Source organism: Oncorhynchus keta, chromosome 37 (genome assembly GCF_023373465.1).
Source record: "Oncorhynchus keta strain PuntledgeMale-10-30-2019 chromosome 37, Oket_V2, whole genome shotgun sequence".
Lineage (NCBI taxonomy): Eukaryota > Metazoa > Chordata > Actinopteri > Salmoniformes > Salmonidae > Oncorhynchus > Oncorhynchus keta.
Genome location: NC_068457.1, coordinates 21407776 through 21465450, shown reverse-complemented (window position 1 = coordinate 21465450; position 57675 = coordinate 21407776). Strand labels below are relative to the sequence as shown.

The following is a 57675-nucleotide window of genomic DNA, read 5'->3' as shown; positions in this document are numbered from 1 at the left end:
TTACATGAAAAACTCTAAATTGAGCATAAAGGAGTACCTATTTATTTGTTAACGCACTCCCTCAAATCATTATGAGAAAATATATTTTGTTTAACTTTGTTCAATTTAATTCTTAAAACTATGAAATAATGCCACGGAATTATAAGCAAATCCTGTCCGCTAAAGGAACTAGTGTAGCCCACAACCATTTGGCATAGCCACATCAAGACCTAACATAAGGACAACTCAGAGTATACTATTCTAATGAAATAGAAATCTTCATATCATGCTTCTTTAGACATGTCTAAAATAAATAATGGATTTATTGTGAAGGTGTAGGCTATGTTACATGGATTTATTGTGAAGGTGTAGGCTATATTACATGGATTTCACTTTTTAAAATTGTAAGCTATATGTTGAAAACAGGAGATGCTAAATGTGTTCATGTTAATTAACGGTCAATTACCTTATTTGCTTGACAATCACCGGCTGATGAGATTTCGTGACTGCCCTAGCCTAGGCCAAGGCTCCTTTCACTCGCTCTCTCCGTCTCCACATCAGAAGGCACATGTGAGGTGAGCAGCCGGACCCAGTTTCAGCTATACATTTTTATTGAGTTGCAATTGGCTGACACATAACAAGCTTGCGTAGTTGTCATCACCTCACACACACATTGAAGAGGACGGTTCCGGTTGGTAAATCAATTTCAATTGCACGTACCTGAGACCGTGACAATTATATCAGATCTGAGTCAAAAGTCTGAAATATAGAACCCGACCGGGTCCCTGGTCAGATCTCAATATTTCAGGCCTGTTGAACATGAAATAACAGCATTTCTGTAGCCTGTTGGTTTCCTAGCAGCAGGACTGACAAACACTGCTTTAGGGCCATCTGTTCCGTTTAACACAACAGTCCTTACAACATACAACATACACCTGTCATTAGTATCCTGAATGAATGTTGTTTCATTGTCCTCTGTGACATGACACTATTAATCCACTTGGTGGAACCCACTGTGTATTAGTAGAATGAAGGATGAATTAATAAGGGAGTCAATGAATGAAGGATGCTTGTCCTTCAAGTGGATATCACCTGGTGACCATCTCGCACATCTCAAGGCCGCAGCACCGTCGGTCATTCTAAATGGTCGGTCTGACTTGTCCTGTTTCACTAAAGCATGTACCACATGGAGTTTCGTATTGCATCTGTCTGACACATACACACACAATTGTTTTCTTAATCGATATGTGTTTGTCATCTACAAAGCGTGCACCCAGAGGGGTCCCAGGACCGAGTTTGGGAAACCCTGAACTACTTAGTAAATTAACCTCATCTATCAGTACTCATCATAAGCCAATTGACATATCAATATAATGAGTAGTAATGATGGCCAGTTTTACGGATGGAGGTCCGGTGTTGAAACAACCCCATAGGTGCACAGCTATGCTCCTTGAAGGCAGCTGGTTTTCATCCTAGTGTAATATCAGGGGATATATTCAGTGAGGTGAAACGGTGACCATTTCAGATCAACATCGAAGTTAATGAGAAGAGCTGACATGATTTACTCATCTAATGACAGACATATATGACAGACATATACAGATATGTTACATTTAAGTCATTTAGCAGACACTCTTATCCAGAGCAACTTACAGGAGGAATTAGGGTTAAGTGCCTTGCTCAAGAGCACATTGACAGATTTTTCACCTAGTCTCTGGGATTCAAACCAGCAACCTTGCGGTTACTGGCCCAACGCTCTCAGTAGGCTACATGCTGCCCTGTTCTAATCTATACAATGTATTTCTATCTGTAGAGGTTTTCCTGGGTTGGGATAGGTTGACTGGTGTGGAGGTGGTTTTAATTATGTCATTGTCTCCCTCTGTTCCCCAGGTGCACTCACTCTACATGCTGCAGATATGAGACCAGAAAACTGGTTAAGAACAACAACATTAACATTGCTCTTCAGTGTTACCTCACTCCAACTGTTTTTATTAGGATTCCCTACAGGTAGGTGTTGCTTTTTCCTCCTATTTATTCTTCAACGCAGTGTTATGTCTCTTATTACAGTAAATAAAAAAATACAGCTTTCAAAAACCAAGTGTTTGGTGCCTTATTCCTTTATTGATTGATTTCAGAGGTAATGACAAATGAGTGTGACTTTAGTGTAGGATTCTCATGCTAGTATTGTTCTGCTTAGAAATTCAGACTATTTAAACTTGTTCTAATGAATTAAGCAAGTTTTGTGTGAAAAAATACTCAGGACTAGATTTGGGACCCTCATTGACACTGAAAACAGCTCATACTGCTCAAAGATCACAATACTGCAAAAATACCATAACTTGTGAAATCATTGGGAATGAATTTATCCGGCGCCTGTTCTGTGACAGATGCGGCGTTATAGCAAAATAGCTGGAAATTCAGTACAGAGGAAAGTCTGTTCACGTTGTTCGATATCCACTTGTAGGTGTAGGCTACTTTTATGTCTTACAGTGCATTTGGAAAGTATTCAGACCACTTGACTTTTTCCACATTTTGTTACGTTACAGCCTTGTTCTAAAAATGTATAACATTTTTTTATTTCCCTCAAATCTACACAGAATACCCTATAATGACAAAGCAAAGACAGGTTTTTAGAAGTTTTTGCAAATTTTTAAATATATATATTTATATCACATTTATATAAGATTCATACCCGTTACTCAGTTGAATTACCTTTTGGCAGTGATTACAGTATCGAGTCTTCTTGGGTATGACGCTACAAGCTTGGCACACCTGTATTTGGGGAGTTTCTCCCATTCTCCTATGCAGATCCTCTCAAGCTCTGTCAGGTTGGATGGGGAGCGTCACCGCACAGCTATTTTCAGGTCTCTCCAGAGATGTTCGATCGGGTTCAAGTCCGGGCTCTGGCTGGGCCAATCAAGGACATTCAGAGACTTCTCCCAAAGCCACTCCTGCATTGTCTTGGCTGTGTGCTTAGGGTCGTTGTCCTGTTGGAAGGTGAACCTTCGCCCCAGTCTGAGGTCCTGAGCCCTCTGGAGCAGGTTTTCATCAATGATCTCTCTGTACTTTGCTCCGTTCATCTTTCCCTCGATCCTGACTAGTGTCCCAGTCCCTGCTGCTGAAAAACATCCCCACAGCATAATGCTGCCACCACCATGCTTCACTGTAGGGATGGTGCCAGGCCAAACAGTGCAATCTTGGCTTCATCAGACCAGAGAATCTTGTTTCCTCATGGTCTAAGAGTCCTTTAGGTGCCTTTTGGCCAACTCCAAGCGGGCTGTCATGTGCCTTTTACTAAGGAGTGGCTTCCGTCTGGCCACTCTACCATAAAGGCCTGATTGGTGGAGTGCTGCAGAGATGGTTGTCCTTCTGGAAGGTTCTCCCATCTCCAGGTTAGTAAACTCGCTACAATCATGCAGTAATGTTACAGTGTACAGTCAGTAAGCAGTTTAGGACTGACACCGGTGGGGCCCAGTGGTAATAAATGAGTAAAACCAAAATCTTACCTTGACTTGGAAGACCTCCGGTGTTGTGTTGGATAGTCATAGCCAGCTAGCTAACATAACATCCCTCTGTTTGAGTAGGCTAAACTAGCTTGCTGCATTTTCTAGCTAAGCAAGTCAAACAAAGGAAATTACAGTCTCCCTCTTGCTTCTCCTTAATTTTGGAAGACATTAAATTGTTCAAAACTGTTCAACTATTGTCTTTCTCTCTCTTTGACTGAACTACTCACCACATATTATGTACTGCAGTGCTAGCTAGCTGTAACTTATGCTTTCAGTACTATATTAATTATCTGATCTTTTGAGTGGGTGGACAACATGTCAGTTCATGCTGCAAGAGCTCTGATAGGTTGGTGGACATCCTCCAGAAGTTGTCATAATTACTGCTATGGAAGGGGTTGAGAACCATGAGCCTCCTCGGTTTTGTATTGAAGTGAATGTACCCTGAGGAGGACGGGAGCAAGCTGTCCTCCGGCTACACCATGGTGATACCCAACAGAGTACTGTTGAGGCTACTGTAGACCTTCAATGCAAGTGTCTTTTAATACATTATTTGGTGACGTGAATATGTTTAGTAAAGTTTTATCTAAAAAAGGATCCCTTTTAATGTTTTACTATTTTAATTTTTATAAAATTCACTGAGGATGATGGTCCTCCCCTTCCTCCTCTGAGGAGCCTCTACTGGTCCATTGTTGTCCAAAGGTTGCTACCAGCCGCTAAACTAGATGTCCCGTCCTTCCAGGATGTTGGCCTGAGGTAGGACTACATAAATAGTGGAATAGGGTGATGGTGTTGTAATGAGTGTAGGGTTAGATGGTACCATATTTTACCTTTTTCATGTAAAGTATAAAGGATTTATACCCCAGTCTAGTTGGTGGCGGTAATGCAACATTTATTGGATGCCAACCGCTGTTAAACCTCATCGAAGAAGAAGAAGACGAAGAACGCTAAGCAGAATCAAAGAGAGGTTTCAACCAACATTTCTTTGATAAAGCGAAAAGCTACTTTCATAACCATTGCTAATATGTCAAAACTACAGATGTTGAATGTGTTTGTCACGGAGCGTTTGTCAGCGGCTGCTGTGGAGATATTCGGAGCCGTGGAGAAGACCGTTGCAGAGTATCAGGAAGAAATCTGCCGTTCAGCGGAGGAGAACGAGCGTTTACGCAGGCTGTTGGATTTGGTTAGCAAACCAGAGATAAAGTTACACAGAGCAGGTTCGTACAACATTATGTTGTTGTAACGAGATTTGACTAGATTCATGTTTATTTTCGATTTTTTTTTCTAACCGTTATTTTATCATGGAGTCATTCGTGTGCAGGGTTGCCAGGTCTAGCTAACATTTCTAGACAATGACTACTCAAAACCTGCCACAAGGCCTGAAAACTATCCCCAATTTGGGAGGTTTCAGTAAAAGATTTGCCACGTTTATCCAGTAAACCCTTTTCCATAACGTTATCGAGCGAATTAAGAAAGAATATTCGCGTCACGACGTAAGAATCTAAATGCGTTTTCCATGAAAATAATAATTATTGCGAGCTCACGTGATGTAATCGAGGAATTTTAACATGTCGCAAGAGGAAAGACAAATCGCCCTTATTAAACTCGCCAGATCATTTTCCATCAACGGGTGTAGATTTAACTCGTTTGACTGCTATGATTGTAAATCAATCCCATTTGCGAATGTGTATAACTATACATAAATCCGACAGAAGAGTTTGAGTGATGAAAGTTGGACAGAGGATCACAATCTCTGCGCAAGACACACTTGGACGAACTTTAGGCAATTTTCTGGCAGTTGTGTCCTTACGTGCCAGCAGGGTTGGGTAGGTTACTTTCTAAATGTAATCCATTAGTTACTAGTTACCTTTCCAAAATGTAATCAGTAATTTAACTTTTGGATTACCCAAACTCAGTAATGTTATATGATTACATTCTGTCACGTTCTCCTTAAGAGGCATTATTAAAAGACAAAAATGTATGTTTACTTTATTTAACTGTTGAGCCACATCTATTGCAGAATAAAACAATGTTACATTTTACATAGCTGGCCATATATGGATGTTAAATTTTACTTTATAGGGTTGATTATGTAGGCTTCTGACCATTCACTTTCTACTATATATAATAATATGATTAAATTATATCTTTACATTGAAAACCAAAGTCTTTCAGAATTCCAGTCATTCCAATAAATTATATACACCTTGATCTTCAAGAATAGGACTTGGAAATATGTGTAACCGATGTGAAATGGCTCGCTAGTCAGCGGTGGTGCGCGCTAATAGTGTTTCAGTCGGTGACCCGTCACTCGCTCTGAGACCTCGAAGTAGTGGTTCCCCTTTACAGTGTGTGTTTGTTTACATTTACAATGTTTTAGAAACATTGGAGTAAAACAAGCTTATATTTTGGGTTCTCGTGGAATGTGACAGTTGAACTAAGCTCATGAGGCATTTATAAGTTCTATTCTTCAAGAATCAATTGATCAATTGAGATATATATATATATACAGGACCAGTCAAAAAGGTTGGACACACCTACTCATTCAAGGGTTTTTATTTTCTATGTTGTAGAATAATAGTGAAGACATAACTATGAAATAACATATGGAATCATGTAGTAACCAAAAAAGTGTTAGACAAAGTAGCCACCCTTTGCCTTGATGACAGCTTTGCATACGCTTAGCATTCTCTCAACCAGCTTCACCTGGAATGCTTTTCCAACAGTCTTGAAGGAGTTCCCACATATGCTGAGCACTTTCCTTCACTCTGCGGTCCAACTCATCCCAAACCAGGTCTGGTGATTGTGGAGGCCAGGTCATCTGATGCATCTGATGGTTACAACAGTATTCCACATGTGTTATTTAATAGCTTTGACGTCTTCACTATAATTCCACAATTTAGAAAATAGTAAAAACAAAAAAAATAGAATGAGGAGGTGTGTCCAAACTTTTGACTGGTACTGTATATTTATAATTTATATGTCCAAAAATGGATTGCCACTTTTAAGTCTATCAAAGGTGTGCAAGTTTGAGCATGTGTATCATGTATTTTCAATGCTGATTTGAATGCCATTGAGAACAGAAGTGTAAAAAAAAAAAATCTGCAAACATACTTTCTGAATATAACAGTAATCCTCAAAGTAATCACCTAGTTTTTCAAAAGTATGTGTATCCGATTACAATATATTTGCTGGTAACGTAACGGATTACTGTTACCGTAACGGATTACAGCTACCGTTACTCCTCAACCCGTTGTGCCAGACTTCAAACCATTATAAAAGGCCTATTTGCGATATTGGATTGTCATTTCAATAGGCATAGGCTACTGACTAACATCTGGGTTTATGATTGTAATTCAACTTTGTCATGGTTTGGTTAGCTGCAGGTAGCCTATAGCCCCTGATAGGCAAGATGTAAAGTGAACGATTTAGCAGCTTGCTTAGTTCAAATTGACAGACTCATTTATTCAACAGCGATTTTGGGGTAAGAAGTGCTTGTTGCCCAATAGCCTGCTGGAATAGGCTACTAAGGGGTCGTAATTTCAATCACTGAATAACATATTCATATGGATATGAACTAATATGCTTGTCAACAACAGCCAGTGTTTATTTTTTTACCTGTAGCCTATTCTGACTGATTCAACAGTCAATCTAATGCTACAGTAGCCTACAAAGCCATAGAAATTAGTACTTTACTTGATGTCTAACATATGTCATTCTCCACATTTTAATGTCAGTTTTTTATTGTGGACTTTTCCCGGAGAGGGAGATCCATAACGGCCATTTCAAATGTCCACTCGAGACTCAAGAACTGCTGCTGTCACACCTCCTTCCGCCCCTCCCCATCACTCATTCAGTAACAGCCCCCCTCACTGCCTGATAGTCAGCAGCAACCGGTCACAGTAAAATGTATATATATATATATTATTTTTTTAAAGAAATGCGATGGTGATCGCAGTGCAGAGTAGGCCAAAAGTGGACAAAAAACCTGCAGCCCAAGAACAATTCACCCGCAACATCGTTTTCCAAGTAGCCCAAATGTCGGGGAAAAACCACGGGCATGGCAACCCTGCTCATGTGACACGTTGTGATATGTTTAAAGAAAGAGGCTGTACGAACACGCCTGGTTCCCAAATTGATGACGTATGTCGCGCAGTTGAGAGTCGAGTGGAGACGAATGGATTCGGTTCAGTCAGTCATCCTGGTGATACGAGTTTATGCTGACTAGTTGTCACAGCAGCATTGCGCTAGTTTAAACGTGTAAAAGACAGTGATGCTTATTTCGATGGGCGAGGGAGAAATAACTTGTGGTATTGGTCACCATCTGAATATCACCCTGATGTGCCAATTAGCTAACGTATCGACAAAACTCGATCCATTGGAATACTGCGTTACTTGATCTTATTTCAAAGAGCGCTCCGTTAGCCACACCCCGGGACATTGCTTGACATTTTGCAGTGAGACACGTCTCAATTTAAAATGGGTCGGGGACGTCACTCTCTGAGACCTTGAAGGAGTTGTTCCCCTTGCTCTGCAAGGGCCACGGCTTTTGTGGAGCGAGGGGGAACGATGCTTCGATGGTGACTGTTGTCGATGTGTGCAGTCTGTCCTTCACTCTTGATTGCCAAGCACTGCTGTCCTGCAGTAGGGAGAGGGACGTAGCTAGATAGTCTGGCCAATTGCCAATATCAGGCCAGAGTGACAGCTAAAGCACATTTATTGTAGTGATTTTCACCGAAAAATCGGCAAACAAGTTTACAATTCTCGACAGGTTACGTGAGTACAGTAAGGATGTGGCGTGACTGTAAACATATTTGATATCAAGCATCTCAATCACGCGTGATTTCGCATAGGTTGTTTGGTGACCCGTTACCAAATAGAACTAGCTAGCTGAGGAGGACGACTGACTGAACCGAATCCGTTCATCTCCACTCAACTCTCTGCACGACATACGTCATCAATTTTGGGCACCAGGCTGGTCTGTATAGCCTATCCCATCCTAAAGATCTTCGTCTCTTCCTCGGTCGTCACTAGATACCACAGCCACAAAGTCATACATCCCTACTATTTCTAACATGTATCTTCATAAAATGTGATTTTAAACTTAACCACACTGCTAACTTTATGCCTAATCTTACGAAAGGTTAAATAAAAAAATATAAAAAAGCACATCTTAGCCAATTTGACTTTGTGGCTGTGGAAACCCTTTCTCTCTGGCTATAAGCACCTTCGAACGAAACTCTGTTTCACCAACATTGCTTTGTATAAATCACGTGCTGGGGGAGCGGCTCAAAGGACATTCCTGACCCGTAAACGACAAACCAAAATCTAAAACCAACCCTTACCTTAACCCTAACCAAACCATTAACCTTAACACTGAACTTAAACTAATTTTAAACTAATTCTGAAATAAAATAAATTTTTGCAGATCAGGAGTGCCCTTATAGTCTTTTCTGTGCTGTTTAGTGTAGACTAGTCAACAAAATCGTCTTATTTTTGAGCACAGAGAGTGCTTCCAAACAACATTTCTGATACTTTATTAAAGATGGAATATGTCATTTTTTTGGCCAACTGATCAAATTCACATAGAAATGTAGTTATAGATCTGTCATTCTCATTGAAAGCAAGTCTAAGAAGTGGTAGTAGATCTGTTCTATATGTGTTAATTCTCTGCTTGCCATTCTTAAGTTTATTTTTTTTACTTTCAGTTTTTTACACCAGCTGAAAATACAATATGTTTGGTTATGGAAAATATATTTCACAGCAGTTTAGATGGTACAATGATGGTACATTATGCTTGCTTTTTTTGTCACAAACTGAAATAAGGCAAACTATTAGAATTTCAGCAACCAGGAAATGACTGAGCGATTTCTGCATAGTGCACCTGTTTAAGATATATTGTTTCCCTCCAGACTTCCAGGTACTGACTCCCGCCGTTTACCCTGAGCAACTTAACTGTAAGCAGGAGTGGAGCCCCAGTCTGGGGCAGGAGGACCCAGAACCCACACAGATTAAAGAGGAACAACAGGAGTTCAGACTCAGTCAGGAGGAACCACCTCAGCCCTCACATCTTTACCAAAACCAAACTGTGGATGACGGAGAGAGGGGTATTCTACCTATCATCATAACTGAAGAGATCAAAACAGAAGCTGATGGAGAGGGCTACATAGTACCAGAACCAACCAGTGATCAGCCCCTTTCAGTTCATCCAGACTGCTCTGCTGCAGTGGAGAAACCATATCGGTGTCAACAATGTGACAAAAGCTTCACACGTAAGGGACACTTGACCATCCATTCAAAGATACACACAGGAGAGAAATCTTATCTGTGCAAACAATGTGACAAAAGCTTCATCCAGAAAGGCGACTTGGACAGACATACTAGGGTACACACAGGAGATAATCCATATCAGTGCAAACAATGTGGCAAGATGTTTAACCAGAAAGGAAGCTTGACCATCCATTCAAGGATACACACAGGGGAGAAACCTTATCAGTGCAAAGACTGTGACAAATCCTTCAACCAGAAGATGGAATTGATATTGCATATGAGAGTTCACACAGGGGAGAGACCATATAATTGTCCTGTATGCAAGAAAGGTTACATGGCATTAAGCTATTTAAGACTTCATCAGCGTGTTCACTCCGGGGAGAAACCTTACCAATGCAAAGAATGTGGAAAATGCTTTGGTTATAAAGGAAGCTTGAAGTCTCATATGAGCACTCACACAAAAGTTTCAGCCTGAAGTGAGAACAACAAATGATTACTCACTTGAATTTCTTGTTACATCCAACTTGTAAATAATTTATGTTCTATTTTCTGGCATTTGACAACTAAACAAATGTAGTTATGTGAGAGGAGTGATAAAACATCAGTCAGTATCAGATTCGTAAGCTCATTTTAGCTCTTACTTTTTTTGGATACCTACTGGCCAGGATGATGAGGGAATTTGACCATGCTGGCCCGGCTGAAAAGTGATTGCATCCTTTTTGAAACCAGGCTGCCTCACGGGCATGAGCCACTCCTCCCTCACCGCTTTTGCCTGGTCACATGACAGGCCATAGTCCGGTGCACCGCGGTTCAGCCTAATCAAACTCCTGCACTGCTGGCTTCAGGAAGTTGTCACAGCTGTGTCTAACAGAGCACACACTTGGATTCCTAAACAACAGGAGTTCATATTCAATTGTTTAACAATGACATACAGGATATTTGGGCCACTATCTGTACTTCTGTCTGCATGTTAGAATATTGAAGTAGCCTATTATGTCTTTGTTGACTATATAATGCAGCAAATATAGATCAGCTTTAATATTGTAGACAGATTGTGGCTTTCAATGTAATTGTCTGCATCATTTCCCCTATATATACATATATCTATATATATATATATTTACATTTTATTATTTTCCCCTAACCCTACCATCCCTCCCCTAATTGGAGTAAACTAAACTTAATGGACAACAACACTTAGGTTTCTACTTCCATCTTATATATACACTATATACATTTTACGGATACAGTATATTTTACAATAGTTATCTTTTGTTTGTTTTTAGTCTCTTCCTTCAGCAACCCTCAACCCCTCCCATATATCTCTGAACACCATCCAATGTTGATTTCTATTTGCCATATGTTTTCCAACTGTGCTGTTTCACATATGTTCTGAAACTCTACACATTTTACGGACACTATATTTGACATGAGTTATCTTGTTATTTTTAGTTCCGCCCTTCAACTCCACTCAACCCCTCCCATCTATCTCTGAACATCAGAAAGTTTGGATTTCTATTTTCCAGACCAAAGGACAGATTTCCACCGGTCTAATGTCCGTTGCTCGTGTTTATTGGTCCAAGCAAGTCTCTTCTTCTTATTGGTGTCCTTTAGTAGTGGTTTCTTTGCAGCAATCGACCATGAAGGCCTGGTTCATGCAGCCTCCTCTGAACAGTTGATGTTGAGATGTGTCTGTTACATGAACTCTGAAGCATTTATTTGGGATGCAATTTCTGAGGCTGGTAACTCTAATGAACTTATCCTCTGCAGCAGAGGTAACTCTGGGTCTTCCTTTCCTGTGGCAGTCCTCATGAGAGCAAGTTTCATCATAGCGCTTGATGGTTTTTGCTACTGCACTTGAAGAAACATTCAAAGTTTTAGAAATTTTCCGGATTGACTGACCTTCATGTAATGATGGACTGTCATTTCTCTTTGCTTATTTGAGCTGTTCTTGCCATAATATGGACTTGGTATTTTACCAAATAGGGCTATCTTTTGTATACCACCCCTACCATGTCTCACAACACAACTGATTGGCTCAAACGCATTAAGAAGGAAAGACATTCCACAAATTAACTTTTAACAAGGTACACCTGTTAATTGAAATTCATTCTAGGTGACTCCCTCATGAAGCTGGTTGAGAGAATGCCAAGAGTGTGGAAAGATGTCAAGGCAAAGGATGGCTACTTTGAAGAATCTCAAACATATTTTGATTTGTTTACCACTTTTTTGGTTACTACACGATTCCATGTGTTAATTCATAGTTTTGATGTCTTCACTAGTATTCTACAATGTAGAAAATAGTAAAACGGTGTGTCCAAATGTTTGACTGGTACTGTAATATATATATATATATAAATAACATTCTATTGGTTGCAAGAATTTTGTATAATAATTAAAAATGAAAAACACTTGAATACGCCGTCATTTTGTGTATTCGTACATCAAAAATCTCTTCCCAACTATTTTGCAATATGGCTATTTTTTAATATGACACAGCGGTTATTTTTTTGATCCTTAAATGAAACGGGTATACTTCTTTTCTTTATCATAATTTTCGTTAACCAATTCTGTTCTTTAATGCAGGGCCGACAGGCAGGTTTCTTTCTCCCCCTTCCACTTGCCTCTTCCATTTTTGCACTAATGCTGCAATTAATTAGTTGGTTGTAATTTTGGGTAGAGCAGACATTTCCATATATTTGTGTTAGCTGCATGTGTGACAACTCCACCAGTCCTGTTTATGATATCATTTACAAAGATTATACAGTTGTAAAAAAATACATCTCCAAAATCATGATTTTCTAATCAATTAGTATATTTGAGTTGAACCGTTATTTATTGTAATATTTGTTCTGTCTTTTCTGGTGGATTAAACTGAAATTGCAACCAACTTTCTGCAGCTTGTTTTAAAAGTAGAGATATTTTGGAGATTTAAATTTTAAATAACCAAAAGTGAGAGGTTGTAATCTGAATAAAGGGGAAAAGGCCCTTCTTGAACATGGGGTGAGACATTCTTACTAATCTGCTAGAGAACCAGTACTGATTTAAGTATAACTTTGTATGACTGAAGCCTTTAGTGAGAGGTCGAATGCTTTAATATTGAATCATTTCTGTCCAAGCAAGTCTCTTCTTCTTATTGGTGTCCTTTAGTAGTGGTTTCTTTGCAGCAATCGACCATGAAGGCCTGGTTCATGCAGCCTCCTCTGAACAGTTGATGTTGAGATGTGTCTGTTACATGAACTCTGAAGCATTTATTTGGGATGCAATTTCTGAGGCTGGTAACTTAATGAACTTATCCTCTGCAGCAGAGGTAACTCTGGGTCTTCCTTTCCTGTGGCAGTCCTCATGAGAGCAAGTTTCATCATAGCGCTTGATGGCATTTCTGCCCTCCGAGTTCATATTCATTATTTCAATAGGCCTGTTTAATTTCGTCTGGTTTATAGTTCCAAATAAAATTGAATATTTTTTGCTCATATAATTTAAACAAGTCACTAGGTGTAGGCAAGGCCATAAGTAAACTGGGACATGACTAAATCACGGGACTTTTCCACAAATAGACAGGTATTTTCCTTTCCATGGTAGCAAGATCTTATATATTTTTACTAACTTTCTATTAAAATGTATTGTAGTGAGAATTTCTTTCTTTCGGGATATGAAAACAGTATGTTCTCCAACCCTAACCACTCAGCCCCTACCCAGATGGTCATGCGCCATCGCAATCTTCGCTCTCTCTATCCCACTACTCTCTGCTCTTCTATCCTATCATCTCTCCCTTCTGCTAAATCCTTCTCCCCCTGATTCTGCCTCTTCGACCCCACTCTCCTCCCTTCCACATCCTATGACTCACACTGTCCCCTTTCCTCCCGACCGTGTTGGCCCTGCCCTCCTGCTCCGTGGCTGAGTGACTCATTGCGAGCTTACAGAGCAGGACTGCAGCCAGCTTAGTAAAAATGTAGGAAAACTAAACTTCTGGAGGACCTATCATCCTTTCACTCCCACCGCTACCTTCTCTTCCTCTGTATCCACTGCTAAAGCCACTTTCTACCACTCTAAATTTCAAGCTTCTGCCTCTAACCCTCGGAAACTATTTTTCACCTTCTCCTCCCTCCATCCCTCACTCCCCCTTCCTCTCTACGGACGACCCCATACCCTTCTTCAGACCCTCTCTGGAGACCTTCTCCCATTCCTCATCAACTCATCCCTGACCACTGGCTGCGTCCCCTCTGACTGCAAAATGGCCTGAGTTGCTGACCTCCTCAAGAAACCAACACTCGACTCATCTGACATCAAAAACTATAGACCTGTATCTCTTCTTTCTTTTCTTTCCATAACACTTGAGCTTGCGGTCTCTGATCAACTTTCTTGTTATCTCCCCCAGAATGATCTTCTTGACCCTTAGCAGTCAGGCTTCTCTCTCATGGAGGCTCTCCCCACTGCCAAAGCTGACTCTCTTTCCACTGCCTTAGACACCGTGAACCATCAGATCCTCCTCGCCACCCTCTCAGGGCTGGGTGTCTCAGGCTTTGCACACCCTTGGATTGCATCCTACCTGGCAGGCCGCTCTTACCAGGTGACGTGGAGAGGATCTGTGTCTGCACCACCTGCTCTCACTAATGGTGTCCCCCAGGGCCCAGTTCTAGGCCCTCCTCTCTATTGGTCGTGGAAATTGTAACCAGAAAAGAAGACAGAGACTAGATTCCTCAAAACAACTTATTTTATTATAAGATTTGCAATAATGGAGCAGGTGCAACAGTCAAGAGCCCAACAAACAACAGTTGGTTCTCACCCTTTATAGGAAAATACAACCTCTTGTCTATGTGGCATTTTAGCAGGGGTGTGAGATCATGGTGTATAAACAAGTGATAATGCCAGTTTTTTTACTCCTTTCTGCAGATAAAATTGTCGCTGCTGCTCAAGCTAGCCGCTGTTCTCTTCATATCTCCACACAGCTGTGCCCTTGAAAGATGGGAAAAGAACAGGATGGCCCAAAAACGGGGCACTCAGACGGCCCTTTTGTCACTGGACTCGTGACTAAGTTACTCAGAAACAAAAGAGGAAAAACACTGGCTTCTTCTTACATGATAGAAACAGACAGTGGAAATGTTCAGGTTTAAGGCGTATACAAATGATGTGCATAACAGAGATTGTATTTTTGTCACTATACTATACACCAAGTCACTCAACTCCCATCATATTCTCACATGGTCTCTCCTATCATTGCTATGCGGCTGACACTTGACTACTTTTCTCCTATCCCCGTTCTGACACCCAGGTGGCGACACGCATCTCTGCGTGCCTGGCAGATATTTCAACATGGATCTCGGCCCACCACCTCAAGCTCAACAAGACAGAACTGCTCTTCCTCCCGGAAGGCCTGCCCGCTCAAAGACCTCTCCATCACAGTTGACAACTCCACAGTGTCGCCCTCCCAGAGTGCGAAGAATCTTGGTGTGACCCTGGACCCTGGACAACACACCCTGTCTTTCTCTGCAAACATCAAAGCAGTGACACGCTCCTGCAGGTTCATGCTCTACAGCAGCCGTAGAATACGACCCTACCTCACACAGGAAGCGGTGCAGGTCCTAATCCAGGAACTCGTCCTCTCCCGTCTGGACTACTACGACTCGCTGTTGGCTGGGCTCCCCGCTCGTGCCATTAAATCCCTGCAATTATCCAGAACGCTGCAGCCCGCCTGGTTTTCAACCTTCCCAAGTTCTCTCATGTCACCCCGCTCCTCTGCACACTCCACTGGCTTCCAATCGAAGCTCCCATCCACTACAAGACAATGGTGCTTGCCTACGGAACAACAAGAGGAACTTCCCTTACCTACATTCAGACTATGCTCAAACCCGACACCCCATCCCGAGCACTCCGTTCTGACACCTCAGGTCTCTTGGCCCTCCCACCCCTACAGGAAGGCAGCTCCCACTCAGGCCAAGTTCTTCTCTGTCCTGGCACCTCAATGGTAGAATCAGCATCTCCCTGAAGCTAGGACAGCAGAGTTCCTGCCCATCTTCCAAAAACATCTGAAATAATCCTCCTCCTCACCTCAAGGATTTTGGTGTCCATTACTGGCCGTTACAGGAAAGCCCCACACAAACCGCCACCATAGATTTTTTAACTAACCTGTTCTTGGCGATCATTTCTTAATTCTCGATTCCATTTGCAGGTGGTTCTATAAAAACAAGAAAACTCAGAAAGATATTAAAACCTTGTTTTGTACCCTGGAGGTTCCTTGCCATTTTAGCTGCCACACATCTAACATTTCCCAGCATTTTTCAGGAACTTGTCATTTCTATGCGAAGCGTCAACGGCCACGTGTAGAAGTAGATGACAGCGCATAACAAAGTGCGACCAAAACAAAGATCTACACACATGGAAGAGGCATATCTCACTCCATACAAAACATGTATGTAGTATCTTTCTGAATTTTCGTTGCCAAGAACCTGTTAGTTGAAAAATCTCTGGCGGCGGCTTCTATGGAGCATTCCTGGAACGCCCTGTAATGGACATTAAAAGTATCATCGTTCATAACTATCATCAATATGTGCAAACTACAGTTGTTGAATACGTTAGTCACCGAGCGTTTCTCGGCGGCTGCTGTGGAGATATTCGGGGCCGTGGAGAAGAACATAGCGGTGTCAGGAAGAACGAAGGTTACATACGTAACCACGGTTATGTGAGCTATTGAATCATTCCAATATGGTATCCTTCAATAAGGTATCCCTCCGCGCAGGACACATTCTGAGTAAGGATTTCAGATTTGTAGCTGGTAGTGCTGAGGCTGCGGCGAAACCACTTAAATAGCCGCCGCTGCACTACTTCCCCCGTGTCCTTTTTCGAGGTGCCATAGATCACCGACAAAGAGGATTGGAGTGATCCGGTAGCAGACATAACCGTGGTTACTGATAAAATAATTTTAATGTTGAAAGATAATGATTACATAATTCCACTCTGAAACCTTATAACTGTATGAAATTGATTAGAATCATAAAATTATAATCCGATGATGTGTGTAGTTTTTGCCGGAATTAGGTTAAACAATGTATCTGTATAGTGGAAAAACACAGACTGTCTAAGCAAGGCGTAGCTCAGGATTTGAACTTGTGTGTGTGCCGAAGAAAATACAGAGAACAGTTCAACTGTGTTTGGACCGACCTGGCAGGAACTCTGAGGAACCTATGAGAGCACAGGGAGTACTTCTCAAGGTTTCCCTAATCTCGGGGGAATGGAACTGTCGGCTGGGTAGTGATACACAGTGGTGAGAACTATGGAGAAACTTATGAGGACAGGGAGTACTTCTCAAGGTTTCCCTCATCTCAGGGGAATGGAACTGTCGGCTAGGCAGTGACACACAGTGGTGAGAACTATGGAGATAAAACGCACCTACTGATTGTGTGGAAGTTTGTGCGTAGGATACCTACTGTTTGTGTGGAAGTATGTGCGTAGGATACCTACTGTTTGTGTGGAAGTATGTGCGTAGGATACCTACTGTTTGTGTGGAAGTATGTGCGTAGGATACCTACTGTCTGTGTGGAAGTATGTGCGTAGGATACCTACTGTTTGTGTGGAAGTATGTGCGTAGGATACCTACTGTTTGTGTGGAAGTATGTGCGTAGGATACCTACTGTTTGTGTGGAAGTATGTGCGTAGGATACCTACTGTTTGTGTGGAAGTATGTGCGTAGGATACCTACTGTTTGTGTGGAAGTATGTGCGTAGGATACCTACTGTTTGTGTGGAAGTATGTGCGTAGGATACCTACTGTTTGTGTGGAAGTATGTGCGTAGGATACCTACTGTTTGTATGGAAGTATGTGCGTAGGATACCTACTGTTTGTGTGGAAGTATGTGCGTAGGATACCTACTGTTTGTGTGGAAGTATGTGCGTAGGATACCTACTGTTTGTGTGGAAGTATGTGCGTAGGATACCTACTGTTTGTGTGGAAATATGTGCGTAAGATACCTACTGTTTGTGTGGAAGTATGTGCGTAGGATATCTACTGTTTGTGTGGAAGTATGTGCGTAGGATACCTACTGTTTGTGTGGAAGTATGTGCGTAGGATACCTACTGTTTGTGTGGAAGTATGTGCGTAGGATACCTAATGTTTGTGTGGAAGTATGTGCGCATCTATAAAATGGATGTCTTTGTATAATGGACTTTAGAACGTTCTCTGAATAAACTGTACTATCTTTTTGCATAAGCTGAGTCTTTGACTAATTATTGTTAAACCCATGGTCTTACAGATCTCAGGGATTGGTCAAAGCTATTGATTGTCAGTTATTATCATTGGGATTGAAAATTCTCATGACAGTTACATATTTAACCTTCGTTATGTAGCACTATATTGGATCACTCCAATATGGTATCACAATACAAGTTTAATCTGTAAACTATGTAAGGGCCAGACAGAGAACAAAGTCCCATAGAACTGGGGCTGTGCTTTGGCAAAGTGGGTGGGGTTATATCCTTCCTGTTTGGCCCTGTCCGGGGGTGTCCTCGGATGGGGCCACAGTGTCTCCTGACCCCTCCTGTCTCAGCCTCCAGTATTTATGCTGCAGTAGTTTGTGTTGGGGGGCTAGGGTCAGTTTGTTATATCTGGAGTACTTCTCCTGTCCTATTCGGTGTCCTGTGTGAATCTAAGTGTGCGTTCTCTAATTCTCTCCTCCTCTTTCTTTCTCTCTCTCGGAGGACCTGAGCCCTAGGACCATGCCCCAGGACTACCTGACATGATGACTCCTTGCTGTCCCCAGTCCACCTGACCGTGCTGCTGCCCCAGTTTCAACTGTTCTACCTTATTATTATTGGACCATGCTGGTCATTTATAAACATTTGAACATCTTGGCCATGTTCTGTTATAATCTCCACCCGGCACAGCCAGAAGAGGACTGGCCACCCCACATAGCCTGGTTCCTCTCTAGGTTTCTTCCTAGGTTTTGGCCTTTCTAGGGAGTTTTTCCTAGCCACCGTGCTTCTACACCTGCATTGCTTGCTGTTTGGGGTTTTAGGCTGGGTTTCTGTACAGCACTTTGAGATATCAGCTGATGTACGAAGGGCTATATAAATACATTTGATTTGATCTGATTTGAACTGAGCTCAGGGCAGTCATAGTTGCTGTGTCCCTCCGTCCCCACTCAGGGAAGAGGAGGCAACACCCAGCACAGCCGTCCCAACCTTATTGGCGGGGGTAACATTGACTCAATTGTACCTAGAAAAAGTGCTATACGATGCCAAACTGGCCGAGGCGAAAATGTAATTGAGGGGAAACTCCTCAGAGCAGGGCCCACCATGTAGCTACTCCTCTAATAGAATACGCTACTACAACAGAGGTCAGAGGCTGGCTGTCCAGCCAATATACTGCAGTAATAATGTCCACAATCCAATGTGAGTCTTTAGGCTCTGTAGGCTCTGTCCCAGAACTCTCTCACTATAGAAAACGAATAGCCAATCAGACTGTCGTATTGCCTGTGTAATGTAAGTGTCCAAGGTTCTGGCCGGGCACAGCACACACTTGGGGAAAAACACCCATCTCACGAAGGGGCATACAGTGCATTTGGAAAGTATTCAGACACCTTCCCCTTTTCCACATTTTGACATGTTACAGCCTTTCTCTAAAATTGATTAAATCACATTTTTCCTCCTCAATCTACACACAATACCTGATAATGACAATTCGAAAACACTTATGTAAATTTATTTTAAAAATAAAACATAAATACCTTATTTACATAAGTATTCACACCCTTTGCTATGAGACTCAAAATTGAGCTCAGCTGCATCTTGTTTCCATTGATCATCCTTGAGATGTTTCTACAACTTGATTGGAGTCCACCTGTGGTAAATTCAATTGATTGGACACAGTTGACAGTGCATGTCGGAGGAAAAACCAAGCCGTGAGGTTGAAGGAATTGTCCGTAGAGCTCCAAGACGAGTCGAGGCACAGATCTGGGGAAGGGTGCCAAAAACGTTCTGCAGCATTGAACATAGTGGCCTCCATTATTCTTAAATGGAAGAAGTTTGAAACCACCAAGACTCTTCCTAGAGCTGGCTGCCTGGCCAAACTGAGAAAATGGGGGAGAAGGGCCTTGTCAGGGAGGTAACCAAGAAGCCAATAGTCACTCTGACAGCGCTCCAGAGTTCCTCTGTGGAGATGGGAAAATCTTCAGGAAGGACAACCATCTCTGCAGCACTCCACCAATCATGCCTTTATGTGGCCAGACAGAAGCCACTCCTCAGTAAAAGGCACACGACAGCCTGCTTGAAGTTTGCCAAAAGGCACCTATAGGACTCTCAGACCATGAGAAACAAGATTCTCTGGTCTGATGAAACCAAGATTGAACTCTTTGGCCTGAATGCCAAGTGTCACATCTGGAGGAAACCTGGCACCATCCCTACGGTGAAGCATGGTGGTGGCAGCATCATGCTGTGGGCATGTGTTTCAGCGGCAGTAACTGGGAGACTAGTCAGGATCGAGGGGAAGATGAATGAAGTAAAGTACAGAGACATCCTTGATAAAAACCTGCTCCGGAGTGCTCAGGACCTCAGACTGGGGTGACGGTTCACCTTCCATCAGGACCTCAGCCCGAATGTCCTTGAGTGGCCCAGCCAGAGCCCGGATTTGAACCCGATCAAACATCTCTGGAGAGTCCTGAAAATAGCTGTGCAGTGACTCTCTCCATCCATTACCTGAGAGCTTGAGAGGATCAGCAGAGAAGAATAGGAGAATCTCCCTAAATACAGGTGTGCCAAGCTTCATACCCAAGATAACTCGAGGATGTAATCGCTGCCAAAGGTGCTTCAGCAAAGTCCTGAATAATGGGTCTGAATACTTATGTAAATGTGATATTTCAACATTTTAAACAAACCTGTTTTTGCTTTGTCATTATGGGCTATTGTGTGGAGATTCAGGGGGGGGGGACAATTTAATCCATTATAGAGTATGGCTGTAACATAACAAAATGTGGAAAAAGTCAAGGGGTAGGAATACTTTGAATGCACCGTACAAGTTTTGCTCAAAGCAGCCAACTAAAGTATTGTAGTTAACGTAAGTTCAATTACAAAGGCTGGTCTGAGTGCATTTCCTGTTTCATTCAGTAGTACAGCACAATTCACAGTTGCATTTCATCATGGGCACAGTGGGAATTTATATCTGTGATGTTTAAATTATGTCTTACCACCAGAGCGAGAAAGTACATCACTTCCAGCAGATCTCCTTGCTGAGGGCGGCGTTGACCATGCACTGCTTCTCGTGGGGTGAGCCTGATGTTCCGCATATCATGTCTATGTGTTTAACATGGGGAAAAGGGGACACAGTCAAAATTGATGCATCTACAAATTCACTGTTTTACACAGTATTGTATCATATTTGATGAGTTACTGACCTGTCTGTCTACAGGCTTGTCCTGCTGTAGTCTCCACAACCGGATCACACTGGCACGGGATGTCCATGCACTGGATGGACTGAGGGATCCATTCCTGTTGGACTGGAAAACAAAGAGACATGGTCAGTGGTGGGTATTTTTCAATGCTGTATCACCATATGTATCTGGACAGAAAACAAATTGTTTCTCATACTCAACACCCAATCCTCATGCCTTATTGTTTGTTCTTGTTTCCCAATCAACAGTCTGGATCTTCATCTTCTGCCATGGTGGATGAGCTACCCTTTCTGGTAAATACAGGGCCTTTTCTTTTTCCCACCGGAAAAGGGCAGCTACAGACCCAAGTGTTGTCACTGGGTTTCCGGTCCATCCCACCTGAAAGACAACAAAAGTTACTTTTACCAGCTAGCTAAATTGATTACTGAAATGATATCCACATTAAAATACCATAACCCACAGACTTGACTATAGTAAGAGTAAAATAGACTGGGCTTTGGTCTATCTTTATATCTAAAATCATACTATGTGGATGGGATATTTCTGCTGAGATGAGGGAATTATCTGGAATGCTCAACTAGATGATCAGAACAGTCTAGGTTACTATTTGCCAGAAGAGGTGAAGTATTGCAATGAGATATACAACTACTTCTGATTCTAATTCTCAAGAGGAAAGTTAAAACCTTCAGCCATAAGGTCACTGAAGAGGACCAACAGTGATAGGGGGATTGTCTGAAAGGTACTGACATGCAGGGATAATAACATAAGGATTTTGGGCACTGGCCTGCAGACCAAGATTTCTACAGTCAGGTCCTAAATCTGTGGCCTGCGATGTTTACAAAGAAACATTTTCAATAAAGAGGTCACAACATTCATTATGCTATTATATGCTAGTTTTCTTTTTTTTTTTTGTAAGGAGGGTAATGTGCATTGTACATGTAACTACAGTTGGTGGTTATCTATACTGAAAAAAATCTAAACGCAACATGTAAAGTGTTGGTCCCATGTTTCATGAGCTGAAATTAAAGATCCTTGAAAAGGTTATTTCCCTCAAATGTTGTGCACAAATTTGTTTACACCTTGTGTTGGATAAAATAAAAGGCCACTAAAATGTGCAGTTTGTCACACAATGCCACAGATGTCTCAAGTTGAGAGAGAGCGTGCAATTGGCATGTTGAATACAGGAATGTCCACCAGAGCTGTTGCCAGAGAATTCAATGTTAATTTCTCTACCATAAGCCAACTCCAATGTCTATTTAGAGAATTTGGCAGTACATCCAACCAGCCTCACAATCGCAGAACATGTGAAATCACACCAGCCAAGGACATCCACATCCAGCTTCTTCACCTGTGGGATCATCTGAGACCTGCCACCTGGACAGCTGATGAACTTGAGTATTTATATTTGTAATAAAGCCCTTTTGTGGGGAAAAACTCATTCTGATTCGCTGGGCCTGGTGATGCCAAGAATGCCAAGAGTGTGCAAAGCTAAGCCAAGGCAAAGTGTGGCTACTTTAAATAATCTCAAATATATTTTGATTTGTTAAACTTTTTTGGTTACTACATGATTCCATGTGTTATTTCATAGTTTTGATGTCTCCACTATTATTCTACAATGTAGAAAATAAGAAAAATTAAAAACCCTTGAATGAGTAGGTGTGTCCAAACTTTTGTCTTGTATATTCACCTGTATTTACTCCACAAAAATGAAACACTAATTAGCTACTAATGTGGCTTTCATAAAGAACTACAATTCACTATGGGAAAAATGAATGGTGGAAAGGCGATTGGAACCATTTCCCTGTTTGACCACTAGATTTGATGGGTATTATGATACCTCCACTGCGGGGCTCTATTGCAACTTTAATTAGAAGGTACTAACAGACAAGGCAAAGGCATGAATAAAACGGCGTCTTGGGACCCACATTGAAACTGAGGGCAAAACTCTGCTTTGCCCAGATAATGGGCTGGATGCAATAACTGGTTTTCTAATGAAATGCTCCAAAACAGCAGGTGGCGCTAATGTAATGCAGTATTTTTTTTCTGCCGACCAGCTTTTGTGAAAGGAGAACACTATCAATTTTTTTAAATATAGAAATAGTTCAAATGGCGCTAAGAAGATTCTTATAGAAAGGTTTCAACAAATATTTATTTGATAAAACGAACAGCTACACTTTCATAACCATTTCCAATATGTCGAAACTACAGTTGTTGAATGTGTTCGTTACCGAGCGTTTGTCGACAGCTGCTGTGGAGATATTCGTGGTCGTAGAGAAGACTATAGCAGAGTATCAGGAACAAATCTGCCGTTCAGCAAAGGAGAACGAGCGTCTACGGAGGCTGTTGGACATGGCTACCAAACCAGAGAGAACCTCACACATAGCAGGTTTGTAGTGAAATACAGTTGTACGAGATTTGATTTGTAGACCAATAGGTTAGATTAATGTGGCACATTGTGATATGCCAAAGGGGAGGTGAAGGGTGTAGCTTCATCCCAATATGGCGACTGGATTAAGGGCGAGTATAATGAAGTGGGTACGTCAAAAGCGCTCTGCTATGGGTTAGACGGGTTTGATTGGTGTTTTTTCTTTTTCTTCGGGTTCTTACCATGTTGTTCAACTACTTTACATGGAGCTACTGTACCGCAAGAGTTTGGATTTCTGTTTTCAAGCTAGAGGATGAGTCTGAGCATTGGTGGAAAAAGTACTAAATTGTCATACATGAGTAAAAGTAAATATACCATAATAGAAAATGCCTCGGATAAGTGAAAATCCTAGTAAAATATAGTACTACTTGAGTAAAAGTATTTGGTTTTAAATATAGTAAACACTAGAACCGCTGGGCCTCGAAGGATCCCATTTTATGCAAATGAGCAGTCATTTCTGACTGCAAAATTCTAACAGTGTAATGAATACATTTCATATGCTATCACCGAAATAATAATTTGATTGTGTTCATGATGGTCGTTGGTAACATTGGAAAATATTTGTTCCCTGATTCCAAGTAACAAAATAGCATTTATTAGTTGATGTAGGCTATATGTAAAAACACATTCCACTGTTAAATCAATTTTATTTGTGGAGTGCCTTTGTTACAACTATGAAACAGAAACTATATAATATGCGTTGGAACATGGTAACAGCTTCTTTTTATAAGTACTTTTGTTTGTACAAAAAGCTAGGGCTGAGTGATATGGACAAAATATCGTATCACAGTATTTTTCTAAATGTTGACAGTATTTGACGGTACTTTGTTTTTGAATATAAAGGTTCGACATTTGCTTTATGAGTAGTTCTTGACCCTAGGGTGGCAACACATCCATTCTAAGTTATTTCAAGGGGTCTTACTCATTCTAATTGTTTTCTACTGTTCAATTCAACTTCAACTCAAAATAATTTCCTGCACTCATTTGAGATTATTTCCACACTGTCGCGTAGGGCTGCACGATATGGGCAAAAAAAAGTGATGTAGCCTAATGGTTCGAGCGTTGGACTAGTAACAAAGGTTGCAAGATCGAATCCCAGAGCTGACAAGGTAAAAAAAAAAAATCTGTCGTTCTGCCCCTGAACAAGGCAGTTAACCCACTGTTCCTAGGCCATCATTGAAAATAAGAATTTGTTCTTAACTGACTTGCCTAGTTTAATAAAGGTAAAATAAATAAATAAAATAAACTTGTGATTTAGATCAACACTTGGGTGAACTGTTGGAATCATGGAAAAATGATTATTCTAATTCTATAGCTAGAAGATAATAGTGGACACTTTGAATACAGTGTTGTTTGACAGGACACAAAAATACCAGGGAGGAGTTAGTGTCAGGGTAGGAACCAAAGTGATGGTCAGTGTTTCTTTGGGTAACCTATAATCTCTCTCTTAGCTAATTGCCTATAATTTCCACCTGTTGTCTATTCCTTTGCACAACAGCATGTGAAATTTGTCAATCAGTGTTGCTTCCTAAGTGGACAGTTTGATTTCACAGAAGTGTGATTGACTTGGAGTTACATTGTGTTGTTTAAGTGTTCCCTTTATTTTTTTGAGCAGTGTATTTTTGTAGGTCAGGAGTGTCAGTATAGCCTTTTCTGTGCTGTAGTGTAGACTAGTCAACAAAATCGTTTTATTTTTGAGTGCAGAAAGGTCTTCCAAACAAAATTACAGGTATTGTATTAAGTCAATATTGATTGACTATATTTTTTTCCCCTCCAGACTTCCAGCTACTGACTCCTGTCGTTCCCCGTGAGCAGCAGGAGTGGAGCCCCAGTCTAGAGCAGGAGGACCCAGAACCCACACACATTAAAGAGGAACAACAGGAGCTCAGACTCAGTCAGGAGGACTCACCTCAGCCCTCACATCTTTACCAAAACCAAACTGTGGATGATGGAGAGATGAGCGCTCTACCTATCATCATAACTGAGGAGATCAAAACAGATCCTGATGGAGAGGACTACAGAGTACCACAACCAACCAGTGATCAGCCCCTTTCAGTTCATCCAGACTACTCTGCTGCAGTGGAGAAGCCATATCAGTGTAAACAATGTGGCAACAGCTTCACACGTAAGGGACACTTGACCATTCATTCAAGGACACACACGGGAGAGAACCCCTATCAGTGCAAACAATGTGGCAAAAGGTTTAACCAGAAGAGTAACTTGACCATCCACACAAGGGTACACACAGGAGAGAATCCCTATCAGTGCAAACAATGTGGCAAAATGTTTAACCAGAAGGGACACTTGACCGTTCATTCAAGGATACATACAGGGGAGAGACCATATCAGTGCAAAGACTGTGACAAAGCATTCAACCAGAAGATAGAATTGACATTGCATATGAGAGCTCATACAGGAGAGAGACCATATATCTGTCCTGTATGCAAGAAAGGTTACATCGCATTAAGCTATTTAAGACTTCATCAGCGTGTTCACACAGGGGAGAAATCTTACCAGTCCAAATAATGTGGCAAATGCTTTGGTTATAAAGGAAGCTTGAAGTCTCATATGAGCACTCACACAAAAGCTTCAGCCTGAAGTGAGAACAACAAATGATTACTCACTTTAATTTCTTGTTACATCCAACTTGTAAATAATAATTATATTTCCTGCCACTTGACAACAAAACAAATGTAGTTGTGTGCTAAAGGTTTTTTTTTTTTTCAATTTATGTTTTCAGGTTGGACTTTAGGATGTATAGCACTTTAGCACGTTGGAGGCAGCGATTTGTGTCACCTCGTTAGTCAGTATGTGTTACACCTGTGCTGGCCCTTGTGCTATTTAAGAGTGGCTGGCCCAGTGCTTCTGTTGCCTTGAAATGTGGACGTTCGGTCAACACCTTTTTAGTTGGCTCTCCCTATTTCATTTATAGAAAATGTTTCATTTGTCTGATCTTCCCTGTATTTGTTTTGCTCAACTTTTTGGTTTGTTTCCTGTCTTTTAAGTTTGGTGTGGGTTTTTCTTGTGTTGGCCTCTTCTTGGGCAATTTTAGTGGGTGCTCATGGTGGGTGGCATTTACGTTCCAGTTGTTGTGACTAGTCAACTTTCAGTGGATACCCCAACGAGTGTCTTTCAGAACCCCTCGTAAAACCCTGCCTGTTTTTGTTTTGGTTGTCAGTGACTTTGTTACTTCCCCCTTCTGTTTGAGCAACGTTATGTGGTTTTGTAGCTCAGGAAAGTAACAATGTGCGTGTGGAGTGTAAAGCATCACTCTATCCAATTTGTAAGGTCATTGTAAGCCCAGGTGAAAAGTGATTGCATCAGTTTGATTGGTGTTTTCCAATCACATGATAGGTCATAGCCAGGTGCACTGCGGTTCAGCCTAATCAAACTCCCTCACTGCTGTATCTAGCACAGAGCACACATTTGGATTTCTGAACAACGAGTTCTTATTGTTTAACAATAACACAGGATATTTGGGCCACTATCTTCTATCTGTACTGATGTTAGAATATTGAAGTAGCCTATTACATATTTGACAATCTATATAATGCAGCAAATAATTTGTTGTAATAAAGTACTTAAAAAAAAATGGATGCCATTCATATTGGAGGATGTATTAAACCTGCCTATCGGCTCTATTTCCCGCCTCCTACCCCAACCCTATCCTGACCCATTAGGCAGATGGGAATGTATCTGGGCCTGTTTTCATGAAGCATCTTGGATGAGTGCTAATCTAGGATCAGATCACTCCTGTCCGTTCATTATAATTGAAAAAGCTAAACTTATCCTAGATCAGCACTCCTACATTGAAACGCTTTGGGAACACAACCCCTGACCCTGTGTTACTGTTTAGGATCAACATTTACCTCCTCCCAGTTGGTGCATCAAAGACATTACAATATGAAGATGGGTAGAAACTGCTTCTCCAATAAAAATCCCGATCACACTTGTAGGCGATGCAATGGCGACATTGTGAATGCGCAGAAACGTCATTGGGTCTTACGGTCGCACCGCCACGAACTGCGCATGTGCAAATCAAAGGCACTCTTTTGAAATAAAGTTGTTTTTGACAAATTAAAACGTGTCAGTTTGTTACTTTCACAAGGTTGGAGTAATAGCATGTTCAATTACTTATTACAATGACTCAAATCTAGTTTGTGCCTTTTAGATTTAGAGAAAATGAAAAACAGAAAATGCTCTACAGGAATGGAGTCCATCTGAATCATCTTGGCTCCTGGACTCTGTCCACACATTTCAAGGATGCGTTGAGACGATGACTTTGATCCAAGCACAGCTCAGTTAAGCCCTACCATTTTGTCACTGAGTTGTCATAATGCTGCAGCAAATGTACATTATCCCAATGGTGTTTGCAGACACAATGTAAGTAACCTAATTCATGTCCCCCTAACTGCCCTGAACGCCTCTGTTGATCCTACAGTTATTGTATGCAGTAACCATGTGCCTATGAACAGGAGTTCTACTGCTAGCACTGAGGCAGTGTGCCCTAGTAGGAAGTTCACTCAGCTCAAACATAATGAGCCCACATTAACATCTGTAAGCTAAGAAACATGGTTCATGAAATCAATAACTTGCTAGTAACAGATGGAATTCATATCTCTGAAACTGGTTCATGAAATCAATAACTTGCTAGTAACAGATGGAATTCATATCTCTGAAACTCACTGAAATAAAACATTTGATGATACAGTGGTAGAAATACATGGTTATAACATTTACAGAAAAGACCAAATGCCAATGGTGGAGGTGTTGCTGTTTATATTCTGAACCACATTTCTTTAAAGCTTAGAGAGGATCTCACGTTAAATACTGTTGAAGTAATATGGCTACAGGTTCATCTGCTTAACCTAAAGCCCATTCTGGTGGGAAGCTGCTATAGACCACCAAGTGCTAATAGGATCTGGATAATGTGTGTGAAATGCTTGATAATATATATGTGATATCAACAGAGAGGTATATTTTCTGGGTAATTTAAATATTGACTTGCTTTCATTAAGTTGCTCACTCAAGAAAAAGCTTCAAACTAACCAGTGCTTGCAGCCTGGTTCAGATTATCAGTCAACCTACCAGGGTAGTTACAAACAGCACAGGAATGAAATCGTCAACATATATTGATCACATCTTTACTAAAGCTGTAGAAATTTGCTTTAAAGCAGTATTGAAATCCATTGGATGTAGTGATCACAATAAAGTAGCCATATCTAGGAAAACCAACATTTCAAAGGCTGTGCCTAGTAGTGTATGAGGTCATACAATGTGTAGTGATTCTTATGTTGATGATGTAAATAACATTTGCTGGTCTGTGGTGTTTAATGAGGAGCAACCAGACGCTCCACTTGACATATTTATAAAATTGCTTATTCCAGTTACTAATAAGCAATAACCCATTAAGACAATGACTGTAAAAACTGTTAAATCCCTGGAGTTTGAGTGAAGAATTAAAAAATTGTAGGGTTGAGAGCGATGAGCCAAAAGTAATGGCAAATAAATCTGGCTGCACAACCGATTGGCAAACATACTGCAAATTGAGAAATCATATTACTGAACAGAATTTAAACAAGAAACCATACTATGAAACACAGACAAAAGTATATAAAGAATAATAGTAAAAAGCTTTGGAGCACCTTAAATTAAATTTTGGACAAAAAGGTCAACTTGGCTCCATCATTCATTAAAACATATGGCTCACACTAGTTTTGTCCCATGGAATAAATGTTGTGGATCTTAATGTTTTTCCTCATAATCCTGGACTATCGGACCACCATTTTATTACGTTTGCAATTGCAACAAATAATCTGCTCAGACCCCAACCAAGGACCATCAAAAGTCGTGCTATAAATTCACAGACAACACAAAGATTCCTTGATGCCCTTCCAGACTCCCTCTGCCTACCCAAGGACGCCAGAGGACAAAAATCAGTTAACCACCTAACTGAGGATCTCGATTTAACCTTGCGCAATACCCTAGATGCAGTTGCACCCCTAAAAACTAAAAACATTTCTCATAAGAAACTAGCTCCCTGGTACACAGAAAATACCTGAGCTCTGAAGCAAGCTTCCAGAAAATTGGAACGGAAATGGCGCCACACCAAACTGGAAGTCTTCCGACTAGCTTGGAAAGACGGTACCGTGCAGTACCGAAGAGCCCTTACTGCTGCTCGATCATCCTATTTTTCTAACTTAATTGAGGAAAATAAGAACAATCCGAAATTCCTTTTTGATACTGTCGCAAAGCTAACTAAAAAGCAGCATTCCCCAAGAGAGGATGACTTTCACTTTAGCAGTGATAAATTCATGAACTTCTTTGAGGAAAAGATTCTGATGATTAGAAAGCAAATTACAGACTCCTCTTTAAACCTGCGTATTCCTCCAAACCTCAGTTGTCCTGAGTCTGCACAACTCTGCCAGGACCTAGGATCAAGAGAGACGCTCAAGTGTTTTAGTACTATATCTCTTGACACAATGATGAAAATAATCATGGCCTCTAAACCTTCAAGCTGCATACTGGACCCTATTCCAACTAAACTACTGAAAGAGCTGCTTCCTGTGCTTGGCCCTCCTATGTTGAACATAATAAACGGCTCTCTATCCACTGGATGTGTACCAAACTCACTAAAAGTGGCAGTAATAAAGCCTCTCTTGAAAAAGCCAAACCTTGACCCAGAAAATATAAAAAACTATGTACGGACCTCGCTTTGTGCACGGGGGCATTGTCGTGCTGAAATAGGAAAGGGCCTTCCCTAAATTGTTGCCACAAATTTGGAAGCATAGAATCGTCTAGAATATCATTGTATGCTGTAGCGTTAAGATTTCCCTTCACTGGAACTAAGGGGCCTAGCCCGAACCATGAAAAACAGCCCCACACCATTATTCCTCCACTAAACTTTACAGTTGGCACTATACATTGGGGCAGGCAGCATTCTACTGGCATCCACCAAACCCAGATTCGTCCTTAAGACTTCCAGATAGTGAAGTGCGATTCATCACTCCAGAGAATGCGTTTCCACTGGTCCAAACTCCAATGGCGGCATTGCGCATGGTGATCTTAGGCTTGTGTGCGACTGCTCGGCCATGGAAACCCTTTTCATGAAGCTCCAGAGGCAGTTTGGAACTCGGTAGTGAGTGTTGCAACTGTGGACAGATTATTTGTATGCGTTACGCGCTTTAGCCCTCGGCGGTCCGGTTCTGTGAGCTTGTGTGGCCTACCACTCGGCGGTCCCGTTCTGTGAGCTTGTGTGGCCTACCCCTCGGCGGTCCCGTTCTGTGGGCTTGTGTGGCCTACCACTCGGCGGTTCAGTTCTGTGAGCTTGTGTGGCCTACCACTCGGCGGTCCGGTTCTGTGAGCTTGTGTGGCCTACCACTCGGCGGTCCGGTTCTGTGAGCTTGTGTGGCCTACCACTCGGCGGTCCCGTTCTGTGAGCTTGTGTGGCCTACCACTCGGCGGTCCCGTTCTGTGGGCTTGTGTGGCCTACCACTCGACGGTTCAGTTCTGTGAGCTTGTGTGGCCTACCACTCGGCGGTCCGGTTCTGTGAGCTTGTGTGGCCTACCACTCGGCGGTCCGGTTCTGTGAGCTTGTGTGGCCTACCACTCGGCGGTCCCGTTCTGTGAGCTTGTGTGGCCTACCACTCGGCGGTCCCGTTCTGTGGGCTTGTGTGGCCTACAACTCGACGGTTCGGTTCTGTGAGCTTGTGTGGCCTACCACTCGGCGGTCCGGTTCTGTGAGCTTGTGTGGCCCACCACTCGGCGGTCCCGTTCTGTGAGCTTGTGTGGCCTACCACTCGGCGGTCCCGTTCTGTGAGCTTGTGTGGCCTACCACTCGGCGGTCCCGTTCTGTGAGCTTGTGTGGCCTACCACTCGGCGGTCCCGTTCTGTGAGCTTGTGTGGCCTACCACTCGGCAGTCCCGTTCTGTGAGCTTGTGTGGCCTACCACTCGGCGGTCCCATTCTGTGAGCTTGTGTGGCCTACCACTCGGCGGTCCCGTTCTGTGAGCTTGTGTGGCCTACCACTCGGCGGTCCCGTTCTGTGAGCTTGTGTGGCCTACCACTCGGCGGTCCCATTCTGTGAGCTTGTGTGGCCTACCACTTGGCGGCTGAGTCTTTGTTGCTCCTATATGTTTCCACTTCACAATAACAGCACTTTCAATAGACTGGGGCAGCTCTAGCAGGGCAGATATTTGTTGGAAAGGTGTCATCCTATGAGCTCTTCAGTAAGGTCATTCTACTGCCAATGTGTGTCTATGGAGATTGCATGGCTTTGTGCTCGATTTTATACACCTGTCAGCAATGGGTATGGCTGAAACAGCCAAATCCACTCATTTGAAGGGGTGTCCATATACTCATGTATATATAGTGTATCTAAGATGTCATCAGCGTGTTTCACAGGGGAGATCTCTTACCAGTGCAAACCATGTGGCAAATACTTTAGTTTGAAAGGAAACTAAGTCTTATATGATCACTCACAAAAGGGGTTACATAAAAGCTTAACCTGAAGTCTGTAAACTGAATCTAGCTCTGACTCAGGGACCTTACCCTCCAGGATACTGCTGGCTACAGGAAGTCCTCGCGGCTGTCTACAACAGAGCACACACGCCTGTTCTCCGTTTTGACGACATGCTCTAGTTGCTTGCCTGGATGGCAAATTCAGCTCAAACTTCTCTCAGTTCATTGACGGCCTCCGAACGTGGTTTGACGTGCTCCAAGCCAGCAAGTGGCGCTAATGTAATGCAGTCTTACACCGTTCGCGGTTGATGAATAGAAAACACAGCACGTGACATTGTTGTTTACAAAGGTATCTACTAGGTAGCGTAAACCCGCTAGGCTGAAGCAGACAGATGTTTCAACATTTATTTGATAAAACAAACAGTTAGACTTTCATTGTCCTCGCCAATATGTCCAAACTACAGTTGCTGAATGTGTTCCTTACCGAGCGTTTGTCGGCGGCTGCTGTGGAGATATTCGGGGCCGTAGAGAAGACTATAGCAGAGTATCGGGAAGAAATCTTCCGTTCAGCAAAGGAGAACGAGCGTCTACGGAGGGAGATGGACATGATTATCAAATCAGAGATACAGTTATACAGAACAGGTCTGTAGCGAGTTAACGTATAACTAACTATATTTTACTTGTAGAATAATGGTACTAGACACTTTATGTGGCACGTTGTGCAATTCTCACCCTGGCCGCAACTTTGGGGAGTAATCATTAGTGCAAACAGATGCAACATTTGAATTTATATTAAACAAATTCAGGTAGATTCCTTTCCGTTTTGTTCCGTTTGCTTCCGTCTAAGAAACGTTTTGCAACAGAATCAGCGTAAGATATACACCCCTGGTGTGCCAACGTTGCTTCATTGAATCACGTACTGTAGTGTAGACAGAAAGGGGTGCAACGTTGAATTTAACGGAAACGGAACGAATAGTTGAAAAAGTTAGGATTATGGTGGCCAGAGGGCGGTTACCATATGGTGATGGACGACTTTTTTGCGATTTCTGACTGAGAGAATTGGATTAACCTGCCCGGGTTGAACCGCTAGCCCGGGCTACTCAAATCGAATGGTAATCTGCGCGGCTCGGTCATATTGTCAAAAATTGATCATGGCGCATCATTCAGGAACATTCAACATCTCTTCACCATGAAATATGAAGTACCAGTCAAAAGTTTGGAGACACCTACACATTCAAGGGTTTTTCTTTAATTTTTACTATTTTCTACATTGTGAAATTACACATATGGAATCATGTAGTAACCAAAAAAAGTATTAAGCAAATCAAAATATATTTGAAATTCTTCAAAGTAGCCACCCTTTGCCTTTATGACAGCTTTGCACACTCTTGGCATTCTCTCAACCAGCTTCATGAGGGAGTCACCTGAAATGCATTTCAATTAACAGGTGTGAATTGTTAAAAGTTCATTTGTGGAATTTACTTCCATCTTAATGCGTTTGAGACAATTGGTTGTGTTGTGACGTGACAAGGTAGGGGGGTATACAGAAGATAGCCCTATTTGGTAAGAGACCAAGTCCATATTATGGAAAAACAGTGCAAAGACAAACGACAGTCCATCATTACTTTAAGATGTGAAATGAAGGTCAGTAAATGTGGAAAATGTCAACAACTAGTGCAGTCGCAAAAACAATCAAGCGTTATGATGAAACTGGCTAGCAGGAGGACTGCCACAGGAAAGGAAGGCCCAGTGTTCCCTCTGCTGCAGAGGATAAGTTCATTACAGTTACCAGTCCAAATAAATGCTTCACAGAGTTCAAGTAACAGACACATATTAACACCAACTGTTCAGAGGAGACTGCGTGAATCAGGCCTTCATGATTGAATTGCTACAAAGAAACCACTACTAAAGGTAGATGATCTCTGCATATGTGATTCCCACCGTGAAGCATGAAAGAGGTGTGACCCTGTCGGTGACCTTCTGTAGCACAGTTGGTAGAGCATGGCGCTTGTAACGCCAGGGTAGTGGGTTCGATTCCCGGGACCACCCATACGTAGAATGTATGCACACATGACTGTAAGTCGCTTTGGATAAAAGCGTCTGCTAAATGGCATATATACTTATTTAGAATTCAAGGCAACCAGCATGGCTACCACAGTGATACGCCATCCCATCTGGTTTGTGCTTCGTGGGACTCATTTGTTTTTCAACAGGACAATAATGCAACACACCTCCAGGCTGTGTAAGGGCTATTTTACCAAGAAGGAGAGTGATGGAGTGCTGCATCAGATGACCTGGCCTCCACAATCAACTGACCTCAACCCAGTTGAGATGGTTTGGAATGAGTTGTACCACAGAGTGGAGGAAAAGCAGCCAACAAGTGCTCAGCATATGTAGGAACTCCTTCAAGACTGTTGGAAAAGCATTCCAGGTGAAGCTGGTTGAGAGAATGCCAAGAGTGTGCAAAGCTGTCATCAAGGCAAAGGGTGGCTACTTTGAAGAATCTAAAATATATTTAGATTTGTTTAACACATTTTTGGTTACTACATTATTCCATATGTGTTATTTCATAGTATTGATGTCTTCGCTATTATTCTACGATGTAGGCTTTATTCATCGGCCAGAACGGAGCACCTGGCTCACAACCGGGAGGCAGCCCGGTTCCAAAACAAATGCAGTCAACGCTAACCCGGTACACCAGGAGCATCGAATCCCCTCGTGTTTACACATATGTATCAGGTAATACTGCCTAGCGACCAGGGGTGTGTTCAATTTGTTTGAAAGTTTGCTATGTTGCGGAACGGTTTGTCTTGTACGTTCTTTGAACCCACAACCCAACCTTATCCGTTCAATTGAACATTATTTCTAAGTTTTTATGTACTGAATGCAACCCAGGCAGATGAACTGCCACAGGCGCTTTAAAAACTAGCAAACAAAGTAGTTTTTCTACAGATTTGGGAAAAACTCAAATTTGAGCTTCTCATATCGCCCCAAATCTACTCCAGTTACTGTGTGTGGGGAGAATCAGTAATATCCAATCAGATCCTATGGCTGTCTCATAGTCACCAATGTGATATCAGCTGAACATACAGTTTATCTTTTGCATTGAAGTGTGTATCAAATCAAATCAAACTTTATTTGTCACATACACCGAATACAACATGTGCAGACTTTACCGCGAAATGCTAACTTTCAAGCCCTTCTCCCAACAGTGCAGTTCAAGAAGAGTTAAGAACATATTTCCCAAATAAACTAAAGTTTTTAAAAAATGTAAAAGTAACACAATAAAATAACAATAACGAGGCTTTATACAGGGGGTACCGGTACCGAGTCAATGTGCAGGGGTACAGGTTAGTCGAGGTAATTTGTACATGTGTGTAGGGATGAAGTGACTGCATAAATGGCTACCACTCTGAGTAGAAACTGTTTTAGAATTCGTGGGCAGTGCACCATAGGTTTGAGAAAAAGTCAACGCAAAACAGGCCCTATTCAATTCAAAAGATCTGTTTACAGGTCCACAGCAATTTGCAATTGTTTTATCATCTTTTTGTCTATCAGATTCGGTCAGACCCTATGGCTCTTTCATAGTCACCTTTGCGATAGCAGCTGGATCTGGGGCCTCATTTATAAATCGCAGGTAAAAGTTGGCATTTATAAAAACTGAAGTTGATGTGAAAATGTGCTCACATTCCCGCAAACTTTAGACCATAGAGGTCGACCGATTAATCGGAATGGCCGATTTCAAGTTTTGGACACCGATTTGGCCGATTTAAAATATATATATATATACATATATATTTTACACCTTTATTTAATCTTTATTTAACTAGGCAAGTCAGTTAAAGAACACATTCTTATTTTCAATGACAGCCTTGGAACGGTGGGTTAACTGCCTCGTTCAGGGGCAGAACGACAGATTTTTACCTTGTCAGCTCGAGGGATTCAATCTTGCAACCTTACAGTTAACTAGCCCAACGCTCTAACCACCTGATTACATTGCACTCCACAATTAGCCTGCCTGTTACACGAATGCAGTAAGCCAAGGTAAGTTGCTAGCTAGCATTAAACTTATCTTATAAAAAACAATCAATCATAATCACTAGTTAACTACACACGATTGAGGATATTACTAGTTTATCTAGCGTGTCCTGCGTTGCATATAATCGATGCGGTGCGTATCGTTGCTCCAATGTGTACCTAACCATAAACATTAATGCCTTTCTTAAAATCAATACACAGAAATATATATTTTTAAACCTGCATATTTAGCTAAAAGAAATCCAGGTTAGCAGGCAATATTCACCAGGTGAAATTGTGTCACTTCTCTTGCGTTCATTGCACGCAGAGTCAGTGTATATGCAACAGTTTGGGCCGCCTAATTTGCCAGAATTTTACGTAATTATGACATAACATTGAAGGTTGTGCAATGTAACAGGAATATTTAGACTTATAGATACCACCCGTTAGATAAAATACGTAACGGTTCCGTATTTCACTGAAAGAATAAACGTCTTGTTTTCGAGATGATAGTTTCCGGATTCTACCATATTAATGACCTAAGGCTCGTATTTCTGTGTGTTATTATGTTATAACTAAGTCTATGATTTGATAGAGCAGTCTGTGTGAGCGGTGGTAGGCAGCAGCAGGCTCGTAAGCATTCATTCAAATAGCACCTTTGTGCATTTTGCCAGCAGCTCTTTGTTGTGCTTCAAGCATTGTGCTGTTTATGACTTCAAGCCTATCAACTCCCAAGATTAGGCTGGTGTAACCAATGTGAAATGGCTAGCTAGTTAGTGGGGTGCGCGCTAATAGCGTTTCAAATGTCACTCGCTCTGAGACTTGGAGCGGCTTTTGTGGAGCGATGGGTAACGCTGCTTCGAGGCTGGCTGTTGTCGATGTGTTCCTGGTTCGAGCCCAGGTAGGAGCGAGGAGAGGGACGGAAGCTATACTGTTACACTGGCAATACTAAAGTGCCTATAAGAACATCCAATAGTCAAAGGTTAATGAAGTACAAATGGTATAGAGAGAAATAGTCCTGTAATTCCTATAATAACTACAACCTAAAACTTCTTACCTGGGAATATTGAAGACTCATGTTAATAGATACCACCAGCTTTCATATGTTCTCATGTTCTGAGCAAGGAACTTAAACGTTAGCTTTCTTACATGGCACATATTGCACTTTTACTTTCTTCTCAAACACTTTGTTTTTGCATTATTTAAACCAAATTGAACGTGTTTAATTATTTATTTGAGGCTAAATAGATTTTATTGATGTATTATATTAAGTTAAAATAAGTGTTCATTCAGTATTGTTGTAATTGTCATTATAACAAATAAATATACAAAAAAAAAAAAATTGCCGATTAATCGGTATCAGCTTTTTTTTTTTGGTCCTCCAAGAATCGGTATCGGTGTTGAAAAATCATAATCGGTCGACCTCTAATGCACACGCACATTTTCTAGTGGTTGAAGTATTGCATTGCAACTAGATTAGTATTTTGTGAAAAAGGGGCATATGATGGATGGCTTATTCATAACAAACAGGTTAATATCAAGATGCAATAATTTGCTGAGGAGGATTGAGGATTGGTGAGGAGAGGAAGTCTAATTTGTTTATCTTTGCATTTTAAAATAATTAGAAATAAGTATATTTCCTAGGCTATTATTTATTTAATTGCATAATAAAATCCTCTACTTTGGTTTCATACTCACGAGGTAGCCTATAGTCCTACAACAGTGATACCTTTAGTTCCGTCTCTAGTTTAATGAGACCCACTTCACAGCAGTCAATAGATAAGCTACAGTATTTTGCGGTATTTTGCAGTATGCCATCTGATGTGGAGCGCAGGTTATTAAGGTGTAGGTTACTTCTATAGTTTACATCTGAATACTCTAATTTAACATTTCTTCAGTAGACAATATTGGATTTATACACAACTTTTCATAACCATTGTAGAATAATTTTTTCACCTTTTCTGGGCATGCTGGGTTCATATTCCTGAAGTAGCCATAGCCTATATGCAACAAATTACCATGCGCGTCTCATTTAATTGGGCCTATTAGATACGCTATTATTTCAAGTATTTTGCTCTATACATCAGAAAGGAAGCTGGTTTATAACAAAGTCGAATTTAACAGGTGAACAGACAGTTGATATTTTGCATTGAGGTGTATGGATACCACTGTGAGTAGACACTGTTTAAAAATTCACGGGCAGTGAGTGCAGCGTAGGTTTGAGAAAAAGTTAATGCAAAACATGCCCTATTAAATTCAAACAATCTGTTTACAGGTCCACAGCCATTTGCAATTGTACAGTAAGTTTAACATTGTGCCATCCCCTCCAAAGACATTTGATCAAGTTCACTATTTCTATATCCTTTAGAAACATGCTTCGGCCTAATTCAAATACATTAAAAGTATACAGCAAATAAGGGCGTTATTGTGACCATAAAAGGTGAACGATAAGCGTCTTTCAGGCAGAGTTTTAATGCTCATCCACGAGTGCACAGTTTCAGGATGGGTCTGATTTTATAACCGTAAACATGCGTATGTATGTACGCACAAATTTAATTGTTGTGAAATTTAAGTAACATTATAAATGAGTCTGGTTTACTTATGCGGCAACCAGATAATATGAGCCTATGAGGTGTCTCGGTTTCTACACCTTCGCTGGTGTAGATGCTGCGTTCATAGCCAAGTGGGAAAGTGTTAATTACCAGCTGTGGAGTCGTAAATACGAGTTGGATGCATTCACATGCTTTGAACTCGTTGAGAAATGCAGATTGGCCAGTGGCAAACAAGCTGCTTCAACCATAATCTAAAATTACAGTTATCATGCTCACAAACAAATGGTGTAAAAACCATATTCATAGATTTTATAAATAATGTTTTGTTGCATTTACTGGCCAAAAATGCCATTCTCAAGATGATTATCTTAATGTGTGACATCAGGTTCAGCATGTGGGATAAGTCGGAGCTTGGGACGATAGATGAGTTTCCAACTAGTATTTACCAGTTGAAGGGACGTTTTTCCCTGTCGTATGTGGTAAATATCATCTTCCCATTTGGTTATGAACAAAGCAAGACCAGTCTTCTTCTAAAGTGGGATTTTAGGGCAGACAGCGTCAGTCATCCAAAATGCACTCAGAACCAGGTCTCCAGCCAGTACTCTGTGTAGCCCCTCGTCCATGACATCATTCAATCCTAAGAGGTGTTCAGCTGCAGATATGATATCGATCAATCATGAGTTCTTATCCACTCCAGCAGTGCAGTTTATAACCATAGCGATAAATGCCAAAGTCCACCTTTTTCACAACGAGGGTATCTGGACCCTGCACCTGGCGAACGGCACCCACAGGACTAGACTATGGTGTCTCCGCCATGGCAACCGACCCACTAGCACTTTCTTTCACTCTTTTGGCTGCATCGGCATAAGAAACACTGGACAGCTCTTATCCTGGAAATCTCTGCCTCCTTCACCCTTAAAGATGGTCCTTCTGTGGCTCAGTTGGTAGAGCATGGCGCTTGTAACGCCAGGGTAGTGGGTTCGTTTCCCGGGACCACCCATACGTAGAATGTATGCACACATGACTGTAAGTCGCTTTGGATAAAAGCGTCAGCTAAATGGCATATATTATTATTATTATTATATATTATTATTAAAGGGAATTCAGGGAGCTCATTTTCATGTTTCCCATCAGTGTAGACAAGACAACAAATCATCTTGTTTTTTTTGCACAGACAGGCCTTCCAAGTAAAAGTACAGATTTTGTATTAAGATAAGTCAATATTGATTGAATATATTTTTTTCCTTCCAGACTTCCAGCTACTCACTCCCTCTGTTCCCCCTGAGCAGCAGAACTGTGAGCAGGAGTGGAGCCCCAGTCTGGGGCAGGAGGTCCCAGAACCCACACAGATTAAAGAGGAACATCAGGAGTTCAGACTCAGTCAGGAGGACCCACCTCAGCCCTCACATCATTACCAAAACCAAACTGTGGATGATGGAGAGAGGAGCGCTCGACCTATCATCATAACTGAAGAGATCAAAATAGAACCTGATGTAGAGGACTACAGAGTACCACAACCAACCAGTGATCAGCCACTCTCAGTTCATCCAGACTGCTCTGCTACACTGGAAAAACCATATTGGTGTCAACAATGTGGCAAAAGCTTCACACGTAAGGGAAACTTGACCTTGCATTTAAAGATACACACAGGAGAGAAACCTTTTCTGTGCAAACAATGTGGAAAAAGGTTTAACCAGAAGAGCAACTTGACCATCCACACAAGGGTACACACAGGAGAGAATCCCTATCAGTGCAAACAATGTGGCAAAAGATTTAACCATAAGAGCAACTTGACCAGCCATGCAAGGATACATAGAGGAGAGAATCCATATCAATGGAAAGCTATTTAAGACTCCATCAGTGTGTTCACACGGGAGAAAACCAGTGCAAATAATGTGGCAAAAGCTTTGGTTATTTTTTAATTCATTTTTATTTAACCTTTATTTAACCAGGTAGGCAAGTTGAGAACAAGTTATCATTTACAATTGCGACCTGGCCAAGATAAAGCAAAGCAGTTCGACACATACAACAACACAGAGTTACACATGGAGTAAAACAAACATACAGTCAATAATACAGTAGAAAAATAAGTCTATATACGATGTGAGCAAATGAGGTGAGATAAGGGAGGTAAAGGCAAAAAAAGGCCATGGTGGTGAAGTAAATACAATATAGAAAGTAAAACACTGGAATGGTAGATTTGCAGTGGAAGAATGTGCGAAATAGAAATAGAAATACTGGAGTGCAAAGGAGCAAAATAAATACATACAGTAGGGGAAGAGGTAGTTGTTTGGGCTAAATTATAGATGGGCTATGTACAGGTGCAGTAATCTGTGAGCTGCTCTGACAGCTGGTGCTTAAAGCTAGTGAGGGAGATAAGTGTTTCCAGTTTCAGAGATCTTTGTAGTTCGTTCCAGTCATTGGCAGCAGAGAACTGGAAGGTGAAGCGGCCGAAGGAAGAATTGGTTTTGGGGGGGGGACCAGAGAGATATACATGCTGGAGCGTGTGCTACAGGTGGGTGCTGCTATGGTAACCAGCAAGCTAAGGGGGGACTTTACCTAGCAGGGTCTTGTAGATGACATGGAGCCAGTGGGTTTGGCGAAGAGTATGAAGCAAGGGCCAGCCAACAGGAGCGTACCGGTCGCAATGGAGAGTAGTATATGGGGCTTTGGTGACAAAATGGATGGCACTGTGATAGACTGCATCCAATTTATTGAGTAGGGTATTTGAGGCTATTTTGTAAATTACATGGATGGTCAGTTTTACGAGGGTATGTTTGGCAGCATGAGTGAAGGATGCTTTGTTTGCGAAATAGGAAGCCAATTCTAGATTTAACTTTGGATTGAAGATGTTTGATGTGAGTCTGGAAGGAGAGTTTACAGTCTATCCAGACACCTAGGTATTTGTAGTTGTCCACATATTCTAAGTCAGAACCGTTCAGAGTAGTGATGCTGGACGGGTGGGCAGGTGCAGGCAGCTATCAGTTGAAGAGCATGCATTTGGTTTTACTTGTATTTAAGAGCAGTTGGAGTCCACGGAAGGAGGGTTGTATGGCATTGAAGCTCGTCTGGAGGGTTGTTAACACAGTGTCCAAAGAAGGGCCAGAAGTATACAGAATGGTGTTGTCTGCGTAGAGGTGGATCAGAGACTCATCAGCAGCAAGAGCGACATCATTGATGTATACAGAGAAGAGAGTCGGCCCAAGAATTGAACCATGTAGCACCCATAAAGACTGCCAGAGGCCCGGACAAAAGGACCTCCGATTTGACACTGAACTCCATCAGAGAAGTAGTTAGTGAATCAGGCGAGGCAATCTAATGAGAAACCAAGGCTATCGAGTCTACCGATGAGGATGTGGTGATTGACAGAGTTGAAAGCCTTGGCCAGGTCAATGAATACGGCTGCACAGTATTGATTCTTTTCGATGGTGGTTAAGATATCGTTTAGGACCTTGGCTGAGGTGCACCCATGACCAGCTCTGAAACCAGATTGCATAGCGGAGAAGGTGCGGTGGGATTCGAAATGGTCGGTAATCTGTTTGTTGACTTGGCTTTCAAAGACCTTAGAAAGGCAGGGTAGGATAGATATAGGTCTGTAGCAGTTTGGGTCAAGAGTGTTCCTCCCTTTGAAGAGGGGGATGACCGCAGCTGCTTTCCAATCTTTGGGAATCTTAGATGACACGAAAGAGAGGTTGAACAGGCTAGTAATAGGGGTTGCAACAATTTTGGCAGATCATTTTAGAAAGAAAGGGTCCAGATTGTCGAGCCTGGCTGATTTGTAGGGTACAGAATTTGCAGCTCTTTCAGAACATCAGCTGACTGGATTTGGGAGAAGGGGAAATGGGAAAGGCTTGGGCGAGTTGCTGTGGGGGGTACAGTGCTGTTGACCGGGGTAGGAGTAGCCAGGTGGAAAGCATGGCCAGCCGTAGAAAAATGCCTGTTGAAATTCTCAATTATAGTGGATTTATCGGTGGTGACATAGTTTCCTATCCTCAGTGCAGTGGGCAGCTGGGAGGAAGGGTTCTTATTCTCCATGGACTTTACGGTGTCCCAGAACTTTTTTGAGTTTGTGTTGCAGGAAGCAAATTTCTGCTTGAAAAAGCTAGCCTTGGCTTTTCTAACTGCCTGTGTATATTGGTTTCTATCTTCCCTGAAATGTTGCATATCATGAGGCCTGTTCGATGCTAATGCAGAACGCCGTAGGATGTTTTTGTGTTGGTTAAGGGCAGTCGGGTCTGGAGAGAACCAAGGGCTATATCTGTTCCTGGTTCTGCATTTCTTGAATGGGGCATGCTTATTTAAGATGGTTATTTCTTTAAATAACCAGGCATCATCTATTGACAGGATGAGGTCAGTATCCTTCCAGGATACCCCGGCCAGGTCGATTAGAAAGGCCTTCTCGCTGAAGTGTTTCAGGGAGTGTTTGACAGTGATGAGTGGAGGTTGTTTGACCGCTGACCCATTACGGATGCAGGCAATAAGGCAGTGATCACTGAGATCTTGGTTGAAAACAGCAGAGGTGTATTTAGAGTGCAAGTTGGTTAGGATGATATCTATGAGGGTGCCCGTGTTTACGACTTTGGGGTGGTGCCTGGTAGATTCATTGATCATTTGTGTGAGATTGAGGGCATCAAGCTTAGATTGTAGGATGGCCGGGGTGTTAAGCATGTTCCAGTTTAGGTCACCTAGCAGCACGAGCTCTGAAGATAGATTGGGGGCAATCAGTTCACATATGGTGTCCAGAGCACAGCTGGGGGCAGAGGGTGGTCTATAGCAGGCGGCAACGGTGAGAGACTTGTTTATAGAGAGGTGGATTTTTAGAAGTAGAAGTAACATTTTTTGGGGTACAGACTTGGATAGTAGGACAGAACTCTGCAGGCTATCTCTGCAGTAGATTGCAACACCGCCCCCTTTGGCCGTTCTATCTTGTCTGAAAATGTTGTAGTTAGGGATGGAGATTTCAGAGTTTTTGGTAGTCTTCCTAAGCCAGGATTCAGACACTGCTAGGACATCCGGGTTGGCAGAGTGTGCTAAAGCAGTGAATAAAACAAACTTGGGGAGGAGGCTTCTAATGTTGACATGCATGAAACCAAGGCTATTATGGTTACAGAAGTTATCAAAAGAGAGCGCCTGGGGAATGGGAGTGGAGCTAGGCACTGCAGGGCCTGGATTCACCTCTACATCACCAGAGGAGGAGTAGGATAAGGGTACGGTTAAAAGCTATGAGAATTGGTCGTCTAGGACGTCCGGAACAGAGAGTAAAAGGAGGTTTCTGGGGGCGATAAAATAGCTTTAAGGTATAATGTACAGACAAAGGTATGGTAGGATGTGAATACAGTGGAGGTAAACCTAGGCATTGAGTGATGATGAGAGAGATATTGTTAATATTGTTATAAACAGCCATACATCACATATGAGCACTCACATTAAAGGGCATACATTATATTACTGCAGTGAGTACAGCAAAAGCTTCAGCCTGAAGTGAAAGTGAAAACAACATTATACTTTGTGTCGTTGTGGATTTCTTCTCACATCCAACTTGTAAATGTAATGTTATGTTCTGTTTTCTGGCACTTGACGACAAAACAAATTGAGTTGTGAAAATCCTCAGTCAGTATTAGATTTCTTAGCTGAAACTAGCTCTCACTTTCAGAGACCTACAGTGCATTCGGACAGTATTCAGACTTTTCCCATGTTGTTATGTTACAGCCTTATTCTAAAATGGATTACATTGTTTTTCCCCTCATCAATCTACACACAATACCCCATAATGACAAAGCAAAAACATTTGTTTCAAAATTTTAGCAAATGGATCTCTCTGTACTTTGCTCCGTTCAGCTTTGCCTCGATCCTGACTAGTCTCCCAGTCCCTGCCACTGAAAAACATCCCCACAGCATGATGCTGCCCACAACCATGCTTCACCGAAGGGATGGTGCCAGGTTTCCTCCAGATGTGACACTTGGCATTCAGGTCAAAGATTTCAATCTTGGTTTCATCAGACCTGAGACTCTTGTTTCTCATGGTCTGATAGTCTTTTAGGTGCCTTTTGGCAAACTCCAAGCAGGCTGTCATGTGCCTTTCACTGAGGAGTGGCTTCCGTCTGACCACTCTACCATAAAAGCCTAATTGGTGGAGTGCTGCAGAGATGGTTGTCCTTCTGGAAGGGTCTCCCATCTCCACAGAGTGACTATCGGGTTCTTGGTCACCTCCCTGACTAAAGCCCTCCTCCCCGGATTGCTCAGTTTGGTCGGGCGGCCAGCGCTAGGAAGAGTCTTGGTGGTTCCAAACTTCTTCCATTTAAGAATGCTGGAGGCCACTGTGTTGTTGAGGACCTTCAATGGAGCAGAAATGTTTAGTATTCTTCCCTAGATCCGTGCCTTGACACAACCCTTTCTCGGAGCTCTACGGACAATTCCTTCTACCTCATGGCTTGGTTTTTGCTCTGACATGCACTGTCAACTGTGGGATCTTATATAGACAGGTGTGTGCCTTTCCAAATCATGTCCTATCAATTGAATTGTAGAAGTTGTAGAAACATCAAGGATGATCAATTGAAACCGGATGCACCCGAGCTCAATTCCCAGTCTCATAGCAAAGGGTCTGAATACAGTATCTGTTTTATATTTTGAATACATTTGCAAACATTTTCTAAACTGTTTTTGCTTTGTCATTATGGGGTATTGTGTGTAGTTTGCTGAGAATTATTTTTTTAAACTCGATTTTAGAATAAGGCTGCAATGTAACAAAATGTGGAAAAAGTGGAGGACACAACTGGCTTCAGGAAGGCCTCACCATATCATTTGAGGAAAACTTTCTCTCTGTATTTGTGTTTTTTGTTTTTAATGCGTTGGTTGTTTCGTGTAAAGAAGAAGGAAGTCCTCACCACTGTATCTAGCACAGAGCACACATTTGGATTTCTAAATAGGAGTTCTTATTCAATTGTTTAACAATGACACACAGGATATTTGGGCCACTACCTTCTATTTGTACCAACGGCTGCATGTTAGAATATTGAAGGATTCTATCACATCTGTGTTGACAGTTAATAATGCAGCAAATCATTTGTTTTAATAAAGTAGTTTTTTCAATAGATGTCATAATGAAACGCTCTTTTTTGCTGTTGAACATGATTTCTGTGATGGTTCATATTAGGCAGGTTTAATACATCCTCTATCAGTTCTATTTCTTGCCTCTTACCCTCAACCCTATCCTGAACCGTTTTCATAAAGTGTCTGAGCTGAGGGCCGATCTAGAATCAGTTCGCCCCTGCCCATTCATTATAATTGAAAATCGAAACTAGATCAGCACTCCCAATCAGATGCTTCGGATCCGATTCCGATTTAGGAAATGATGCCTTTTTTACGCCCTTCTCAGTAGTTGGTATTCAGACTTACCATATGAAGGTGCATAATGGGCTTTGCAGGTGTGATTATTTTGTGTGCGCTGAATAAATGTAATTCAACCACTAAAATCCGCTGGCCAACAGATGTTCTCATTGAGTTTTAATTCAGAAAGGTTTTCAGGTCATTTATCTTAAGCCGTGATCCCTTTAAATACAGTGTATCTTCAATTAGAATGTTGTCGACAGACTAGAATACATTGAGAGAACGAGTTCAGAAATGGTTCAGAAAATAGGGGTAAATGAAAGAACGCCATCTAAATGTGTTTTTTTTTAAATCCATATCCCTATTTTCTGAACCCGTTCTCTCGATGTATTCTAGTCTGTCGACAAAATTCTAAATATTGCGCCATGGGTTTGGTTCAAACTGTTACGGCTCAGTCTGTGCCTCAGCACCATAACGATTGAATTAGCCTGCATCAATTTTTTGGGTAACACTTTACTTGACACCTAGCATCATAACGCGTTATGACACGGTCATATTCATGTCAAAATATGCCATAACAGCTGACATAACTTGTCATAACCTGTCCATAATATCGTCGTAACACTGCCATGACACATATTTACACCTGTTGTGACACATTGCGTTATTTTATGGCTGGTGAAGACGCCTACATAAGAGTATCAAAATCTAAATGTATTCAAATGTGTTTTTTTTTGCAGAATCTCCCCGCGGCCATGTTTAATCATTTCAGTCGCCCAAACTCATATTCCTTATATGAATAGGCACCTTTAATTAGCAATATTTTTGGCTCATATGATTTAAAAACAACATGTCATCTGGAGTAGGCTGCGCCATAAGTTAGACCGTAAAATGGAGATTGGACTCGAGTTAATCAATGTGATTTGTCCATAAATATACAGGTATACCTCTCAATGGTTGCAGAATCTTGTCTATTTTTGCTAACTTTTTATTGAAATTTCTTGTGGTAAATTAATTGATATCTTTAAGGATATGAATATCAAGTATGTCTACTTCACCATCAGGCCATTTTATAGGTAAACTACAAGGTAATGTAAAAATGTGTATTTTAACACAAGGTACACTTATCATAATTGGGTTTAAGTCCAAAGAGGATAGAAAATGGATCAAGATCTTCAATGAGACTGTGTAGGGTTCCAGATGTGCGGATTTAAGAGGTCATTTTAGTTATTGACATACATTGACACTCGTTTTCAAGCCCTGGATTTCTAACCCCTAGAATTGGGGCCTTTGTGAATACAACCCCATGGCCCTAACCCTGTGTTACTGGTTAGGGTCAACTTTGACCTCCTACCAACTGGTGCCTCCTGGGACATGGTGGTTTTTCATGCAAAGGCATTAAAAAAACGTCTCGTTGTTACAGAATATACTGACTGACAACAGTTAGAAATCTAAACTAGCAATTCAGAGTATAGTCTGCTAGAAACGAAGAAGAAGACATTTTAGCTAAATTTGGTGTCGGGGGTAGGATCCACTGACTGGTTTTCCATTAAATGCTCCAAGACAGCAGGTGGCGCTATAGTAATGCAATCTGTTTTTCACCGATCGCGTTGTGTAAGGAGCACACCGTCCATCGTTGTTTACATATGTTATAGATTAGATCTGCTAGGCCAAAGCAGACAGAAGTTTCAACATTTATTTGATCGCCAATATGTCCAAACTACAGTTGCTGAATGTGTTCGTCGCCGAGCGTTTATCCGCGGCTGCTGTGGAGATATTCGGGGCCGTAGAGAAGACCGTTGCAGAGTTTCAGGAACTCATTTTATGTTCAGCAGAGGAGAACGAGCGTCTACGGAGGTTGTTGGCCATGGTTATCAAACCAGAGATAAAGTTACACAGAGTTGGTGTGTATAGCGAGCTTCAGTTGTGATACGAAATTTGTATATTTAACGTCACTAGACTAGATAATTCAGATGGCACGTTGTGATATGCGCACTCTTAGCCCAATATTATACCTTGGATCAATTATTTATTTCATTAACTAATAAGACGAGGTTTAAATAGCCAGTAGATGAGACATGTTCGTTTACAGCTGCACTAGGGTCGGACAGGCTTCCTGCATAGATTAAGACCCCGTGGAGGGATGACAATTCGGAGTACAACGCATTTCTCAACCCTGGATTGAGATACATTTTTCGAGACATATCTCGCAGAAGCCTGTCCAAATTTACTGCAGCTGTAAACATGCGGTTTGGATATGCTGGCTGAGGTCTGAAGGGCATTCCATAACGAAAGCATTTGAGAACTCATGGTCCAATGACTGTATCTATAGTAGACCCACGTGTCTCGCGTCTGAAGCTATCTACATCCTAGTTCTGATTAGACCCATTTGTCCCGCGTCTGAAGCTATCTACACTCTAGTCCCGATTAGCTAAACACATTTACAGCGCATTAGGAAAGTATTCAGACCCCTTGACGTTTTCCACATTTTGTTATGTTTCTGCCTTATTAAAAAAAAAAATTAATCCTCATCAATCTCCACACAATACCCCATAATGACAATGCGAAAAACATATCGCTGACCAGTGAACAAGAAACTATTAAATCCCGTTTTTAGATGCTACCCCCCTCTTCAAATAATGATCTAATATGGATGCCAATGTTTTGCTCTACATAGCCTATTTCCATCTGGATTTAATAGTTTTTTGTTCACTGGTCAGCGACGCAAGCGGTTTCTGCTATTTCTGTTATTCAATACGTTTCAATGGGCTTTATTAGTAAAGGCCAAAATCAATATTTTATCAAATAATTGTATGTATTTTTTGATACCTAAAGGGGTCCTACAATTAAAAATCAAATAGCTAAATGATCCATATAGTATGACCATCTTAAAACAATTCCATATGACAGCTCAGCACATTTTTTCTCTTGAACTTATTTAGGCATGCCATAACAAAGAGGTGGAATACTAATTGACTCGAGACATTTCAGCTTTTCATTTTTAGTTAATTTGTAAACTTTTCTCAAAACATAATTCCACTTTGACATTATGGGGTATTGTTTGTAGACCAATGACACAATCTCAATTTAATCTATTTTAAATTCAAGCTGTAACACAACAAAATCTGTCAAGGGGTGTGAATACTTTCTGAAGGCACTGTAGCTTTGGACTTGGGACACATGCTGCTAGTGGTCATTGGACCATGAGTTATCTCGAATGCAGTCACTATGAAATGCCCAAAGACCTCGTCACTAATTCATGAAATAATGAATGACAGGTCTAATATTGGGATAGCGTACCCTGAACATAACTTTGGTTGGCCAACATTGCTCTGTTGAATCATGCTGTAGCTAGTGTAGTAGACCATTCAACAAATCCTCTTGTTTTTAAGCACAAAGAGGCCTTACAAACAAACTATTGAATGAATATATTTGTTTCCCTCCAGACTTCCAGCTACTCACTCTAGTCATTCCCCCTGAGCAGCAGAACTGTGATCAGGAGTGGAGCCCCAGTCTGGGGCAGGATGACCCAGAACCCACACAGATTAAAGAGGAACAACAGGAGCTCAGACTCAGTCAGGAGGACCCACCTCAGCCCTCACATCTTTACCAAAACCAAACTGTGGATGATGTAGAGAGGAGCGCTCTACCTATCATCATAATTGAGGAGATCAAAACAGATCCTGATGGAGAGGACTACAGAGTAGCACAACCAACCAGTGATCAGCCCCACTCAGTTCATCCAGACTGCTCTGCTGCAATGGAGAAACTATATCAGTGTAAACAATGTGGCAACAGCTTCACACGTAAGGGACACTTGACCATCCATTCAAGGATACACACTGGGGAGAAACCTTATCAGTGCAAACAATGTGGTAGATGTTTCAATGTTAAGAGTAACCTGAAACAGCATATGAGAATACACACAGGACAGAAATCTTATCAGTGCAAAGACTGTGGCAAATGTTTCAGTCGGAAGTGTGACTTGGACAGACACACAAGGATACACACAGGGGAGAAATCTTTTCAGTGTGAAGACTGTGGCAACGCTTTCAACCAGAAGATAGAATTGACATTGCATATGAAAGTTCATAGAGGACAGAGAACATACAGCTGTCCTGTAGGCAGGAAAAGTTACATGGCATTAAGCCATTTAAGACGTCATCAGAGCGTTCACACAGGGGAGAAACTTCCATCAGTGCAAAGAATGTGACAAATGCTTTAGTTATAAAGGAAGCTTGAAGTTGCATATGAGCACTCACACAAACGGGATACATAATATCACTGCAATAAGTGCAGCAAAAGCTTCAGCCTGAAGTGAATCTGAAGTGAAAACAACTAATTATACTTTATCATTGTGGATTTCTTGTTACATCCAACTTTAAATTAATGTTCTATTTTCTGGCACTAGACAAAAAAACAAATTGAGTTGTGTGTGTGGAGGGGGAAGCATCACTCAGTGTCAGCTTTTTAAGAGGAATCTGGCTCTCACTTTCAGGGACCTACCCTCCAGGACACTGCTGGCTTCAGGATGTCCTCACCACTGTATCTAGCACAGAGCACACACTTGGATTTCTAAACAACAGGAGTTCTTATTCAATTGTTTAACAATGACATACAGGATATCTTCTATCTGTACTGATGGCTGCATGTTAGAATATTGAAGTGGCTCATCACATATGTATTGACTCAATACAGCAAATAAACTTTGTTTTAATAAAGTTGTTTATTTCAATGGATGTCATTGTGAAACCCTATTTTTCTCTGTGGAACATGATTTCTGTGCTGGTTCATATCAGGAAGGTTTAATACATCCTCTATCAGCTCTATTCCCTGCCTCTTACCCCCAACCCTTCCTGAACCATTAGGCAGATGGGAAACTATCTGAGCCCAGGTTTAATACATCCTCTATCAACTCTATTCCCTGCTTCTTACCCCCAACCCTATCCTGGAACAACATTCCTAAACTCTCAGACGCTTTGTCCATACAGGCCCTGTGTCAATTTTACCTCCTGACTGGTGTCTCCTGGGACATGGCTGAAAGTAAATCTGTGCCTTTGTTTGAATTATTGGGTCACAAAAGCCTTTGTTGGGTAAAGGTCAGGCTGTAAAGGACTTTGTGAACCATTACCTTATACTGACAGTGGCTTCCTGTGAAAACTGTGAGTGTTTAAATGTAGGTCAGTGTGATATTTGACAGGCCACATTCCTAAGGAACACCAGCGTCATGGAGAATCCTAAACATTCCAACTGACCTGACCGCGCTCTCCACAACCGCGTCTCCTTCCCCCATCCCGAGCCTGACCCCAGAGGGCCCTGAGGTACAGTGTTGTTAGAATCAGGACCAGCTTTAACTGAGTGTTTGGGGTCCATCTCAGTAGTCATAAGTCTGACCCCTCCCCTTTTCCACTCCTTTGCAATTCTTCTGCAGGTCGTTGTTTTGTGAGAGAAGGGTTCTCCGTTAACTAAAGTAACTGGAGTAAAAAATCAGGTAGATGATAGCAGGACAGCTATAATGATACTTTTTGCCTGTGCATACTGCTCTCTACTTGCAGGGCTCTCAACACATTTTGGGGTTGTGGTTATTCCTCCTGTGGTAGACTGTCAGAAATGCCACTATAATGGCAAACTTGAATTGCTGCTGACCTGACACCAAGACAACTGTCTCATCATCTCTAATAACACTTGGCAAAATAATGTTGTAGGGATTTATTCAGATAGATATTACTAGATCCACAAAAATCTACTTTTATCCAAATATTTGCCTGTAGGATTAGGGGGACAGTGTCGCTGGCGCCCGTCTTACAAAATCAATAAAGATTCAACCACAAAGTTGACGCATCATGAAATATAATACAAATATTTCTGAAGATAATAAACAGGTTGTCCCACTTCTAAACTAATCCTCAACCAGCTGTGGGGTGGTTTGATTTGGCCCTATTTGGTCAATGCCTCCTAATAATCTCCAGTCATTTATCAATCAATAAGAACTGAATTTGAACTAGTACTGGCCGCTTAACATTTGTCTGGGTGACTTTTGTCAGAACCGGTAGTTTCCTCTGTTCCCTGTGTTTCCAGGGTGCTTGTTATCATAGGCTGTGATAATCGCTCCTCAGGCTGCCACCAGTACAAACTAAATGAAGGCGTCTGAAAGGAAGGCCTCTGACAGTTGTGGCCAGAAACATTGTTTTAAATTAAATTAATGTAAGCCAGCATTGTTCGTGTGCCAATGGTGGAAATGCCAGATTAATTTCAGAGAGAAATGGGTCAAGAAAACAGAGAGAGGAGCTAGAGGGTATAGGACTCTTTTATTACTAGTTTTCAGAGTGGAAATATGTAGGAGAAAAATTCCCTGAGGTCTATCATCTAGTTTTCAAAGGGGCCAGAGACCGTAATAGATGACATAGGCCTGCTAGCAGAAAACAATAGACCCTAGATATGATCACTGGGAGGGTAAATACAAATATAGCTAGCAGACGTGATACACATTACAAAGGAATAACATGTAGACCTGTCTGAAACACTACAGAAAAAAGTACTACAATTGTTGCATACAACAAACATAATCAAATATTGCCATAAAAAGACTTACTGTAGCACTTCATTCTCAAGTACTGATGAGAATGAACCTTTGGGGATGCATTGAAACACGATCTTGATGACAATTCAATGTCCCAGTTTTATTTGACAGTATTTCAGCGTCAGTGGCAATTGAGGAATACTGTCAGTAGAACAATGGTCAATTGGTTGATTCAGGGTCCTCTGACTATGATGGAGGGTATCCACAGCTTTTTCATACCATTCTTGGGCAGCTATAAAGAGACACGTGAGCCACTAGATTATGGCTATCAGGATGGCAATCGCTGCCACGGGACAAACAGAGTGGATACCAAAGGACAGACTGTATGTGATCGTATCTGATCACATCTGTATGAACCCACTCTAAAACAGTACCAGAACAGAGCTCGAACCGAAGTCATTCAGCTCACATCTCTGGCCCAGTCCAAAAACTTCACTCTGTACAGATGATCTATTGCCTTTACAGTGCTGACATAGCAGAGGAATCTTTCCATAAACAGATATGAGAGAGAGAGAGAGAGAGAGAGAGAGAGAGAGGGGGGGAGGGAGGGAGGGAGGGAGGGGAGGGAGGGGGAGAGAGAGAGAGAGAGAGAGAGAGAGAGAGAGAGGAAGTTTGTCTACTGTTGGATTGAAGGGAGGGAATCTACACACTTCATAAATATTTATCTCACACATCAGTCTCTCATTTATTGGCAATAAACATCTCCTGCCTCTGACGTCTGCAGCTCATACAGGCTACGGAGGGCAGGAAGGCACATCCAATGATAGGAGTAACTGTAGATGTATTCTAACCATGTCTGTTACATTGGTTTGGAAGAGTGAATATGACAATGAGAATATAGTACTTAATGTAATTGGATGGCGCCAACTTTTTGCATTTGTAATATTCAGTCAATTGTAGTTCTCAGAGGTGATGTCCTCAGGACCTTGCATAGCGAACAGACACACGTCTCTCTGCCTTTTTCTGTCTGGAACATTGGCTCATTAGGGAAGCTGATTAAATCGATGGGACGAGGGTCGGGCCAACCACTGGAGGGAGAAATGCTGTGCTGGGATGAAAATGGAGAGAGGGAGGAGGAGATGAAGGAAGACAAAACACAGAAAGAGGTGGAGGGACGGACGAGAAGTATAGGGCTGTTGGCAGAAGGGAAAGAGGCATGGACAGAAAGAGTGTGGAGAGTTGAGGGAGAGAGGAATAGGCAGAGTGGGAGAGAAAGATAGGAATGTAGTGTTAGTGATTGTAGTTGTCGGCTCTGAGGGCTCTTCGCCACATGTTTTGGCTGTGCAGGGAGACCAGACGTTCCTTTCTAATGGAACCCTACAGAGCACAGGCGAAAAGCCACTCAAATCCTCTATCTAATGAAATGACATCATGTGTCTGCGTGCCTGAAAAAGAGGGGATGTCAAGAGAAGTTAGGAGGGATGGTACTTTTTATCTTTTACATTTCAAACATGTTTTTAATTGAGGACTAATTAGGTTCCAGGAAACCGGCCCTCAAGATTAAAGGAGAAAGTGGAAGTTTCAGAGAGACAATAATGAGGGTATGTTGTACTTTCTATGTGTGCTGTTTGCCCAACAGCCCAAGGCATTTCATTATCACTCTCGTTCATCTAATCATCAGATTTTCTGAACCACTTTAAATGGGGCTATGATTGTGATTGGTTTGGGGAGCACACACTGTCCTGGTTCTTCTCACTTTAGCCCAGTTTGTGCTCCACTTCTGTCTGATGCTGCAGTAAAATGGATTTTATTACATTCTTTCTTTTTTTGAAACCAAGTTCCAAGTTCTACAAAGTTTTGGGTCCCATTTCTTATCTCCTACTCTTATTATGACAGTGGGCACAGCGCCCTCTTGTCTATTACACTGACCACCTGTTAATGAATGTCTATCATGTCTAATTCCTGCTGATCATGATAATAAGAATAGCGTTTTTCACTAACAAGTCTAAACTTCAAAGCTCACCTCAAGTCTTGGAATAATACAACAAGCACATACGATTTTTTTTGTTATCAAGCTTGTAACATAGTCCCCACTCCCATTGAAATGTTACCTGGTCCATTTTCCCTCAGATATTTCCCTTAAAAAGAACAAACGCTTCTCAACCAGACTTCGTCTGCAGTAGGACCCAGGGGCCACCGAGGCGCCGACTCCACAGGGCTCACGAGCTCGTGTGTAAAGAATTGACACAGCCAATTTGTTTCAGTGTGTGGAGAGCCTGAGTCAGGTGCGTGTATAGAGGACCTATAACTTGTGAAGATGTGCATGGCTTAGACAGTTCGTTTTCAACACCAGACAACTGAACTCTCATTTTCAACCACGACGGGCATAATACCGTATACAAACGGGCATAATACCGTATACAGACGGGCATAATACCGTATACAGATCCTGTGCGTACTTTATTTATATCTCTTCGCACATGCACAGCGACTCATGGGTGGAATGCTTCTAACGAATAAGGACTTTTATGGAGTTTCATAGCTTTGGGACAGTAGAGCGCGGTGGCAGCTCCCCTTTTCCCACGCAACTCTACCTGGATGGAAACCATGTCACCACAGCAACAGAACGAGCTGAGCCGCAGGACGGCACTCACCGGCGAGTCCAAGACCAGCACGCAACATGAACACAAGAGGGTAAATGAACGTCATAGGCCAAATCATGTGTTTTTACGCATTCATTCCCTATTAATGTGTGTGATTGTTATGCGTTTCAAAACAGTGAATATACTTTTTTGGTCAAGGAGCTTATTGCAACTGTGTTGTGTTGCGCGCTCTGTGTCCCGTAGCGCACGGGCTCACGGGGATTGCCGGTGCTATGTTCAGACTCATGGTGTTCGCAGGAGGAGGGAGTAAATCTCCGTTAAACCGAACCCTCCGGTTAAAATACTAATCAGAATATCCATAGACAGACCCAGGAATTAGGCCTATGCAACTCAGTTATTTGCTGAAAACAGCACTACTTGTTGCATAGCCATGCGAAAATGTGACATTTCAAAAGCGTTTCAATCCTCTGAAACCATTGATCTTATGCAGTATATCAAATATGACATCTTCGTTTGAAACCTTAGGCTTTTACCATATAGCGAACTGTAGGTTATTATAGGACAATGATCAACAGTTGGAATGTATAGATTCCCCCTCCGCAGTCTTCTGAATCAGTAGTTGTGGTGTTTGTGTAAAAGCTGTGGTGTTCTGTAGCTGGGTATTCCAGTCTCTGGCACCACTATAGTGTCTGGCTGCGTGGGGACTGGCAGCCTTTTGCAGTAGGCTTTACCCACTGCTCTGCTTTGTGTGGAAATATCAGCTATGAGCAAGCCTGCCATTAATACCTGACTGCTTCAGTAATTGATCGTTTTAATAACTATTTAAATTATCTGTCCAGTCACAAGACCTACAGTGCATTCAGAAAGTATTCAGACCCCTTGACTTTTTCCACGTTTTGTTACTTTACAGCCTTATTCTAAAATGTGTTAAATTGTTTTCCCCCTCATCAATCTACACACAATACCCCATAATGACAAAGCAAATGTATAAAAAATATAAATTGGATATATGACATTTACATAAGTATTCAGACCCTTGACTCAGTACTTTGTTGAAGCACCTTTGGCAGTGATTACAGCCTCAAGTCTTCTTGGGTATGATGCTACAAGCTTGGCACACCTGTATTTGTGGAGTTTCTACCATTCTTCTCTGCAGATCCTCTCAAGCACTGTCAGGTTGGATGGGGAGCGTCGCTGAACAGTTATTTTCAGGTCTCTCCAGAGATGTTAGATTGGGTTCAAGTCCGGGCTCTGGCTGGGCCACTCAAGGATATTCAGAGACTTGTCCCGAAGCCACCCCTGCGTTGTCTTGGCTGTGTGTTTAGGGTCTTTGTCCTGTTGGAAGGTGAACCTTCGCCCCAGTCTGAGGTCCTGAGCCCTCTGGAACAGATTTTCATCAAATATCTCTCTGTACTTTGCTCTTTTCATCTATCCCTCGGTCCTGACTAGTCTCCCAGTGCCTGCTGCTGAAAAACATCCCCACAGCATGATGCTGCCACCCTAACGATAGGGATGGTGCCAGGTTTCCTCCAGACGTGACACTTGGCATTCAGGCCAAAGAGTTCAATATTGGTTTCATCAGACCAAAGAATCTTGTTTCCTCATGGTCTGAGAGTCTTCAGGTGCCCTTTGGCAAACTCCACGAGGGCTGTCATGTGCCTTTTACTGAGGAGTGGCATCCGTCTGGTCACTCTACCATAAAGACCTGATTGGCAGAGTGCTTCAGAGATAGTTGTCCTTCTGGAAGGTTCTCCCATCTCCACAGAGGAGCTCTGGAGCTCTGTCAGAGTGACCATCGGTTTTTGGTCACCTCCCTGACTAAGGCCCTTTTCCCCTGATTGCTCAGTTTGGCCGGGCGGCCAGCTCTAGGAAGAGTCTTTGTGGTTCTAAACTTCTTCCATTTAAGAATGATGGAAGCCACTGTGTTCATGGGGACCTTCAAAGCTGCAGAAATGTTTTGGTTCCCTTCCCCAGGTCTGTGCCTCGACACAATCCGGTTTCAAAGCTCTACGAACAATTCCTTCGACCTCATAGCTTGGTTTTTGCTCTGACATTCTCTGTCAACTGTGGGACCTTATATAGACAGGTGTGTGCCTTTCCAAATCATGTCCAATCAATTTAATTTACCACAGTTGGACTCTAATCAAGTTGTAGAAACATCTTAAGGATGATCAATGGAAACAGGAAGCATCCAAGCTCAATTTCTAGTCTCATAGCAAAGGGTCTGAATACTTATGTAAATAAGATATTTCTGTTTTTTGCAAACATTTCTAAAACCTGTTTTCGCTTTGTCACTATGGGGTATTGTGTGTAGATGAGGGAAACATTTAAAAAAAATCAATGTTAGAATAAGGCTGTAACGTAACATAATGTGGAAAAGGTCAAGGGTTCTGATTACTTTCCAATGCACTGTATATTACTGTGTCATAATAACTGTCATTACTAATGTAGTATAGATGCCTTCCTTATAACCAGTAGTGACAGCTGATGTCATCACAGGATAGGTCCTAACTGTTTAGGTTAACAGATTTGGCTGCTGACCAGCAGGCTAGATAACCCTGGTGGGCTTAACATAAATAAGTGGTTCATTGAGGGAACTTGATTATGCCTAAAGTCATTATCTGTACAGTTCAGAATAACATGT

At 41.9% G+C, this 57675-nt stretch overlaps 4 protein-coding genes and 1 long non-coding RNA gene across 35 annotated transcripts in view; 4 read left to right on the top strand and 1 right to left on the bottom strand.

The window, feature by feature from the left end:
* Positions 1-4184: 4184 nt before the first annotated feature.
* On the top strand, positions 4185-12617 carry LOC118370285 (zinc finger protein 239-like). Its single transcript, XM_035755241.2, has 2 exons — positions 4185-4699; positions 9395-12617. The coding sequence occupies exons 1-2, from the start codon at positions 4507-4509 to the stop codon at positions 10225-10227; spliced, it is 1026 nt and encodes a 341-aa protein (XP_035611134.2). The 5' UTR covers positions 4185-4506; the 3' UTR covers positions 10228-12617.
* A 3971-nt stretch (positions 12618-16588) lies between these two features.
* LOC118370287 (uncharacterized) lies at positions 16589-33281 on the bottom strand. Of its 8 annotated transcripts, none has more exons than XR_008095787.1 (6): positions 32746-33281; positions 32498-32600; positions 21133-21507; positions 17717-21031; positions 17581-17682; positions 16589-17546 (listed from the first exon to the last, which is right to left on the bottom strand). It is a non-coding gene; the product is annotated as an uncharacterized LOC118370287 (long non-coding RNA). The 8 variants fall into 8 exon arrangements; XR_008095789.1 differs by having other exon boundaries at positions 17615-17682; XR_008095786.1 differs by having other exon boundaries at positions 17785-21031.
* On the top strand, positions 23002-27637 carry LOC118370286 (zinc finger protein 239-like). The gene is made up of 2 exons (XM_035755242.2): positions 23002-23515; positions 25332-27637. The coding sequence occupies exons 1-2, from the start codon at positions 23323-23325 to the stop codon at positions 26078-26080; spliced, it is 942 nt and encodes a 313-aa protein (XP_035611135.1). The 5' UTR covers positions 23002-23322; the 3' UTR covers positions 26081-27637.
* Positions 32060-50647, top strand: LOC118370284 (zinc finger protein 14-like). 2 transcript variants are annotated; one of them, XM_035755238.2, is made up of 4 exons: positions 32521-32655; positions 34620-34752; positions 39834-40193; positions 49355-50647. In XM_035755238.2, the coding sequence occupies exons 2-4, from the start codon at positions 34686-34688 to the stop codon at positions 50119-50121; spliced, it is 1194 nt and encodes a 397-aa protein (XP_035611131.1). In that variant the 5' UTR covers positions 32521-32655; positions 34620-34685; the 3' UTR covers positions 50122-50647. The 2 variants fall into 2 exon arrangements, with proteins under 2 accessions (XP_035611130.1, XP_035611131.1); XM_035755237.2 differs by lacking the exon at positions 34620-34752 and having other exon boundaries at positions 32060-32655.
* A 3953-nt stretch (positions 50648-54600) lies between these two features.
* LOC118379085 (rho GTPase-activating protein 20-like) overlaps positions 54601-57675 on the top strand; it is a 24460-nt gene continuing 21385 nt past the window's right edge. For 22 of the 23 annotated variants that reach the window (XM_052499680.1, XM_052499683.1, XM_052499685.1 and 19 more), the window contains exon 1: positions 54601-55122. In XM_052499680.1, coding sequence (XP_052355640.1) covers positions 55027-55122 — 96 coding nt within the window. In that variant the 5' untranslated portion in view covers positions 54601-55026. The remainder of the gene's footprint in view (positions 55123-57675) is intronic. The other variant, XM_052499677.1, reaches the window with a different exon arrangement.

Coding starts and splice junctions, on each gene's coding strand:
- LOC118370286 (XM_035755242.2), top strand. CDS start 23,323: ATGTCGAAACTACAGTTGTTGAATGTGTTCGTTACCGAGCGTTTGTCG. Junction 23,516..25,331: donor GAGAACCTCACACATAGCAG/GTTTGTAGTGAA, acceptor TTTCCCCTCCAG/ACTTCCAGCTACTGACTCCT.
- LOC118370284 (XM_035755237.2), top strand. CDS start 32,463: ATGTCCAAACTACAGTTGCTGAATGTGTTCCTTACCGAGCGTTTGTCG. Junction 32,656..39,833: donor GATACAGTTATACAGAACAG/GTCTGTAGCGAG, acceptor TTTTCCTTCCAG/ACTTCCAGCTACTCACTCCC. Junction 40,194..49,354: donor ATGTGGCAAAAGCTTCACAC/GTAAGGGAAACT, acceptor GTTTCCCTCCAG/ACTTCCAGCTACTCACTCTA.
- LOC118370285 (XM_035755241.2), top strand. CDS start 4,507: ATGTCAAAACTACAGATGTTGAATGTGTTTGTCACGGAGCGTTTGTCA. Junction 4,700..9,394: donor GATAAAGTTACACAGAGCAG/GTTCGTACAACA, acceptor GTTTCCCTCCAG/ACTTCCAGGTACTGACTCCC.